The 72,089-nt window shown below is 37.9% G+C and overlaps 1 protein-coding gene and 1 long non-coding RNA gene across 3 annotated transcripts; both read right to left on the bottom strand.

Moving 5' to 3' along the window:
- Positions 1 to 18,325: 18,325 nt before the first annotated feature.
- nanos1 (nanos homolog 1) lies at positions 18,326 to 20,985 on the bottom strand. The gene has a single exon (XM_082177443.1). The coding sequence runs from the start codon at positions 20,752 to 20,754 to the stop codon at positions 20,065 to 20,067; it is 690 nt and encodes a 229-aa protein (XP_082033569.1). The 5' UTR covers positions 20,755 to 20,985; the 3' UTR covers positions 18,326 to 20,064.
- Positions 20,986 to 36,184: 15,199 nt separating this feature from the next.
- LOC309504872 lies at positions 36,185 to 52,308 on the bottom strand. 2 transcript variants are annotated; one of them, XR_014208215.1, is made up of 6 exons: positions 50,834 to 52,308; positions 47,130 to 48,531; positions 45,440 to 45,493; positions 44,037 to 44,135; positions 40,241 to 40,319; positions 36,185 to 39,482 (listed from the first exon to the last, which is right to left on the bottom strand). It is a non-coding gene; the product is annotated as an uncharacterized lncRNA (long non-coding RNA). The 2 variants fall into 2 exon arrangements; XR_014208216.1 differs by lacking the exons at positions 47,130 to 48,531; positions 50,834 to 52,308 and having other exon boundaries at positions 45,440 to 46,069.
- Positions 52,309 to 72,089: the final 19,781 nt, after the last annotated feature.

The raw sequence follows: 72,089 nt of genomic DNA, 5'->3' as shown, positions 1-72,089 counted from the left end.
TTTATTTATATATTATTTTATTGCCATTCCCTGTTTTATACAGACGTTTAGTTTGCTAAAAAATGATTGGATATTGAATGTGAAAAGGAAATGGTTCTTCCATAACACTGCACTTTAGATGTGTGTGAACTATGCAAATTGTAAAATGTTCTATTACAGAAAATATATAAAATAAATATTTGTGTGTGCTGTAAAGTGTTTAGAAAAAATGAAATCGGAATCGGCTAAAATCGGTATCGGCAGGTCAAACTTAATGAAAAATCGGAAATCGGAATCGGCCAAGAAAATTGTAATCGGTGCATCTCTACAAACAATAGACACAATTCTATGATAAAAAAATAAAACTAACAAAAATAAATATAACTATAGAACAAATGATACATAGCAAGTCAGAATCAAGACAGATCAAGCAATAGATCAATTCTACAATACAACTAACAATTCATACTGTACAACAGAGTAAATGAATGATCAAACGATCAACAGATAGAATGATATAATTAACAAACAATAGAAACAATAATAGAAAGAATGGACAATAGAACAAATTAAAGATAAATAAAATGAATTAACTATAGCTACAGTATGGAACAATACAAACAAAACATGACAATACTGTCCTGTACAACACAAAACAATACTGTAAAATGAACGACATACAGAAAGAACAACTGATAGAACCAATGAAAGCTATTAAATAAACAACAGAATGAACAATTGCTCTATAAAACAAGACAGAACGAACGGCAGTTAGAATGAATGAAAAAATAACAAAACAATAACAAACAGAACAGACAGAATAAAAGAAAAAAAATGACAGAACAAGTTAGAAAAAAATGGAGGAAAGAACAAGTTAAAGAGAGCAAACAATATAATAGAGATTAATTGCTTGTATTTTTAGGTCTTTTTGGATAGAGGTGTCTGCTAAATGATTAAAAGGAGATGTGCTAGTTAGCAAGAGCAATAGTGAGATATAGGTAGGTACAGAATGATAGATAGAGAGAACGATACAGATCTCAGAGGAAGACAGGAAGCTCTGAGATCTGAGGCAATGGAACCAGTGACAGAAGATAAATCATTTCACTCATAGAGCAGCTTCAGGAACGAGGACAGGTCTGGAAGAAGATTCCACTGCGGAGCGGGTCCGAAACAAAACAAAGGGAGTCAGCGGAATAACACAGAAAATATCAAGTTAATCTGACCTCTTATCCTGCCTTTGTTATGATTTCAGAATGCTAAAGACACATTTCTATGAGACGCATTTCCACATAAAGAGAACATATTCAGAGAGAAATGCTCATTATTCATAATTCAAAGTCATTTCACAGTTTGAGAAAAGTATTATATTTTGATTTAAAAAATCTTTTTGTTGTTGTTGTTGTTTAGAATCACCGGTATTGATTAATAATGCTGAGACCATTAATACAGGATCGATTTTGATTTCATGTTGTCTTCACCAATGTTTTCATTTTTTGTTTGTGATTGTTAGTTTATTTTTACAAAAATTAACCAAAAAAGGGTCAAATAGAAAATAAAAATGCTACTTTGTTCTCATTGCAGCACGTGATAAATACAACTTTTTTTTTTCCAATACATTAGTTTACATACATCAATAATAACAATGCTTGAACCATTTAGCTGTATTCATTCCAGCTAAATGGTTAAAACGGCTTTTCTTTTTTGAATGCTCTCAAGTCCAAATGCTCCTTCTCACGTCTGTTCTTTCTTTTTCCCTTTTCCACTTCATTTATAAAGACCATCTGACTGTTTTTCTTCATCTTCATTCCTTTATTCTCCCTCTCATTCTCTTTTGGAGAGCAGGACAAGAGGAAATTGGTGTAATGAATTTAGGGTGCCTGTGTTGGGCGAGCTGCGGTCCCTCTGGCACGGTTCGGTCATTTATCTTCCGCACTCTGTCAGAGGGAAATACAGCACAATGGGTGAAGGGGGAGTGCAAATTGACTACCAATTACGCGCCTGTGAATAAGGAGAGATTAGAGGAGGGAACGCAATATGGTTCACTGCTAGCGTTTATTTTAACCCTGCGAGCAGCGGACCGCCAAGGTCTGAAAGGAGGAGGAGGGGTTAGTAGAGAGAAAGAGAAAAAGAGAGTGATGGTCAACCAAGGGTGAAATCTGTAAAAGATTCCGTGTGTTTGCAGGGAAAAAGATCTTTTTTTCCTCTTTCCTTTCTGAACACAGAGCAGAATGGATAGAGTTAAGTGCGTCTGCCTTTTATGTATATGTATAAGTGTGAATGCACTTTCCAATCTTCAAACCAATGGTTGTTTCAAAATCTATTCAGTGCCTGTCTTTTTACAAATCTAAATTGTGTCAGTCTAGAAGTCTTTTGAAATTTAAAATGTTTGGCATTTTGTCTAACAATAAAATCTTGAAAATAACTATTGAAAATAAATGCACTTACTTAGTAATTTTGTCTTGTTTTCAGTCCAAATATCTAAAAATTCTTAAATCATGATGCATTTACTAGACAAGTAAAATAATATATTATGTTGTTTTCTGGAAAAATTAAATAAAATGAAGTGAGTGAGTTTTTGCTTGCCAATGTGGTAATAAAAAGAATCTTAATTCAAACGGAAACAATATTATTTTTATAACTGCATTGGCAGGTAATTTTGCTTGTTTTAAACAAAAAACTCACTTAATTTAGATTTTTATTTAAGTTTTTACCAGAAAACAAGTCATAATATCTTATGCCATTTTACTAATCTAGTAAATACATCTTGATTCAGGAATTTTTTGATATTTGAACTGGAAGCAAGACAAAAAATACTAAGTAAGAAAAGCATTTTTTGCAGTGTGAACAATTGATATTTCAGTCACAACTTAATAATAGGTTTTATATAAAAATTATAAGCAAAAAGTCAAATAAAAAGTAAAATTGCTAATTCAAAAATACTCTACACCACATAACAACAAAACTAAATAATTTTAGTCTAACATAATCTGACATTTTGTTCAGAGTGTTTCTTTTTTTTCTTCTTCTCATATTCTGAAATTTTCAGAATGGGTTTTGCGAACATGCAAACGTACTGCCCGTATCAGCCCCTCGACCTAATCAGGTTTGACTCCCCGACAATAAGAACTTCAACATGAGCCTGGAGCACCATCACTAATGCCAGGCCAAATGTTTGCAGCTAAAGTAACTCATTTCACGTGTGTTTGTTGTTAGGCAGGGTCGAAGGAGCATTCTGTGGATTTTTTGAGGGTGGGAAATATGGAGGAGGGAGAACGGGCTGGAATGAATGCAGACGTGGAGTGTGTTGAACGCCTGTGCAGAGAGGAAGAAGAATGTGAGTAAAATAACTTATACTGATTGACAATAGAGAATGTGAGGGAAAGTGAAAAAGAGAGACATCAGAGCCTCATCATTCTATTCTGTTATTGTGAATTTTGTCAAGCAACTGGTCTCCTAAATGTCTGACGCCTTTTGAGATAGCAAAATAAACTATGTTTGCATTTCCTAAAGGAAATACCTGTGCATGCAAGGCAACAAAAACAGAATGTGAAAGTTTTAGGCAAGCTTATATTTTAGATACCGGAGGATCATCACATGACACGACACTGTTTTACAGTGTGAATGGTTAAACCATTTCAGCAAGACCAATCAGAATTCAAGCTTAAAATTGCTGTTGGTTAGATTTTAAATGGAAAACATTCTATACAAGTCAATGGGATTTTAAACTTTAATCTTACATTTATTTTGAAATATATAATGTTTGCAAACAACTAAACATAGCTCTTCTACGTGCATTCATGATTTACATAAAGTTCTGTATATTATGTTGAAGCTGAAGTAGTAGCAGAAATTTGTAGAGAAGAAAAACTTGTTGCCTCACAAGTGCTGTAATAAAAACTCAGTGGTTCTCTAAACAGCTAGTGGGACATGACCCAAAAATGGCTCAAAGGTCTAAATACAAAATAATAAAAAGCAAATAGCCATATAATGCACAGCTAGGAAACAAAGAGGAGGGAAAACGCTTCACATATCTTTTGAAGTCAAAAGCTGTGCATCCAGTCAAACTCGATTGAAAATGTATCAGTCCTTTAGTAAAAAAATAAGAAATTAAACAGCTGCCAATATGGACAGGTTGCATGATATGTTGTGAAACAAACAAAAAACAGGCTAGTTATCGAAATTGTTAACATTATTTTTAGGGCTGCATTATTTATATTATAAATATTCCTGGTTCTATTATAGTAGTAATAATAATAAATGGCTATTTGTTTTTTTACTAATGTAGATTTTTGCTACTATGTTGGAACACCCATTGGTGTCTATTTTAAAACCACGGAAAACACACACTGTTTGGCCTCTTTTAAAATTAAAACTGCTTCACATACAGTAGTTGGGTCATGATCACAAAGTAATTTAGATGACTATATTCTCAATAAGATTTCATGTATATCTCAGACTAGAAATACAGAGAAGCTGCAATGCCCTTATGCGTTAGCAAACACATCAAACCTGACGCTGCTATATCATCCTCTCTACAGCGCAGGTTCACATCGGTTTATTCCATCTCTCTGGTTATCTGTTTCTCTCTCTCGCATGTCTCTCATGCGTCAGACAGATAGATGTTCGGAGTGCACTGTCCTTCATTACCTGTGGTCAGTTCCTGTTGCATGAGCTGAATGCTGGGAACGGATGTGTGAAAAACCACACTGCCACCTACAGACCCAGAGAAGAACATCCCCACGCCACTCTCAGACCTTCACTGATAGTGTGAGCTATGCCCACAAGTTTAGATGAAACATTATTATTTACAGCTTTAGAAACGTATAATCTTCATTATATTGTAATGCCATTCTAAGAAGAAGGGGCAAATGTAGCTCTGGGGTTTTTCATACAGCACTCATCTACACATTCCACGTATTCAAACGAGATTTCTGGCCTCACGTTTACACAGGCGAGTTTTGACAGCTCTGACAACAATGTTTAGGCAGCTCAAAAGACTGAGAGTTTATCCAGTGCAACAGCTGACACGTGCTATGCAAGGTCTAACTCTTGTTTTCTTTAACATTACCAGCTAAGTGCTTACAATAACTTTCCTTAACCCCTCACACACACACACACACACACACACAGCAGTGCAATCAGGCGACGTGCGTTGCTTAACCCGCTTGCAGCTCTACAAATATCTTATGGTCTTCCCTGAGCACGGGGACATCAATCTCTTCCTAATTCCATCAAGTGTGAAAGGGCCCTTATGCGAGTGCACCGGGGACACGCCAGCTCTTTTGTAGCTCGTTGAGGGGAGTGGGGAGATGGGCTGCACCCTCACAATGCCCCTGTCCCAAACCCACCGTGCTCCTGACAGCAGAGCAGATGGCGTCGCCACTAACCCAACAAAAGAGATCTAATTAGAGGAACAATGGAGGCGAGCCGCACGGGACGACGGAACAGCGGATCAAGGCTTTCTGGCTTTGACGGAAGGAAGGAGCAATGGATAGGTGGGGAGAAAAAGAGAAAGGAGAGCAGTCAGCCTGGCTTTCTCTCTCTCCTGCCTCCCCCCCAACACTAATATAAGGGACTATGACTTTATTACCCCTCATTAACACAAATTAGGGCACTCAAAGCCCCCTGAATGAAGGTGACAAACTGAATTAAGCATGTGAAAACAAACCCACCCCACCTCGCGCCAGGCTGTGACCATATTGCGTTTGCATTCATGGGGGTCCCTCTACAAAACGACTGGGATTCCTCTGTGAAATGTGAAGGGAGAATTCCAGGAGAAAACGCTTTTATTGGGTCAAGTACTGACTTTGGGCTTCAGAAGTTATCATGAGTAAAAATACATGTCACTTTTATATGAATTCTTTTGGGTTTTGTTGGTGAAAAAAAGTATAATATAAAATGTACAGTTAAAACACTCTAAAACAAGAAATTGAAGAGTGCAGCTCTTTTATACATACAGTATTATTTATTATAAAAATATTTATATTAAAAATAGCATTTTATATTTTTCATGTATACATATTTTATATATCATATACAAAAGTATATACACTACCGTTCAAAAGTTTGGGGTCAGTAAGATTTTTTATGTTTTTAAAAGAAGTATCTTCTGCTGACCAAGGCTGCATTTATTTGATTGAAAATACAAACAAAAACAGTAACATTGTGAAATATTATTCCAATTTAAAACAGCTGTTTTCTATGTGAATATACAGTAAAGTGTAATTTGTAAAGTGTAACTGTTATCAACATTGATTATAATAATGAATGTTTCTTGAGCATCAAATCATCATATTAGAATGATTTCTGAAGGATCATGTGACACTGAAGACTGGAGTAATAATGCTGAAAATTCAGCTTTGATCACAGGAATAAATTACAGTTTAAAATATATTAAAATAGAACATTTTAAATTGTCATAATATTTCACAATATATATATATATATATATATTTTTTATCAAATAAATGCAGCCTTTGTGAGCAGAAGATACTTCTTTTAAAAACATTAACAATCTTACTGACCCCAAACTTTTGAACGGTAGTGTATACACACACACACACACACACACACACACACACACACACACACACACACACACACACACACACACACACACACACACACACACACACACACACACACACACACACACACACACACACACACAATATAAATTAAATGCTCACATTTATTTGGGCTTAGAATTATCATAATGTACTTCATAAACAGCACACTGATGAATATCTGAAGTAATACTATGACTCTGTTTTCTTCTAGATCTGCTGTACAACAGAAACAAACTTTGTTGCAATATTTTCCTGTTATTACTGTAAAAGATAAATAAAGGTGACTAATAACAATTTTTAATAAAAAAAAATTCCTTGAGCAACTGAAAGCATCCACAAGATCCCTAAAATATCCAATATTTTGTCATTTCTCCAAAACACAGAACAGATATTTCAGTAAGCACTTGAAACTGGTCTAATTTCCACTAATCAAACACTGTAAAAACCTAACAAGCTAACACATAATTTGAGAGGAATGATTGCCTTTATACTTACCATTCACAATAAAATAAAAGATACAATAAACCAAACAATATTCACACTAACATCTACTCAAATTTTGTGTTAAAACCCAATAAAATTAAGGCACATGAATTCAAATAAATTGTTTACAGCTATTAGCTAGCAATAGCAAACATGCATGTGATTATATCACAATTAATTAAACATAACAATTACTGTAGAAGAGCAACAAAATGTTCAGGAATATAGGGCTAAATTGGGCTGATTTGAATTAAACTGAACAAGCTACTTTCAGTGATATGTGAGTGAACTTAACATGTTTCATGTATTAAATTACAACTAGCCTATATTTTAGATTTGTTTTGCCATTTTTATTTATTTTTTAGCCAGTTATTAGATTAAGAAATGCAAGTTGCTATCAGACAGTGCCAATTAGCAATATTTGCACCCTTTATATAGCTAAAACACTAAACACATAAAAGTGTGACATCTCCTTATGCCACATACAATACTTCAACTATTTGTAAGCAACAAGTCAGTGTGTTTCATAAATAAATAAAACATTATATATATATATATATATATATATATATATATATATATATATATATATATATATATATATATATAGTTAGGCCAACATTCAACAACAGTGGTTCTCCAGACAGTGAATGCAGAGCTACAGGTCACTGTGTCTCCAGATACACAATAAACATTTAACATTCAAAAGTAATGTTCCCGTAAGCCGTACTAATGTTAGCAAAATGATAAAATTGAACACAGGCCTGTTTTATCTTACATTTAGGCTACACAACCAAAAAAAAAAAAAATAAATAAATAAATAAAAAAAATAATAATAATTAGACACATTTCAGTAATAAATAAGACTGATTATTTGTTTACCTTTTGTTAGTGTGGTGGAAGCGACTCTATGAAAGTTACAGTAGACAGATTGTTGTTGTCATAACGTTTTCAGCCTTTGGTTGGTTTTAATGACGTCACAGCTGATCGCCTCAGGATTCATGTCTTTCACCTAGTTTAGTTAACCCAGTTTTTACGATTGACTCGATGACTTTAGGATATACTCAATTTCTAGTCTCGTTTGCAGTTAAATTAACTCAACATATATGTTAAATAACTGTCAGGTGTCTGAGGTCAGAAAGTTATCGCGAGATGATCGAAACGTTAATTCGGCGCTGTGATGCTGCATATAGCCTAGCGAAACTGCTGTCCCATCCGCATAACAGTGTCCGTTTAAATGTTTTACCTGCATATTGGGGAGTAATTGTTATTGGTTTACCGATGATTTCATGAATTTTATTTTATTTTATTTTTTTCACCTAGGTTAGACCACACCTCTAGAAAGAATATTATTCAGATAGATGGCTTGCTTACCTGTTTCTCGACAGGTGCATGACGCTGAGGACGCTTTCCAGTATGTCACCTTGCATGTCACCTTGTTACACTTCTATTGTTCCTGGTCAAAAATGACTGGCCTACATAAAGTAGCTTATAAATCTCTCATTATAGGCTACTATATTATTATCACCCAATATTGGATTCGATCTTTTTGTCAACTTGTTTTCTTTCAATTAGGACTGGTTTTTATCTGATTAATCATAGGCCTCATTTATCTGAGAGCAGGCATCTATTTTTTAAAGCATTATTTATGAATAATTTTCACATTATTAAATAAAATATAAAGAAAAATTGCTCTGTTTATCACACTAGTGTGCTTTAATGTTTAATCAGGGTGTTTGTTTTGAAATGCTTTTATTTTGTACAAAATGGCACATAGTCACACTTGTGGTGTTCCCGGTCAAAAATGAAATTTTCATCCTGCATTGCCTCCGCCTCACTAGTATCTTGACCAATGATCTGATGAGGAACATCATGCACAGAGCTTCTTCTCCATTGTGCTGCTACACAATTAATGACAAGCAAGACACTGTGAAGCATGTATATGTGTCTGTGCTATAACATCTATATTTGTACATTTTAGTCCCAAAACAAAATGTCATATATGTTGTCTGAAACATGAAAGAAAGATTATTTTGAAACAGGGTCACTGCGGACTAAATCCAGTTCGCGCATACGTGTCTGTGTGTGTGTGTGTGTGTGTGTGTGTGTGTCAGATGGATGAATGGATATTAGATGCCGTTCAAGGTGGGATCAAGTTTCTCTCTGTGAAAAAGAATGTGTAATACTCAAAATAGTTTGTGTGTTTTAACGTGTGTGTGCGTGTGTGTGTGTGTGCGTGTGTGTGTGTGTGTGTGTGTGTGTGTGTGTGTGTGTGTGTGTGTGTGTGTGTGTGTGTGTGTGCGTGTGTGCATGTATCCACACATGCACAGGTCCAAGGGCTCGATGTTTGCAAGCACACATGCACATATGTGTACATGAACATAATGAACATGCTCCTGAAAATAAATGTGTCTCTTATTTTAGGTCTCTCTCATTCACTTTCAATGGCCCATTGGAACACCACAAGTGTAAATCTGTGCCATTTTGTACAAAATAAAAGTTTTTCAAAACAAACTTCCTGGTGAAACATTAAAGTAGACTGTGTGATCAACAGTTTTTTCATATTTTATTTAATATTGTGAAAATTATTCATAAATAATGCTTTTATTTACTCAAAAAATGTGATGCCTGCTCTCAGATAAATGAGGCCTACGATTAATCAGATGCAAATAGACATATAAAACCATTCCTAATTGAAAGAGAACAAGTTGACAAAAAGATCTTGGGTGATGATAGCATAACAAGTGAGTTATAAGCAATTTTTTATAGGCCGGTCATTTTTGACCGGGAACACCACACAAGGGTTAAGTCTCCCCAAATTAATTAAAGCAGGACTGTTAATCCGACTGAGAAAAAGTGTTTCAGTCTGAAATATGGGAGTCTGTTGAGACGCTTTACCATGACTTGCGCAACAGCGACATCTACTGTTACGTGTGATGCCGCACAGGCATCTTTACTATAGCAGTGAACCAAGACCTAGGAAATACTGACTCGAATGCTTTTTTGCAGAACACACACACACACACACACACACACACACACACACACACACACACACACACACACACACACACACACACACACACACACACACACACACACACACACACACACACACACACACACACACACACACACACACACACACAGCAAACAAATAAATAAAAAATAAATACATTTGGGCCGTGTACAATTTGAGTGAAGTTTAATTGAGTTTACATTTGACCATGTCAGAATGTCTTGTGTTCGTATGCGTTAATTTTGTGCGATAATGATAGCACTAGAACTGGCATGAACTTTGTGTGCAAGATCCGTGTTGTCTAGCTTAATTTGTAAATGTTGCAAAAGAGCATATTGTGTTTCAGTGGAAGCAAGAACGCCTGACTGTGCAAAACAGATAATAAGATCAATGTCATGCATTCGTTTAGCGATCTAGGGCTGAATTTCACGCCATGAGTTTTCTTTGTTTTGTATTTCCAGAAATACAAATACAGATTTTTCTCCACTATATGTCCCTCATAAGTAACACTAGAGGGCAGAAGAGCTCTATCTTTAAATCCAGTAAATTCATGCAGTTCTTATTACAGTTTTTTTGTTGTAATTGCTTACACGCTAAAAGCGCATGGTACCTGAGGCACACTCAGTGAAACCATTCGCTCATGTACGTAATCTTTAGAGTAGACCAAATCTGCAAAATTGCAAGCATGCTGCTTTACACTCAGTTTACAATTGTTAAACAAACTTTTTGCCAAATGCTAAACACAGTTCCTTTGACACATCACTCAAAGCTTTTGTGTTTAATTTGGGAAACGCATAAAAAAAATTATTTTTAAAATAAAAACACGCGTGTTAAAACACTTACACATAATTCGTTCAGAAATCAAAACTCATTGTTTTGAGAAATGAACTATTTATTTATTTGCACCCCCCTTGCATTTCTGTTTATAGTGTAAATATACCTAATTTGATCACTCAATATTTGATCCTCAATATTTAGATAAAACATTTTTTAAATAATAATAATTCACCCTTGCATTTTTTTATTTTGTAAATATACTGAATTGGCTTACAAGTCAAGTCACCTCTATTTCTAAAGCGCTTTATACGATACAGATTGTTTCAAAGCGGCTTCACAATATAGTAACAAATTAAAATCCTCAACAAGCCAATCGTGTCATTGTTCAGCAGACGGCACACATTGACTTCTAGGGGGAAAAAAATACTATGGAAATGAATGGCAAATGTCTTACCAAGATTCTTCAAAATATCTTCTTTTGTGTTCAACAGCAGAAACTCATACATGTTTGGATCAACATGAGGGTGATTAAATGATGACAATTGTTTATTATTATTATTATTATTTTGGAGTGAACTATCCCTTTAAGCTTTCTTTGTGTGTAGACGTATTGTCAGCTTACTGTTGTGGTATAGACATGATTTGTGCATTTTATTGTAATCGGCTTTGGTAAAAAAAAAAAAAAAATGTCAGCTATGCAAAATTATTAAGACAAATGATTTTACCCAGACTCACAATGTGCAGTACCAAAGTAGAACAACATACAACTAATTACCAAACCTTTAGAAAAGTGTGTGTGTGTTGGTTTAACTGATGGCACAGTAAGAAATCCGTTGTGTGTGTATCAGGGCATGTGTTGTGCTCATGCAGCACAGGGTGCAATTATATGGGAAATGTGTGTTTCCGCACTGTGAAGTGTGAGTACTTTGAGGCAGTTCTGTACAGTTATGCTGGATGTGTGTGTGGTTTGTGTGCTGTACTTGAAGACTTCGTTTAACTTACACATGAACTATATTTATTACCGTGTGTGTGTGTGTGTGTGTGTGCTCAGTGTACCTAGTGGCACCATATTGCAGGAAGCTGCAGTAATTTCCTCCATCCTGCATCTCCAGCGCTCAGCCATCAACCCAGAGCCCAAACCACAACCACATGGGATCATAGCTCTCGTTCGCTCAGTGGGAACATTCCAGAACCCAATGACCAAAATAAAGTATAGTCAAGCAAAAGAACCTCAAATTCTATTTAAAGGAATATCCTGGAGTCAATACAAGTTAATAAGTACAAGTTACAAGCTTCAATACAATTTGATTACCGCAAAAAATAATTTCGCCTTGGCCCTCGTCAGGTTCTCGCTGTGGGATTCAATGGGGCCCAAAAGCAGAAATGTTTTTATCAAAGCAATAACATTAATTCCTCTGTGTACGGTAAAGTGTTTGTTAATTGTAGAGATGTTTTTTTGGTTTTCATTGTCATGACAATGATTGGATGTAATTTTACACAGAATAAGTTAGTACGTGATTCTACTCTGATTCTTTTTTTCACTCTAAAATCTTTTTTAAACACACTTTTTTTTATGTCTTGTGGCTGTTCTATTGAAGCAGTTTGTTTTTAAAGTTTTTTTTTCTAGTTTACGGCTTTACCTCATCCATTCACTTCTATTTTAAGTGCCCCTCAAAATGAAGTTGATTAAGCAACTTGTACTGAACCCACACATATTGCTTTAAGTAGCAGAGTGGGAGAGAACAAAAACATTGAGTTGAGCAAATTATATAAGACTTGAAAGAGACATCAGACCTTAATTCAGTTATATATTGTAAACAGTGACACTTTCTAAGGTCATCTAAGCACTGCTATTGTGTATACAGTACTTAGGGTTAGTGATTGAAAAAACTCATAACTGTGAGTAGAACTTGTCTGTTTGTGGCATGAACTCAAATACTGTGGCTTTTTGAGAAGAAATGTGTTATTACTCTTTGGTCAGACTTTTTGCCTGCTGGATGATAAATCTACTGAAGGGACCCAAACCATATAGTGTATAGAAACCAGACAATAGAGACACAGTCCTTCCCACTCTGCCAAGTGTCATTAGTGAGCCTGATATTTGAGCTTTCTGTTTGATAATGAACCTGGAAAGCATCTGAACAACATTGGAACAACGTGTTCAAGTCAGGTCTCTTTGTACCAAAACATCAAAGCAGAAATATGTATTTACCACTGATTCCTCTGATCTCATGGCAATGGCAGGCCACAGTTGATTGGAATCAAAAGCAAAGCTACATGAAGGGAAGAGTTTACTATGGTACACACACACAGGCACAAGCTTCTGGTATCCAAATCCATCTCATCTATTCCCTTGATTCCCTTTCATTGACTGCCTAAAACTGAAATTATAAATCAACAATAATAAAAAAAATATTATTATAATTATACATTTATAAAAAAAGAAAAATTAAGGATACAATTTTCCTGGATTTGAATGTGCTAATACAGGTCGCCCCCAGTAGGACGAGTAGAGTATGACAGTTCAGTCTCACTGCCAGACAAAACTAGTTACTGTAGATCAGTTAGGCCAAGTCACTTTTTCATCTTTATTATTCAGAATGCATTCAAATATGGTTTTAAAAAGTTACTTGCATATTTGTTTATACTATAAACTACCTATCATTTCAGCCCGTTCTCATCCAAAGGCGTCATATACTGACGCTTTTGACATTTCGTCTACATCGAACGCACATGGCACCCTTTAGCGTCAATATGAGACGCAGATAGATATGGGCCAGAAGGCGCCTCCTAGCGGTCTAACCCTAACCCTAACCCTAACCCTAACCCTAACCCTAACCCAGACCTAAACCTACCCATAATCGAACAAAGCTCTGTGCGTCTCATATTGACGCTAAAGGGTGCCATGTGCGTTCGATGTAGACGAAATGACAAAAGCGTCAGTTTATGACACTCTAGGATGAGAATGCGTTGATCATTTACATTCATGCATTTGGCAGATGCTTTTATCCAAAGTGAATTACATCGCATTGAAGGTAAACAATTGATCGAACCCATGACATTGGCATCAAAGTAATTCTAGCATTAAAGGTTACTAGAAGTTTGCTGTTAAAAAATAATGTTAATATACATTTTGCAGACGTAAAAAAAAAAATATATATATATAACAAATTGCATTCAAGATGTATGCTCTGTCAATTCATTTGTTGCTGTTTGAGCTACATGAGCAATAGAAATCTGTAAAGAAACACAGCTTTGTTTTGTCTGTTTTAGTAACTTTCCAAGCTTGTGTGAATAATTTATGAACTGAACTATTCAAACAGCGCAAAGATCTTAATAAACCATGTTTGTTCTGACATGAAAGCCTATTCTCTCAAATCTTTAAAGGGCTTGTAGTTTTTTTAATGACTGTTATGATTTTCAGTGCTGGTGCAGAACATTCAGACATCTTTATATGACATGATTTATTGCTATATACTTCTACTTTCTTTAAAGTCAGTTCCATTTAGCTTGATATGTTTTATCTAATATAACTGCATTCATATTTGTAAGTGAGACTTATGTGTCCAAAAATGTTTTGGGTCCTGGATGTAAGATTATGTTCGAACACGTCATATGTGCACATGCATGTCTATATAAGCCATCGAATTTCTTACAAGTGTGACTTCTTTTTTAAAACTTTATCTTGCAATTAACTTTTTTTTCTGAAGGTTGAAAATAGGCATCCATACATGTATTTTTGCATGTGTGTGTATTACTATAACTCAGACCCTCTGTATTAAGTCCAATGGTGTTTGTTTTCTTCTTTCCTTCTATGCCTTCACCCCATCAGCCAGCAGACAACCCTCTGAATTAAAGGGTAAGTGACCACAAGACTGACTGTAGATGAGGTCACATGATTGCCCCGGTCCCTGCGAGAGGATGGGCCATGCAACACGAGAAACAGTTAATGTAAAACACAAATGCTAATGGACCGTTTACACGACCGTTTTCAACTAAAAACGGAAAACTTTGTATGTGTTTTGGCCATTCATGCAAACACAAACATAGAACGATTCTGAAAGTTGCAGAAGAAATGTTTCTCGCAATAGATGCTTTGGCTCCACGGATCACGGGTCAGCTCGTTTGTTGTGTATTTGCGATCGCAGAGTGAAACTTGGACTCATGGGAAATCATTTGGAGGCCACTGAGAGGAAAACTCATTTTAGTTACAGTACTTAAGAGTTCGAGTTAAAGCATTCTGACTTAAAGACCGCAGAGCCCTTTCCTCCTGAAGAAGAATTCCTGTTATTGTGTTGTACCGTATAGCAAAACACGTCAGCTCAGTGGCTGCTGGAATAGGTTATGACAGCTATGTGCTTTCATCTCTGACGAATGCAGAGGAAGTCTAGTTAACCCCTGTGCCCTATAGAAACTGGCTCGAACCGAGCTTTAAAACCAAGCTCACCCACCCAACAAATTCTTGGAGCGAGATCTCGAACCTGATCCAAAACATTTGGCCAAATATACGCAGCCACTGTAGGCCTCAGAAGCATGCACGATCATGTGATCCCGACATATGTTTCCATTCTGTTAAAAAGCCCTGGAAGTTTCCGTTTGACGGGAGACAGAAGTGCAGTACAGGGGCAGAGAGCATCTGGCTGGCACACAGCCAAGTCTAAGAGATCCCGAAACGCTCAAGCAGGGCCGGATACCATGCAGACAGACCCGGTTAGCACGGAGGTCACACCCCTGATTTCCATGTACAACCGTTTGCACTTTCACCAGGTTAGGAGGTCCCATCAAAGCGAGATTTGTGTGAAATACACCTCACTTTTTCAAAGTTGTTCCTTGTGAATTGAGTCACCTCTCTTCCTTTTTACTCTACTATGGGTTGAGGGTTCACACTGCTGTGATAGATATCGTCCCATCTGTTGGGCTACTTTGCATTCAGAAATACAGAATCTGAGTTACAATGGCTTCAAAAGCAACATGATTCTAGAGCATTCTCAGAACAAATTTAACTTCAGCCATTTTGCTATTACAGTTAACCAACTGGTGTTAATGTTTTTTTTTTGTTTTTTTTATGAAACAAATCAGTTCCTTTGACTTGCTTTAAACAATTTTTTTTTTGGTATGAAATCTATTTTCTAAATGCATGTGATTCATCTTATTGTGAATGACTCATCTATGCATGTTTAATTTTTAATGGATTTTTCTTACCTCGTGATATTTTTTATCAAAATAACTTCCAGTGAAATGACATACTTCTCTCTTGTGAGGTATGCAGGACTTCTCCAATCCATTTAGTTAGCTTGAACCCTTTACTTTTAGATGCCTGAAAGCTCACATTCAGATCCGTCTTCATCCAATCAACAACCAATGAATGGATAGAGCCAAATCCTCAAATTCCATTTCATTGTGACTAAATATTTTGCTTGTACTATTTGTACTATACAAATATAGTTTGCTGATACTATATTTTGCTTGCTTATAAAAAGACACATTGATAGTTTGGTCTTTAATGCGTTGATATTTATACTTTTTAAAGTCCCCTTGTGGTGAAAATCAAGCTTTTCATGTTGTTTATATATAGTGTTTTTAATATGTTTTAAGACGAACCATGTGCAAATTCATAAGTCAACACCATTGCTGATTATATTCTCCTTAAAACTGCAGTGAACCAAAGACTGTCTCAAAGTGTTTCTGACGTCACAAACTACCTTATAACCAATCATGTCAACATGTGATCGTCAACGAGTGGATATCAGAGTTGGCGTGGGTGAGTGGGGCCGGGGCTAATTTGCATATTCATAGAACCGTGCATACTAAGAAAAAACTTTCAGTATTTCATTTTGGTGATACAATTATTGACTACAGGGGGACTATAAAGCATATGTTACAGTAAAGGTGTCCAAATAATTGTTGGTGTTGTTGCATGTTTTGAGAAGCCAAACGAGTAAAGATGGATCAGGCCTTGTTTTGATGATTGAATTAAAGAAATATAGAAAGAATGAAACGTGCCGTTAGATTAGAGAACTTTAATACAGTTATCACAGACTCTCTAATAATTTCAATGCTGTTTCAAATGCCATAAGATGTTCAGTATGTGGTCTCAAGTCTCCAAAAACACACACAAAGGAGATTAGAAACATTACATGAGTGCAGAACCTTCCATTAATCCATAACTGTCTAAGAGAAATCAGAGGGGAGCGAGTTCAACGCTCTGTTGTAATAAAAGCCATCTTTCCTTCTCCATTGTTCTGGCTAAAATCATATGAGACTCTCGGTATAAATGGTGGAACTAACTTAATTATGAAAATCCTCCTGCTGCATTGGAAATGGGCTGCAGTAACAGGGGAATAAAGGCTGTTATCCAGACGTGTGTGTGTGTGTGTGTGTGTGTGTGTGTGTGTGTGTGTGTGAGATACCCACCGGGCTTCTCTGCAACTGTCTGCCGTAATAAAAAATCCCTATTGCACTTTGTATTTATCCATTTTTAATGAAGTGTCTCAGCTGTGTGTGTCTCTGAATGAGATGAGAAAGGGAAAAAGGGAGAGGGGATGGAGGGAAAGATCTGGACGCCCTCTGTTCTCTCCCGGACGCCCCTCTCTGAGAGGACCAGAGGTTGTGTGATGACATCACCATCAGCAAACCATGCACTGAAATTGCTTTTATGTCCCATGTGGATGTATTTCCTTTTGAAACAGGAAGTAAGAATAAGGAATATCGAAAATGTTTGTAAAAAATCATGAGTTGTTTTTTGTTAGTCTTGATATTGTTAGTCAGTCGCAGGTGATGGTGGGAGGGACATTGTTATTCAAGAGAGCATCTGATAGGACACAAATCTGTGTAGTGCAACATGAGAAATCAACATTTTTGGTCTGTTTTGGTAGAAGATAAAAGCTGTAAATTGTATATTTTTATTTGATTTAACGCTGGAATACACTATGCAACATCATTTTTTTTTTTTTTTTTTTTTTTTTTTTTTTTTTACTATGATTCCATTCAGTCGGAGGATATCAAACATGTTTAATATTTTGAGCTGAACTTAGAACACATAGTTTTCATTTGTAATGCACTAGGTCACATGTTTATGTGTTTGTAAGAACTTGAAATTCTGTAAGTCTGTGATCCTCAGTTGTTTAGTGTATGGATTTTTTTCTGCAAACATTGCCAAGTCGACAACTGTAAGATACCTAGTGTTTTAAAATCTGTCACGTAGTTTATTCCAGCCTTTAGCAGTACACTAGCATATACAGTAGATGCCTTAATGGGTAGAGATGCTTGTTTCATGGGTTGTTTAAAACAATTAGAGAAACTTCTAGTTTGTTCTCCTTTTCTTTGTTTCTGTTTTGTAACATTTATGAAGAGAGGAAAGGCCTGTGTAGGTGAAGAGAGGTCTTGAGTGGTGATGGGAATGAGGTGGGATTCACAAATACCCTTATTGTGACAATGACACAGGCTCACATGGGCCTGCTAAACACAATCCGTAGGGACGACAACATGAAAGCACCAGTTAAACCGTTTCACAAGCTGTTTATTTATCTAGTGAGTTCATCTCTTTTATTTCTGCACAGCAGCATACAGGGAAATTGTGACAAAATATAAATAAGAAAATCCAACAGTGTTTCTTTTTTTTTAACTCTTTTAATTTAATTACAAAAGTGGCAAATTTGTTGATGTCTTCAACATTTGATTCTCAGTCTCTCTCTCTCACAAACCAAGAATGTCACATTGAACAACAACTTAAAATGCATGACGTCATCATCATGATTATTAATATTATGTACAGCTGTCACCTATTAGCAAACAATGCTTAGAGCTTATTGGGATTTCACTTTCGTCCGTAGAATGCACTGGAAAAAAAATACAATTATGTTATACAAAGATCAAAAATATTATTATAAACCCTTGTTATAAATGGTACACTATATTAATAAACTGCTGTTGACATTTTACATGTAAGTACAAAATCTCGGTGAGGTAGTTCCCTCTGAAGTCACTTTTTAAAAGTAAAATACTGAATAGACATCACTTAATTATTTTCCATTTTTCTGTAATTATTTACAGTACAGCAAATCTATGTTCCTTACTTCATTAAAATTGAATTCCTTTGGTAAACATAACTGTCAGAAATGTGCAGTCCTGCAAGTGTCAAATTGTACATTCATGTTTGCATCCTTTTTTTAGTCTTGTTTTTTTGGGGGGTTTATTCTTGTACATAATGCAAAAAGGGGCAAATACATTGTTTTTACAAAAAGCTTTTTATTAAGAACATTCATACGTGCTTTATTCCACCATGGACCATGGAGAACTGATTTGTTGATTTGTTTTTCATAAACCTCTCCCTTTCCCCTTTGCTCTCCGAGGATGTTTTGGAGAAAGGTGGACTTTGTATCGAGCTGAAGAGAGGCACCCATAGGATTTTTATTTTTTTCCCTCCAGTGTGTGTTCCCCTTCCTCGGGGTGTAAACATTGAAAGGGCACCTCATACAGAAGAATAGCCTGCGGTCACACTTTACATTACAACGTTCATGTTTACTAATGAGCAACACTGCTTTTTTAAGCTGCAGGAAATTCACTTATTGTTATCAATATGCTTACATGTAACACTTGCAATGTAAAATGCCCGACTCTGTCAGTGGGGTTGGAAATAATTTGGCCGATTATGAAGTTATGCTGACAACATGAACGCGCAACAGAGCCTCTATTGTGTTGCTCTGCGCGTCCGTGCTCGCAAATGTCAGGAAACTGTGGAGTGGAGTTTCAGGAGAGAGCGGAATGGGACTCAAGTTCATAAATGAAGACATGTGGAACATTCTTTAAAATCGCTTAATGGCAAACTAAACTTTGGTTTAAAGACACAAACGAGGTGCAAGTTTAGCTTACAGTAAAGAAAATACTTGAGTTGAACAGAAGAGCAACTCCTCTGGTGCCAACATTCACGTTTCCCCATTTTAAACAAAAATAACATCTTATTTCACACAAAATGTGACTATGAATCGTGAATAAACATCTAAAACCTATGCGTGAAAAGGAAAAAAATAGCTTTTTATGAATAAAGTATGCAATAAAACTATGGAAATAAAGTATCTATAAAAATATAAGAGATTTTTTTTTTTTTTTCGTTTAACAAAAACATTGATATCATCTTATTTGTTTGCCTAGTAGTTAAGACTCGGAAAGCCAGTCAATCAGAACAGTCATCTGAAAGAAAATGTTCAGTGCAATACATGTAAGTCTATAGGGGTCTTTTTAGAAGATTTTCACTCGCTTACCACCCACAGCTCTGCCTCCCTTCAGCACTCTCTGGGCAGGCTGGTCTTTGGAGAGAGGGCAGTATTTTATTGTATGCGCGTTGTCCCCGTTGGCACTGCATAGGGGGCATGTGTACGCCCGCAGGATCGGGCACACCACCCTCCCGTCCGGGGTTTTCAGGACGTGCGAGCCGTACACCTCCTCCGGCGCGCCGTTATTCCGACAGAAGACGCAGATCTTTGGCTCCTGCTTGTTGCGCGCGGCCGGTTTCCTCATCTTCCTTTCCACGCCGAACAGATCAAATCCCGCGAAGCCTCCTCCGATGCCCATCTCCCGCTCCTGGGAGGAGGACAGCAGCCCCCCTGTGCCCTGGTTCTGGAAGGGGCTCAGGATGGAGAAGCGCTCTTTCAGGTCCAGGATGGAGGTGGGCGGGGGGCAGCAGCAGGAGTCCAGGTGTCCACCGCTGTCGCCTTCGCCGCCGGCCGCGATTACGCACGGGCACGGAGGGCTGTCGTCCAAGCCCAGAGTGGCTTTCAGGGACTCCGTGATGGAGTTGGGACTCTGGGGGACGCTGTGCTTGTTGTTCTTGGTGACCAGCGTGGAGAGGCCGAGATAGTCATTCCAAAAATTGAAGGTGTAATCGTAGGAGGTGCGCGCGCTCAAGTAGTTGTGGTTCAAAAAATCCATGTTTCTTCGCTCAGCCAAAATGCTTCTCTCAGAGTAAAACAAATGCGATATGCGTATATTCCGTCTCGTTTCTTTCTGTCTGCTCTCCGGGATCGTAAGTGTGCTCAAGTCCAGTGCGTTTCTTGGGTATGTGCGTCTGAGGAACAGGCATCTGGTTATAAGGCTCCAGGAGAGGCAGGAGGAGGGCGGGGCTCTTTTTCAAACCAAGTTTCTGAGCAGCAGATCCACAGCGTGTTTTCTTCCTGCATGACCAGTGACTGTTCACTGCAGTGGAATGACACCAGGCACTGCTTTGTGATGGCAAAATAGCCCAAGAAGTGCGTGTTAGAGAGAGATTACACCATTCATATCACGTTTGTTCTTTCTTTCTTAATTTAAGGGGCCAGCGGCACACAATCATGTCCAAGATGATACAAATGAATTTTTAAAAGCTCAAAACACATATTTGTCAAATTATAAGAAAGTATATAATGTTGGTTTCATGTTTTTTTTTTTTTTTTACAACGTTTTGATTGAATGACTTGTGTCTTAAAATATGTTAAAAAAAAAAATAAAAAAAAATAAATAAAGTACTAAATACATTCATTGCAATAAAATCCTTTTTGACCCAGTGGTGGGGGTCTAAAGGGGTCCTCTCTCTCTATTTTATGGTCACATGACTACAAAATGGCTTCCTGTATACTTGTTATGCCATACTGACTTAGATTTGGCAAACACAATATTTTTAAATATTAATAATATTCTAAAATAAACTCATCTCTAAGTTTTGAAATACACTATAATGAAGTTTTTTATACAAAATCTTTTTTTTTTTTTTTGAAAGTCTTTTTACAGTCTTCAGGCAGTTACACCACCCAAAATGAGTTGTAATAAAAAATAAATTAAAAAAAGCTAGTTAAAGAATTAGAATAGAATCTGTCTTTTTATGTTTTTGAACTTGAACTTGAAAAAAAAAAAGTATTAATGCTGCATAGTTGCATAATGTAAGGTCACAGATTCAGCTCTCATTCAAATATTGAATGCTCCTCTGGCAAAATATGAAGGGAAAATGACCACTGCAGTCTATTCACAGATGATACATTATTCCATGGGATTTCCTCTCCCGCCTCAGTGACATCTCACAGTCACAGTAGCTTCTTTCTTTGGTGTGAGATACTGGGCTTTGTGTGCAGTGCCGAGGCTTTACAGTGCAGCGAAAGGAGCTGCAGTTTGTATGTGTTCAGGATTACGGGACAGGATCAGATTACACGTGTGTCATTAGAAACAGAGGGTCTTGGGCGCACATGGGCTCTTTGTTCTTTGAGAACATGCCATGTGCGCACCTGCGGGCCAGAGAGAGGTGGAGTCGATTTTACTGTCGATTAGCATGTTTTTTCTTAGATATTTCAGACACGTATTCAGTTTGAATGATATTCAAATTTGAAATAGACTTTAAGTAATACTAGAGGTGACACTTCGAAATAAGGTTCCATTTGTGCATTAACTAACAATGAGAAATACATTTGTTGTTGTAATTATTAGGTTATTTAATATAAATGCAACTGTTCATTGTTAGTTCATAAATAGCAATGTTTAAGTAAATGTTGAAATTACACTAAGATAAATAAAGAAGTTTTTGATGGTTAGTTCATGTTTTGTTAACAAAAACAAAACCTTATCGTAAAGTGTTACCATAGTTGTTTATTTCCCTTTAAATTCATTTAATATGTTTCATTTAAGAAGTAGTGGTTGCACTTTATTTTACAGTAAGTGTACTTAAAGTGTACTTACCTAAGAATGTACTGGGTAATATAACATGGGCTAAGGTTAGGTTTAGGTAAAGGTTCAGGGTTAGTACTATACCTAGTTATTACCGAGTTATTACTATAATAAGTACATATATATGAGGAAGGGACGGGGTTTAGTATAAGTAGAACATATGATGCAGTCAGTTGATTTGGAGACAATAACTGCACCAGTGGTTAAGATAAAAAAAATAAAAAAATAATTTGCAGTATACATCCAATGCAACTATAAACGAGACTCAGGATTGTGTATCTTGTGCGAACTGAAAGGCTCCAGCTCAGATGTCAGTATATTTGCTCGGAGCCTGCAGATCTTTTATGCTCCTCCTGCTGTGGCCTTGACTCTGTGTGAAAAGCTGCAATGGTTGAGGGTCATTATTCGACAGGCTCTTGGCTCAGAGCTGTCCTGGATCCGGCTCAGCCCACACGGTCCAGAAAGACATGTAATGAGCGTCTCGCCAAATTAACTCATCTTTGGATAAACAAAAGGCTAATTTGCATTTTTGTGTTTTGTTCAAGACCCCATGATTTGGGGACACAGGTGCACAGCAGCTGATTTTGCACCCCACACATAAATAATAGCCTAGTGTGTCTGCCACAGAACATCACTGTAATAAATTAAGTGTGGTTATATTAAATGATTGATTCAGAGCTTGCCTACCAGAGACAGGAAATTATGTTCACAACTCACGAGCTCGTGCAATTAGGTATAAACTTATTTTAAGACAGGCCACCTGAAACACGCAGTACCTCAGTCCGACCACCGGGGGTCTGTGTGAGCTCAGAGGAGCATCTAATTGGCATTACGTCATCGAGTAGGCCTATGCTGGAGTGCAGCAGCTTGTATAACAAGATCTAAGAACAATACAGTAAACACTTACACTTGCTGTAGCCCTGCCAGAAATAGAGAGCAGGGCACAGCTGTGAATTACAATAATCACTGAGGACAATATCCAGGTCATTCCTTCAATGCAGTTTTCATGTCCTCATCTTTGTTATCGGGTTACGTATTCATTTTATATTTACATTACATTTATGCATTTAGCAGACACTTTTATCCAAGAAGAATAAGCAATTTGTCAAAGAACCAACAACATTTGTAATCTACAATGTCTTTACAATGGTTTATTGAGAGAGAGAGAGAGAGAGAGAGAGAGAGAGAGAGAGAGAGAGAGAGAGTGTGTGTGTGTGTGTGTGTGTGTGTGTGTGTGTGTGTGTGTGATGGAAATCATATTAGTTAATTTTTCTTTTATCTTATCATAAGTAAACAAAGATGGTGGTTTAAATATTATTATTTTTTTACTATATTGCATTGCATTTTAGCCACGTCCCCATGTGTGGCACTAGCTTCTATCATGAAAAAACCTGGCATGTCAAGTTGGCCTCTTTTTCCTAGCCATGACCGCGCCCATATTCTCCTCTTTCGCTTCCTCCTCTTTTTTCAGCACACATAAAAACCACAACTGCCAAAGTACGATTCATCCTGCTCTATTTGTTTACTACAAACGCTTGCTGGTGACATTTCAATCTTCTATGCCAACTTGTGTCGTAGCCTACGATTCAATAGGTTTCATCCTCGTACAGTCTACGTATATGTCGTACCCAAGTTTATTGAAGTATTAATGATCTTATAGAATTGCCGAAATCGCAAACTCTGTAGCAGGCTTTAAAGGGACTTTGTGTAGAATTCAGAAATCCTTGTTATTAGCGACACCGGTGGCCATTAAATGAACTGCAGTTTACTGCTCATGCTCCTGTACACCTAACAAGAGACTGAACATGATAAAAGGCAAACCCACGGCAAAGTTATTTTTTTGTTATTTGCTTAGAAGTAAAAATAAGTTGGAATTACCTTTGCAGCAATAATGAACATCCAGACTCCACACGGCTGAGAGCGACATTTAGATGAGTAATTTGTAAAAATATGTGCTGCGCGTTTTCCTCTCAATAACAACATAAACAAAACAAAAATGACAGCGTGGGAAAACAGCAGTTAAGAAAGAATCTGATCATGGCTACGTGGATAAGTTTGTACCAGCTCTGCAATTATCCTGAAATTTGCACCTGTCTGTAATTATCAAGTGCTCCTAAAGACCTTAATTAGCTGGTTCAGATGTGTTTGATCAGGGTTGGAGCTGAACTTTGCAGGAATGGTACAGTAGATCTCAAGGAACAGGATTGGCCACCCCAATCTACAGGCTTTCATAGACAACCTACAGTAGGAAGTCGGGGAATGTCTCGTTTTTGAAGTTTTGTTAAAAGATGTTCAAACATTACTAATAAAAAAGCGATCAATACATAATTCTTACATCTTGTATAGCCTCTTTAAAATATGCAAGCATTATATAAAGGTTAAAAAAAGAGTTCAAATAGTACGGCATAACAGGAATGACCCATTTATGATTCAAAAGCATAATTATCATTCTTAACCATGATTGTTATATGGCAACACTCATTTTTCAGTGGTGACTCATTACCTGCACCTAACTGCATTTCAGGTTGCTGTAGCATTTATGTTTGATGACTCAAAGTTTTTAGAGAAGAAACATTATAAGAACACTCTAAGTAATGAAGTAAGAATCTATGTAATGACAAAGAGCATTAGTATTCCCTGCAGGGAGGAGCATAAGAGTAAGATTTCTATCGATAGCAGTGTTTCCTGCCACAGCGTGGGCAGAGGCCACACTCAACCATGCTGGAGTACAAAAGGCCTTCCTCTATTCTGATTAATTATATTCCTTCAGGAATGTGGACACTGGGCTCCTCCAGCACGGCTACCATCGCCAGCCACTGTACGTCTAATTAAAAGTGGAGGAGAGCTCTGTGAACCTCTGCCAGAGCGGAGGATTAAGTCTATTTAAAGAGGGAATTCAATAGAATGCCGAATACCTTGCTGCTTATCCGAGCGGAAAGTGGTGAAGAAGATGTGCTTTGTGTAAATTTGCACTCGGCTTAGTGGCTTTTCTTTCTTATTGAGCACTGCATTGTCTGGACTTTTGACCCCTTTGGTACCGGTTGAGGTTTTGGGCTGTGTCGCATGTGGAGGGCAACAGGTGCAGACGTTTGTTTCAAAAAGACCCTTTAGGTGTTTGCACACCACTGACTTCAGAGTTGTGTGTTGTATGTGAAGAGATCTCGAGACAGTTAAAACAAGCACTCTGAGTGTTTATAATGAACAGTTATATAATTTGTTCTTTTTTTTTTTTTTACATTGCTATTTTTGGTTATTTGTCTACAGAAAGTTGAAAGTACACATTTTGGCCAATGAGTATGAGGTAAAAATTAAAATCTAAAGTCAACATTATTTAGAATTTTTTGAAGAACTTATGAGTGCTGCTTGTCCAAACAATGGTCCTCATATGTCATTGCTAGGGCATTGCTGGGTGGTGTCTTTGGGTGTTATGTAGAGCTGCACGATTCTGGATAAATTGAGAATCACGATTTATTTAAAAAATCTCCCACGATGATAGACAGCTAAGCAAAATAACATGTAATTACGTCGTTCGGAGCCCGAATCTGCAAAGTAGTGATCCTGAGGTGGAGCCGCGGCATCAAGTTCCCGCACACTCCCGCTCCCACAGACTCAATCACAAGCACACCTGTCAATCATGATGCTACACCCACGTTTTATAGCATCAAAAACCAAACTTACTGGTAAAACGAACACTTGAAAATACGTCAGCGTGATAAGAAATACCTAAAATTACAGAAACCATCTTTGGAAAACAAATATTTGAAGTGTAATTGGATGTTTTTGTTTGGCTTGCGTCCCATTCGATTACATGGAGAGGGCGGGGTTTAAGACCTATACTGCAGCCAGCCACCAGGGGGCGATCAAAATACTTTGGCTTTACTTTTCAGGACTTGGCCTTAATAAGCACCGCTAAGTTTTCCCTCACAATTACTATTTCTTTTGAAATTTTCTAAATTTGGAGCCTATACTAAAAGTGTATCAGACGGTGATTTTACAAATTAGCTGTAGATATTAAAATGATAAATGTCCTCTGTGGCGTGACTCTTAGCGGCTTATCAATGCATCAGAAATAAAACAGCGTCATTACCGCGCTACATTCATAATGCTGCAACATTACATCATAAGACAGGATGAGAAATTAGTACAGGCTCAGTTTCTCCCTTGGTATGACTGTCTGATTTATCGGCATCATCAATTATGCAGCGGTATATCCAACCGGGAGTCTCCACGGGACACTGCTCTCTATAGCACCAAATGATGCAGTACATAGCAGGACAGAGCGGGAAGACTCTTATCGAGATAGTTTCTGCTCTGTCAGAGTTTCCTCCTTTATGCTGTTACCCTTGAGTTGATGGAATCGTTTAAATAGTTGCAGAGTTGGGTAATATGTTCCTAGCATCTCTCTCCTTCCCCTCCAGCTACAGTATGTCCAATATTACAAATGATTGAAGATCTTGGTGGGGGCTTCTTTTTCTCTGACTGAAATATTAATGGTCACATTATTACTTAATTTTGTTGTGACTCAAAGAAATTAATATCCATCCATTAAACGGCGCTAATTCAACCCCTGTCTGGAGAAAGCCTGCCCGCGCCGTACAGGGAATCACATTAGCCTGCGAATGATCTATGGCACCGGTGTGGCGTCTATGGCTGCAAACTGATTTAGTGGTTTGAGCTGACAAACTGATGAGTGCACAAGCAGTTGCTGACCAAGGGAAACATTTACTTTTAATGAGATATATTGTTGCGCCCATCACTCGGAGTGTAATGCTCGCATTAGCTTGATGCATAACCTGACTTCCATATGCGGCTCTGGTTCTAATTGCAGCCCAGTCAACAGAAGCTGACAAATGGGATTTAAAGCACTTTATAAATACTAGTTTTGTGCACTTGCAATTGGCGCTATCTTTCTCTGAGTTTTAATCATCACATTTAGCTTGTATATTGAACAGGGTTTGCTGAGGTAATGCTAAAGTGCGCCATGTAGGCCCTGTTTACACATGGCGTTACCATCCGACGTGTGTTATCCGATAACAAATGGTCAGGAGAGACAGATCGCTGGTGGTGACATTCATTTCAAGTGGATTTCAAGAAGTCTTCCCGAGTTCCCTGAGAAGGGTATTGAGACGCTGCGTCATGTTGCCATACATCCGGCATGCCTACGTCTTCCTTCAGACAACGTGAAGCTGATTACATGTTCTCTAGGCGCCCTTTTATAATCAGCCAGTGCGCCTGTGATGTCATATGACTGCAGTAGCCAATCAGAAATTAGAGTTTAACACACGTGCCTTATTAGGTGTGTTCTCATAGCGTCGAATGACGACGCAGCGAAGAGTTCCACTTCAAAAGGGAACCAATTTTAATAGTTTTAGTTTTAGTTAACAATAATGTAATTGGTTACTGCATATTGACAAAGCACACAGTGCATGTTACAATGGTCGACACTTGCTTTCCAAACACATTTCCATATTTAAATCTCGCTGCAAACATGACGTTTCAAGCAGAATGCTCTTTGTTATTTTAGTCTCGCCTATATTCGTTTCACATGATCTGTGTCACTGCGTGTTGATGTCAGGCAAGCTGGAGAAGTTTTGTGCATATGGGTTTTTCCAACGTTTTAGAGCAGATGATTATTTCTGAAAACCCATGCTTTAGCACAGTGGTCAATTGACAGATAAGTAGGCGGTGCTTCACTGCTGTCCAGGACACATCAAGGAGGATTTAGCATTCACATTACAAATGCAGTGTGGTCACATGTGTTTCTGGCTACCTCCAAATGTGGTTTGATTGGATCACAAAAGATTCCACACCTCATTTACACATGTATTTACACTGTAGTAAAATTAAAATATGTTCTACAATGTTTACAGCTGTATTTACACTACAATAATAAAGAAACGAGGAATAGAACTACAGCCACTTCTAGTGTTTGAGGTTGACATTGCACCACTACATCACCCGACCAGACATCTCATTAATGGACCTAATCATCGGTGAACTTTCACCTGCAGTGGCCATTTTATGTCAGGTTGTTCTCAAATTATGAAGATAATAAAAAAATTTTTTTTAATAAAATTAAAAATAAAAATCTTAAAACGAAGAATAGAAACTATGTGCAAGTAAACCTAAATTAAAATAGACAATTCTGAAAATATGTTTAATTTAAAGGATGTTTAGATACATTTACTGGTTTACTGATTTTTATATGGGTGGTGGTGGCGCAATGGATAAGACACATGCCTTTGGTGTGAGAGACCCGGGTTCGAATCCACTGTGAGACACCAATGTGTCCCTGAGCAAGACACTTAACTCCTAGTTGCTCCAGAGGCGTGCGACCTCTGACATATATAGCAATTGTAAGTCGCTTTGGATAAAAGCGTCAGCTAAATGAATAAATGTAAATGTAAATGTTATATATGAAGACTTCAGATGCAAAAGCCTCTAAGTGCCATCTGAAATTTTCTTCTAAATAAGCATTTTTATCAAGCTCGTATATTTAGGTTCAGTAATTTCACTTTAATGACAACTAATAGGTAATTTTCATTGCCATTTAAGTGCAATAACTGAACATAAGCATACAAGCTTGATAAAAATGATCATTTTAGAAGAAAATTTCAGATGGCACTTAGAGGCTTTTGCATCTGAAGTCTTCATAACCCTATATATATATATATATATATATATATATATATATATATATATATATATATATATATATATATATATATATGGCAGTGATGGAGTACTCGAGTCCTGGACTCGGACTCGAGTCCGACTCGAGTCCCTATTCTCTGGACTCGAGTCCGACTCGAGACTCTATTCTCAGGACTCGTGACTTGACTTGGACTCGCGGACTGATGACTCGTTCTTGGACTCGGACTCGAGGATATAAAATCGGACTTGAGCATTCATCAAATGAATGACGTTGGATGAAGTTTCTGACTAAATAGGATTTAAAATTTGATATAAGATGTTACACTTTTCCTGTTTTGGGCTCAAAGACCGGACGGGATCTCTTTTTTTCCTGCATATATGAATGAGCAGAGAGAAAGCCCCAGCCGCGCGCGCGCGCTCTCACCGTCTTCAAACAACACGAGCGGTGCTCCCTCCTCACGCATATTAATCAAAATCAATTGACACGATAGTAAAAGGTCGGAAGACCGAAGTTTCACGTAGATCATTCAGAGATTTTTTTCTCCTGAATTACCGCGAGGTGTGAATTGTGCTGAAAAAAAACAAAAAACGTTTGCCTTATCTTCTCTGAAAAGCGTTCCGCACATTCAGCTGACATTAGCCACAATTTCAATAAACGAAAAGACCTATCTAGTGATGAAATGTTTTCTGTGTTGACACAAATCTTGTCCTGTCCTAAACTGCCGAGATAATCACACAAGGCGTGCCGTATAGGCTACACGTCCATTAATGACACGTCCGATTCGCGAACTAATGACTCCTTTGAACGATTCACTTTAATGAATGGTTAAAACAACTGACCATCTGTCCAACAACGAACTCACGAGACGTCTGAATCGGTGTATAACAAATCGGTAACACTTTACAATATGTTCCATTTATTAAACTCTAGTTAACTACATTAGTTAACATTTAGGCTACTATTAATAAACTGCACTTCTACAGCATTGTTAATGTTAATTTCAACATTTAGCCTACTAATAGCCTACATTATTGAAATCAAATTTTTTATTTATATTTATTTATATTGTATTTATTATTTATAATTGTCAACACAGTGGTGTCATTTTTGTTTAATGTAGACCCTCTTTTATAATTATATCAGCTCTTTAAAGGTGCCAGAGTAGAGAAATGTTGGCAGTCTTGAAATATAACACAGACTCAACCTTGATGACTCGACTCGGACTCGAACACTGGGGACTCGAGACTCGACTCGGACTCGAACTCAGGTAATGGTGACTCGACTCGGACTCGACTCGGTCTCTTCTTTGGTGACTCGGACTTGGACTCGGACTCGAACACGGGGACTCGAGACTTGACTCGGACTCGACAATTGGTGACTCGACTACAACACTGATATATGGTATAGTGAGAGTTTACAGATGATTAGGTCCATTAATGAGATGTCTAGTCAGGTGATGTAGTGGTGCATTGTCAACCTCAAACACTAGAAGTGGCTGTAGCATTTCTATTCCTTGTTTCTTCCCCTCTCTATTCCTTTCTTCCTCTCCTCTCTCTTTCTCCCAGCGCTTTCATGTCATGCTTTCTTGTTCTTGTATTGATATGTGTGACGGTACAGATTAAGTCTAATCCCTGCTGGTTACATTATCGATTACCAACATGAGGATGATTATGGGCTCAATTTGAAGGGGAAAAAAGTCATTTTTCACCACTTGCTATGTCTTTGGGCTGGTCTCCTCCACTATCTGTCCAGTTCTCCACCGTGTTGATGACACAAATAGCCTTCACTTCCAACAGTGTGGCATATGTGCTAATCTAATCAGGAAGCTAAATTCGTTCTGCATGATCTCGTCCTTTGGGTTCTCACGCTTAAGACAAATCGTTCAGGCTCTGCCAGCTTAATTTCTTTCAGACATGCAGGAATGAGTGTCTGTGGAAATTAGCACATACAAGATGCTAAAGTCTCCGGGCCAACACTATCTTGTGACATTTACAATGGTTCATTTGCAACAACCACCTTGCTTTAGCAACAGACCACCAGTTAAAACCACCTTGGCTCAAGTGTTTCCAGCAGTGTGATGTTCATGGGATGGTTAATTTATTAAACTGCATGTCATAGTGTGTTATTTTGTATGCATCTCACAGACAATCTCCAGTCTGGTTCCTGGAAACCAAAGAACTGTTTCTGCAGGCACTTCTCAGCATCTCTTTTGTGTGCTTCAGTGCATTCCTGCTGAGTCTTGCTATCATCTAAAGTAAACTGTAAACAATAACCCAAACCACACCAGAAGCAAGAATTTAGAGTATACAAAAGGTGGGTACACAAAAAAAACAAAAAAAACAAAACAATGGGCTGCGTGTTTGCAAATCTATTATTACATTTTCATAAGGCAGCCGTTAAAAGAAAATGAAAATTCAATCATTATTTACTTTACCTCATATGGCTTTCCAAACCCATATACTGTCATTTTTTTTCTGTGTAATTTAAAAAAAATATATTATTTGTTATTCACTTAAAAGCTTCCTCAAATTAAATATGGTAGCAGGTTTTATTTTAAAGATGTTTGGTTGTGAGACACTAAAAACCATGTGAAAAATGCTTTAAAGTACCCCTATTGTGCTATTTTAAAGATTCCTAATTTTGTTCTGGAGTCTCCTACAATAGGTTTACATGCATTCAAGGTCAAAAAACACTTTCGCTTTCACATAATATAGATTGCAGAATTACCTCTTTTCTCAAAGTGTCTGAAACTGTTCAATAAAGGATTCGGTCTCTCTTAACCCCTCCTTTCCGAGAACTTCTTCTACTCTGATTGGTCAGATGGCCCAGTCTGTTGTGATTGGTCGACTGCTTACAGTTCATGTTGGAAACTAAATGCTTCCCTAGCACTTGATACACAGTGATACGAACAGTAATGTTGGCGTCGGTTTTACCGTATTCGAGCACGAGTCCTCATCCTTTAATGCAAAGTTGATTTGCTTTCGCAGCGCAGAAAACAGCGTCTTCTCGACATGTCAACAACACAAACCAAACTCTTCCAGGTCTCAGCTAAAACTACAGTGTTTGAGGGCCATGATTAGACAGCCAATGAAGACCATAGACTGGCATTATGCAAATTTGTTCAGGCAGTTCAGAATTGGTTCTTTCTTTTGGGAGACAATAACTCCAATTATCGTTCCCTTTTATTTTTTAAACTTCGCAGACCTTTTACAGTCACAAACAGCTACATTAAATGTAACATCCGAAAAAGCACTATAGGGGCACTTTAAAATTCTGTATTTTCTGTTGCCACACATTGATTTTGTATTGAACATTTGGAATATAGCACACCAGTGTGTGCACTGGAGGATGTGGTCGTATATTTTTATGTCTCTTTTGGAGACTTGGTCACAATGAACTGTCGCTGTAAAACGAAATGCATGGAGATTCTTCAAATTCCCCTTTAGTTTTATGGAACAAAATGCAGATTTGGTATGATAAATAGAAAATATGTAAATGGCAAATAATTATATGACAGAATTTACAATCTACAAGCATACATTTAATAATGTGTGTACATTATTATTAGTATTTTTACATTACCCATAAGCCATTTACATGACAATATGTTTCCATAGAGTTGGTTCTCAATAGAATGCAAATAAGTAAAGGATATGTAATGGCAGAACCCTGATGTTTCTTATGCTCATATCCAAAATAATTTGCCACATAAAATTGCATATTAGCTCACAGATAGCTCTTTATAATAGCATGCATTTGTTTGGTTCATATCCAAGGTCCTGACTGAGTGACCATAACTGCCTGGGTGAGTTTTGAATGGAGCCAATAAAGCAAGTGGGTCGATAACACACACACACACACACACACACTCACACCCTTTCATTATTGCATGCTGAACTGAAGCTACATTGGCTGCATTATTTCACAAAACTGTGAAAATGAGCTGCCGTTCCCGCATGAAAGAGTTGAATTATTCTGCCGTGTTTGTTTCTAATTCAAACCTGATGATGATGTGTGTGATTGTTTTTTTTTTTTTTTCAGAGATGCACAGGGCATTTAGTTCTCCACTCGAGCATAAAATCCTAACGACTCCAGCACAGATCTCATGCCTGCTGTTACAGAGACGTGTTTATGCTGCAGATGTACTATAAAAAAAACACCCAAAAAATCCCATCTTGAACATGGGGCTCTGTTGATATTCACCCTTTGAATCGGTTTATTTGTCTCTTAAAGGAGCAGCAGAGAGCCTGTAATACCTGCAACGCTGCATCTCGGCGAGCTGGGCCATATGCTCAATAAGTTAATTAAAATGTTACGAGCTTTTGCAGCACCACAATGAAATCAGATTTCATGTAATGAAGGCTATTAATATTCCAATATGGCAGGGAGTTTGGAATCACAGACCCGGGATCAGTGGAGGGAAGAGAACTGCAGAATAACAGCAGCACGTTCATTCATCCTCATTTTTACTCCGTTTTGCCTGTGTGTGTGTGTGTGTGTGTGTGTGTGTGTGTGTGTGTGTGTGTGTGTGTGTGTGTGAGTGTGTGTTGTCTGGCACATATATGCAATTACACAAGCGAGCGTGATGAATTCATTTAACACCTCAAAGCCAGCACAAAGAACTCCTCACATGTCACAAAGCACAAGTCACTTAAGTTGTTCTCGGAGCAGTGAGGAAAAATGAAGCATAATCCTTCCCGCTGTGCTCAGACCTGTTTGCACATTTCACCTGAAAATAACTCCTAATTGGCCCAGTTGTGTCTCTGTGAAGTAAGCTGATTTTAATGCAGTGCTTGATAAGGCAAAGATCACTATTATAGCTCATACTTGTATACAGTTCGGTCTTTGAGCAATCCTTAACCTTTTGAACTTCATTGTGTAACTTATCCTGGTTGTGTTACAGATATGAATGATGCATCATATCATGCAGCATGTTGAGTAGAAGTGGAAGAATTTTTATTATTTGCCAATGCCACTCTGTAAATCCCAAAACATTTGAAAAAACAAACAAACAAAAACATTTCCTTAATAGGAATACATTCACAGTACTTTGCAAATAGTTTTTTTTTTTTTTTTGGATGAAATAGTTTGTGTACACAAAAAAAGAAAATATTTCTTAATAATAAATCCATATCCTCCAAATCCCAAATCCCAAATGCTATAGCTGAAACGTAACTAAATTGCATAAAACACATTTCTTGACATTTCTTGCTGTTAAATAGTGATGTCCAGGTCACGAAGGAATCAGTTCACCAAATTGGACTGAATCGTCTGGAAATGTTTGTGGCTTGAGTCAGAACAGATATACAAGTTCCTCAATCAAAACTCACTTTCGGATGTGCCTGACAGTCACTCCGTCCCACTTTGGCGCATGCAAGCACCACACATATTTTATTCAGGAAAATGTAATTATATGTGCAGATGCATTCATATATGCATTGGTGTCAGTTCATGAAATTGCACATAGTGTACACCAAGAGGTTCAATAGAAAATGTCATATGCATGTAAATCCTGGAAGTGGTTTAATTCCAGTGATGGCATTCCTCCAGGTAATCTAACATCCTTCAAAACCTTGCATTTTCCCCATCGAATGCTCTGTTGTCGAGCCTGTTTAAAATGGCCCCTGCTGTTTTTTTTCCCTCTTGCCTTCTTCTCGCTCTCCTGTCCTTTAATGCATTGTTTGAATTTGCTTCACTTAAAGCCTCGCAGGGCTGCCACAATGCACCTGACACCCTCACAATGGTGCTTTTGTTACCTTGCATTAGACAGGGAAGGCAGCTAACCTTTCCCCCTCAATCCTTTCATCTTCCTCCCAGAACCACCTGAGCTCAGAGCCTGGCGATCCAATGAGTCTTTCTTCAGAGAATCAGTCCAGGCAGCACACAGCTGGATTATGGACTGCAATGTCTCAGGGAATGTCTGCTTGTTAAAATTTGATCATTCTAAAATGTCATGAAGCGAATTATAAAATGTTAACATGCAGCCATTCTCTGGGACAATGATGTAAGCTCTGTTCAAAAACCAGCTGACTTATAGAAAGCATCCAAACTGAAATGGAAACTCAAAAGTAATCGATCTGGGATGCTCTGTGCGTCATGCAACTATCACTATTCCCATAAAATGCACAGGAGAGTTTACGCACCACTGAGTATTATTGCATTTTGCAGAGCTGATTTTTGAATAAGCATAAAATATATAGCACTAAATTGATCAGAAGTGACATGAAGATTTATATTTCAAATAAATGCCGTTAGGATAATAATAAATGTTTCTTAAGCATCATAATCATGGTGCCTTTTGGTTTGCCTTCATGTCAGAATCATGAATATGATGCATTTAAATGTTGCTTACAAAGAGTATCACTATGTCACCAAAACTATTCACCCTGAATGCAGCACACATTTTGACAGGCACATTCTCATTTGGTCTGACTGTGTCTTGTCACTGTGGGTTTCTTTACCTATCATTCTTTTCTTTACCTTTCATTTCCTATAGCATGCATGATGCCTTAACATGATGCCAGTGATGACTCACTTGCAACAGAACAGTAACGTTCAAAGGTGAATGGAAGAAATCTGTATATTTTATCACCTAAACCTACCCATCACAGACAACTTTCTGCATTTTTACATTTTCAAAAAACATCATGATTAAAAATGTCCCCATAAGGACAAGGATTTCAGATATAGCCATCTTTGTGAGGACATGTCCCCATAATGTAGGGTTCACGAGGCAACACACACGCTTGTACCTGGTTAACCATATTTCAGGGACAAAATTGTTCTCAGAATTGAACTAAAACATGACAAAAACTCCCAAAACCTCCTTTTGGCGAAGTTCTCATTTGTAAAATTGGCATAGTAACAATAAAGTAAGTAGGTTTTTGTTTTTTTATTATAAAAATGCAGAAAGTTTTGTGTTAGGGTAAGTGTTATAACTAGCTGCATATAAAAACAATAGAAGTCTATGTAATGTTCTTATGTAGATAGCTGAGTAAACGCATACACTCACACACACACACACACACACACACACACACACACACACACACACACACACACACACACACACACACACACACACACACACACACACACACACACACACACACACACACACACACACACATACTTGTTTTTGTGGTATAGAAGGACACTGATGCCCAAACAAGTTTGGTGGTGGTATATGGGGACACCCCTTTCCCAATGCCCTACAGTGATGATACAAATATCAAAAATTTTGTTTTAATCTGCAGATCACAAATCTGACTTCAAATGTTCTATACACACAACAGAACAGAAAATATGACCATATGATATTTTGGTGGTACACAAGGACATTCCCGCCCATCCTAAAATGTTCCCGCCTATGACATAATTGTGATTTTTGGGGCCCAACTTGATTATGAGGACACTCTTTTTACAATACACTAAATATGTCATTTCAGTGGATTACAGGGACCAATGTGTTTTACTGGTACATGACCACACACACACACAAACCTGACAACACAGTGTATTACCAAGACTAAGGTGATTTAAGAGGACTGGATCTTAAACACAATACACAACTGCATAATCCAACATTATAAGGACGAGTGTGTTTAATGGTACATGCCCACACACACACACAAACCTGACAACACGGTGTATTACCAAGACTAAGGTGATTAAAGAGTACCGGATCTCCAATACAATACACAAAACAACTTGCAACATTACAGGGACAGAAGTGTTTTAGAGGTGCTTTAATTATGAATTCAATAATATCATCATAAACATTGAGTTTTTTTCAGTTTTACCATGTAATACAATCATGTCATGCCATTTTAAGGGGAAAGTGACATCCACAAACTTAAAAACATGGTCAATAAAACTTGCACAACTGTGTGATCTTTCAGAAAGCATACAGTATCATTACTGTTTTGACATATTAAAATGACAAACAGATGAACCATTCAAAACTTCGAAAAGATTGACAAAACAGCCCTTGGAAACAGGCACAATTTAAAGATATCATTAAACAGGCTTTGAAATGTATAAAATGAACTCACTCAACATGCAATATATGCTGCAACATGTAGAGAAACCGACTTACAAGGGACGGTTTACCTAAAAAGACAATTCTGTTATTTCCAGAAAATGTAAACAGAATTGTCAAGTTTCAAAGCAGAATTACAGAGATAACAGGAAAAGTATTCAACAAAGTTAGTTTGGGCTGTACATCAGCTCTAGAAGAGTATAGTGTCATTAGAATACAACCATCATTGTAAGTACAAAAGCTCTCATGTGTTTAGGGCTGGGTATCGTTCAAAAAATTTCGATACCAATACCGATACCTTGATTTCGATACCGGTTCCTAAACGATACTTTTTTCGATACCAATTTTATGAAATCCATTTTAACAAGATTACATAACACTTTACCTCAGAAAAACTTGGTGTTATTTTTTCAGTTTGACTCATGCTCCTTAGCCAGTGCACAAAGGAACAAAAAAAGCACAAAGGAACAAAATATTCCTTATACATATACATAAGGAACAAAATATTTTTTTTTTTATATAGAGCTCATGCTCACCAAAGCTGAATTTGTCTGATCAAAGATACAATAAAACTTGTAATATTGTGGAATAGTATTACAATTTAAAATCTTATTTGAATATATTTCAAAATGTAATTTATTCCTGTGTTGTCAAAGCTGAATTTTCAAAATCATTACTTCAGTGTCACATGATCCTCCAGAAATATGAAAACAGTTTTTGGAAACTACGATACATTTTTTCATGATTCTTTGATGAATAAAACATTCAAAAGAACAGCATTTATTTAAAAAAAGGAAATCTTTTGTAACATTACACATGTTTTAAGGTCATTATTGATCACTTTAATGCATCCTTAGTGAAAAAAAAATTCTGACCAACCAACACATTATTGAACGGCAGTGTACACTCAGTAGGTCATTATTGCAATATAAACACAGTCAGAGTGATCAACAAGGTATATCTTCATTTACCAGTCGAAGACGGAGCAACTTTCTGCTCTTATGTTTACTCGTGCACTGTCAAGGGCTTCATCATATCTGTCGCGGTACCGTCTTTGCAGCAATTATTTTACCACAAATACTGCATCGCGCGCTGTTGGCATCGAGCCTGGAGAAATGTATCCACACTTTTGATCGACATCTTTAGGGTATTGTGAGTGTGTGTGCTCGCGTCTCATTGAGTATGTGCGCGAGTTTGTGTGTGTGTGTGCTCGCGTCTCATATGAGAATGTGTGCGTGGACAGTTTGTGTGCGCGCGCGTCTCATATGAGTATGTGCGCGGAGAGTTCCCCGCGTCTCGTGTGTGTAGAGTTCACGTGTATGTGCGCGAGCGACTTTAGGCGTGTTGTTGTGCATTTCATATGTATTTGTTTGAGCACTGACGTTGACGAGTTAACCCCTTAGGTATCGAAATATGGTACCGAAAAACAAGTCATTTTTCGATACTCGATAGTATCGAGGCAATTCGGTCGGTACCTAAAAAGTATCGAACTCGGTACCCAGCCCTACATGTGTTTAGAGAATACTAAAGCATGTATTCTTCTGTACAGAGAATGAGAGAGAGGCAGAAATTGAAAACCCACGGAAAGGATCCTCAGCGGTCTTACACTGCTGGCATTCAGTCAGTGTGGCCAGTTTTCCTTTGGTTATACACTCACCGAAAGGATTATTAGGAACACCTGTTCAATTTCTCATTAATGCAATTATCTAATCAACCAATCACATGGCAGTTGCTTCAATGCATTTAGGGGTGTGGTCCTGGTCAAGACAATCTCCTGAACTCCAAACTGAATGTCAGAATGGGAAAGAAAGGTGATTTAAGCAATTTTGAGCGTGGCATGGTTGTTGGTGCCAGACGGGCCGGTCTGAGTATTTCACAATTTGCTCAGTTACTGGGATTTTCACGCACAACCATTTCTAGGGTTTACAAAGAATGGTGTGAAAAGGGAAAAACATCCAGTATGCGGCAGTCCTGTGGGCGAAAATGCCTTGTTGATGCTAGAGGTCAGAGGAGAATGGGCCGACTGATTCAAGCTGATAGAAGAGCAACTTTGACTGAAATAACCACTCGTTACAACCGAGGTATGCAGCAAAGCATTTGTGAAGCCACAACACGCACAACCTTGAGGCGGATGGGCTACAACAGCAGAAGACCCCACCGGGTACCACTCATCTCCACTACAAATAGGAAAAGAGGCTACAATTTGCACAAGCTCACCAAAATTGGACAGTTGAAGGCTGGAAAAATGTTGCCTGGTCTGATGAGTCTCGATTTCTGTTGAGACATTCAGATGGTAGAGTCAGAATTTGGCGTAAACAGAATGAGAACATGGATTCATCATGCCTTGTTACCACTGTGCAGGCTGGTGGTGGTGGTGTAATGGTGTGGGGGATGTTTTCTTGGCACACTTTAGGCCCCTTAGTGCCAATTGGGCATCGTTTAAATGCCACGGCCTACCTGAGCATTGTTTCTGACCATGTCCATCCCTTTATGACCACCATGTACCCATCCTCTGATGGCTACTTCCAGCAGGATAATGCACCATGTCACAAAGCTCGAATCATTTCAAATTGGTTTCTTGAACATGACAATGAGTTCACTGTACTAAAATGGCCCCCACAGTCACCAGATCTCAACCCAATAGAGCATCTTTGGGATGTGGTGGAACGGGAGCTTCGTGCCCTGGATGTGCATCCCACAAATCTCCATCAACTGCAAGATGCTATCCTATCAATATGGGACAACATTTCTAAAGAACGCTTTCAGCACCTTGTTGAATCAATGCCACGTAGAATTAAGGCAGTTCTGAAGGCGAAAGGGGGTCAAACACAGTATTACTATGGTGTTCCTAATAATCCTTTAGGTGAGTGTATGTGCCTTAAAATGTTCAATTGCAGCTGTAACTTCAGCATTTGACCAGCACACTTTTTGTCCTTTCCACAAGGTTTTCTATTCCTACCTCACATTCATTCTCTGTACAGAAGAATACATGCTTTAGTAAACTCTAACTATATGAGAGCTCATGTACTTACAATGGTGGTCATATTCTGATTTAAACCTCAGGTACCTTGAGGAACTTCAGTGGTTTCTCGATGGGCATCTTCTGAACACCTGTAGGAAATCAGTTATAGACAGATCAGAAACTCAGATGTAACTCAAACCTGCATCTAGAACTTAAAACTGGTTATACATCTGATATCTAAAAATTACATTTCAAATGACACTCATTATTCTGGAGATGGAATGTTGTGTTAAACATCTCCTTTTTAAAGTTTTTGACCAACATGAACATGATAAACTTATTGGTTTGGTACTGATTCCATTAATTTTGTTCTAGAAAAATTGTTATTTATAATAATATCTGATTATTGATAACTGATTTTTACAATTAATGGCAAAAGGAATGTTTAGAAATGTAATCTAATATTATCTACTGACACACTATAGCAGGGTTCACCAATCTCGGTCCTGGAGGGCCGCTGTCCTGCAGAGTTTAGCTCCAACCAGCTCCAACACACCTGGTTGAAAGTTTCTAGTATGCCTAGTGAGACCTTGATTATCTGGTTCAGGTGTGTTTAATTGGGGTTGGAGCTAAACACTGCAGGACAGCGGCCCTCCAGGACTGAGATTGGTGAACCCTGCACTATAGTATGATATATATATACATACACTATGAACAAAATTCTAAACGCTTTTGTTTTTGCCCCCATTTTTCATGAGCTGAACTAAAAGTTAAGACTTTTTCTATGTACACAAAAGGCCTATTTCTCTCAAATATTGTTCACAAATTTGTCTAAATCTGTGTTAGTGAGCACTTCTCCTTTGCCGAGATAATCCATCCACCTCACAGGTGTGGCATATCAAGATACTGATTAGACAGCATGATTATTGCACAGGTGTGCCTTAGGCTGGCCACAATAAAAGGCCACTCTAAAATGTGCAGTTTTGTGTGGTGTCGGGGGGTTGGGGTTTGGGGTTTGGGGGTTGGGGGTTGGGGGGTGTCGGGGGTCTGGAAACAAGTCATTATCTGGTGTGACCATCATTTGCCTCACGCAGTACAACACATCTCCTTCGCATAGAGTTGATCAGGTTGTTGATTGTGGCCTGTGGAATGTTGGTCCACTCCTCTTCAATGGCTGTGTGAAGTTGCTGGATATTGGCAGGACCTGGAACACGTTGTCGTATACGCCGATTCAGAGCATCCCAAACATGCTCAATGGGTGACATGTCCGGTGAGTAATGGTGGCCATGCAAGAACTTTGCAGAATGGGGCCGTGCATTATCATGCTGCAACATGAGGTGATGGTCGTGGATGAATGGCACAACAATGGGCCTTAGGATCTCATCAAGGTATCTCTGTGCATTCAAAGTGCCATCAATAAAATGCACCTGCGTTCGTTGTCCATAACATACGCCTGCACATACCATAACCCCACCATGGGCCACTCGATCCACAATGTTGACATCAGCAAACCTGTCTGCCATCTGCCCTGTACAGTGAAAACCGGGATTCATCCGTGAAGAGAACACCTCTCCAAAGTGCCAGACGCCATCGAATGTGAGCATTTGCCCACGCAGGTCGTTTACAACGACCAACTGCAGGTCGAGACCCCGATGAGGACGATGAGCATGCAGATGAGCTTCCCTGAGACGGTTTTTGACAGTTTGTGCAGAAATTCTTTGGTTATGCAAACCGATTGTTGCAGCAGCTGTCCGGGTGGCTGGCCTCAGACGGTGTTGGAGGTGAAGATGCTGGATGTGGAAGTCCTGGGCTGGTGTGGTTACACGTGGTCTGCAGTTGTGAGGCCGGTTGGATGTACTGCCAAATTCTCTGAAAAGCCTTTGGAGACGGCTTATGGTAGAGAAATGAACATTCAATTCACGGGCAACAGCAGGTGGACATTCCTGCTGTCAGCATGCCAATTGCACGCTCCCTCAAAACTTGCGACATCTGTGGCATTGTGCTGTGTGATAAAACTGCACATTTTAGAGTGGCCTTTTATTGTGGCCAGCCTAAGGCACACCTGTGCAATAATCATGCTGTCTAATCAGTATCTTGATATGCCACACCTGTGAGGTGGATGGATTAACTCGGCAAAGGAGAAGTGCTCACTAACACAGCTTTAGACAGATTTTTGAACAATATTTGAGAGAAATAGGCATTTTGGGTACATAGAAGAAGTCTTAGAACTTTGAGTTAGATCTATAATTTTGTTCAGTGTATATAACTGGCTTAAAACCATTTTTCTTTGGTGAAAATACTAACGTAAAATTGTACCACAATATATATTGGTTTAAAATAATAATAAACATGTTCATAAACACAAACTTGTTATGCTGGGTACACACCAAAAGATAATCAAGCTGATTTTGGGCCGATTTCCCCCTTCTGACAATCCTAGCTGTGTCCCGATTATCTTGATGGTTATAGATTATCTTATCAGATTTTCCCTTGGTGTGAGGTGTGTTAAGAGTGTCCGAACCTGATCGGAAGAACGTCGGAGCCGCCCTGATCTCGAATCGCAAATATTCAACATGTTGAATATTTACGATCAGAAATCCTGAAATGTGGGGGGAAGCCCAAGGACAAACGCGCGCATGCTCTGGAGATTATCACGTGAAAGGAAACAATATCCAATCAGAAAGCGAGATGAAGGAAGAAGGAAGCATAACAAACGCAGTCATGGCGGCACAAAGTGAAATTGATGTGGACAGCAGAGATGGAGGATCAGCTTGTTGATTTGTGGAACAAATGTTTACACAACGTGTTGTGTAAAACTTTTCCAAACACTATCATTGCAATTTCTTCCTGCATATCGTCCGCCATGCTTATTCTGAGGTCTCTAGAGTGTTAACAGTCGAGACTCTGATTGCATGGTCTTTAGGGTTGGGTATCTAGAACCGGTTCCAAAATGCCAAAAACAGGGGATTCGATAAGACGTGCGCACTTCAATTCCGCTTATCGATTCCTTACTTTGGTGATGCTCACATGCGCGAGGTGAATGGCAGTGAGCATTTGTTTACAGTTGTATTGATCTGCCAGGACCTGCCTGCCGCACATGCGCTGTACATTATATTTACGATGGCGGAGCGCAGCAGACGTTCAAAAGTTTGGTTAAGCTTTTCAAAAAAAGATGAAAATACAGCGAATTGTATCACATGCAAGAAAGACATTTCATGCAAGGGAGGAAGCACCTCCAATATGATGAAACATTTGCTGCAACACAGGGTCAATTTGAAGGAATGCAGCGCATTTGATTCGGTGCGATCTCTCAACAGCAGTACCACAGGTTTCCACACACCAGATAAAGCTACTAGCAGCAGCAATAGCAGTCTCTCACACTCAGGTACAAAACTAGAGCCGCATAATTCTGGATAAAATGAGAACCAGTTTTGTTTAAAATAGAGATCATGAATAAATACATCAGACAATTAATACGAGTCGAGTCTATAATTCCTTAAAGTGTTATATATATACAGTATATTGTAAATTAAGATGCATTGTCACAGTTTTACTGGTAATAGCCTAAATGTAACAAGAATAAAAGGTAGAAAAAAGTATTTGCTCTCTTTTTTCTCTCCAATAAATATTGGAATCGAAACCAAGAATCGTTAAGAACCGGATTCGATAAGCAGAATCGGAATCGTTAATTTAAACGATACCCAACCCTCACGGTCTTTTCACATCATGGCACACCACACACTATAGGAGCAAAACGGTTAAATCTAGGATTTTTTGTCCTCATGTTTGTGGTCTATCACATTTTGAAAATCTTATAAGATGTAAAAAATCTTTTGGTGTGTAACCCAGCATTAGTTGACACATACCAACATTACTGGAGACGCCTGCAGCTCCAGCAGGAACATCACCTTCAGAACCGCTTTCATCAGGATCACTGGCATCAGAGTCCGTCATACTGATCTCATCTTAAAGAAAAAGAGACATTTAAAACAAGAACATCTTCAGTTTAACCTGTATTCAGAAGTCATTTATGAAACATGACAAATGGCACCGTTTAATAATAATAATCATATTAATAACAACTATAATACTTCACTAAGATCACTATTATTAGAATTATCGCCTAGACAGTGATATACTAATACTGTCAATGAAAAATTTATATTTTATAATGAGTATATTATTTTACAATAAGAGGTTATAATACTTTCTTAATTTCTTCACTTAAGCTGTTATACTGGCAGAAACCTGCAGTTTAAGTGAAAACAGGTTTATAAACGCATCTTATTGCAAAATTGGATTACCACAAAAAATGTGGATATAATGCGAATGTGAAAATAGAGAGTAACTGGTGCTGGTTGCGTTCCCAAATGCATGTTAAACTTATGGCACATGCAGAGATGGAGTTCACTGCATTCATTCCCTGTGGAACGAGGCATGGAAAAAGCCAGATCATGAGCTGATCGAGCGAGCAAAGTGTGCTCTTCAGTTTGGAACACGCAGCACAACAGACTACAGACTTACTTTCTTATCGTCTTTTGCGATTTGATAAGGGCATTAAGCCATGTTGTGCTTTTGATTTTAATATGTTTGAGAGATGCTTTGCCAAAGCAATTGCGCAAAAAACAAAGACAATTTATGTTATTATGAGGCGTAAAAATATTTTCGGTTCTTTTGGTTCAAACTGTGGAGGGACAGATTAGACTGTGGTGGGTCACTAGAGTAAATTAATGGTAACACTATGAATTTTACTCCTCCCAAAAATGCCAAATAATAAACAGGTGAGAGCGTATTTTAGGCTATATGACACGATATAGTGAGATATGACAGCGCTTCTGCAACACGCATCACTGCAGATGAGTAGCTGAGGATCTCTTCAGCATGCTGATGCACAAAATACAAACTAAAAATAAATTAAAGTAAGTCGCAGATGCTCAACACACAGTCATCTTCATTAAAAGTAGTGAGAATAAATGATTTTACCAGTGCTGATGCTACTCTCTCTCCTATTGATCTTAAAATTAGCTGATACAAAAAATGCTGCTCATAGCGGTAGCTTTCGATGACGTGAACACCGTTAAATCTGATATAGCGCGGGAAATGAAGATCGGATTTATGTCTGTTTTGTGCAGACACATTTATGTGGCCAAGTGTAAATGGAATTGTTTTGACAATGAAATGACCAGGTGTAAAACAGCCCCAAAGATGATGTGAAAAAGTTCTTACTAGACTAGCATTTCATAAAATGATGCAATGCTCTTTTTATTACCATCTCAACACAGTCTTGATCCTCCAATGATGATTGTTCCTTCTCAGGGCTCACCTGAAAGCAAGGCAAAGAAAGAAAAAATAAACATCTATTAGATACAAAGGATTCAGAGATTCTCCAAATGAAGCAGCACAGATACTTGACTCCATTAACACTGACTGATCACTGTCATAAAACATAAAATTAAAACAATTTCACATTATCAATGATATACTTGAGCAAAAGAAGGCTGATGACGCCAAACTAATTCAGGTATGATGGGACATTTCAAACAGTGACTTAAGATTTAAAACACTGTGACATAAGTTGTAATCAAGTATAAAGTTAAAACCCTATAAATATATGGTCATAACCAATCAGGGATGCATGAAAATAATGCTCATTATTAATGTTATCATTGTCAATCCGATAAGAAAATTAGGCCGCTATATTAACACTAATAAATAATGGATTACTTCCTTCAGCTTCAGATGTGCGCTGTTCACCATGATGGTTTTGAAATGTTTGAATCACAAATCTGTGAAATCAGCGCATTGTTACAGGGAGAGTTCGCTTGTGGAATTGTAAGTTGTAATATTTTTTATTTTTGTTATATATCTGATTTATCTCATATAGGATGCATTTGGCTGAGTTAATGAATGCTGCAGTAAACACTTCACTGTAGGCCTACCGGTGGTCAGCAAAACATTAATTATGATTGGGACTGTCATATATACATAACACTATAATGAGCAAACTATTGCATTAAAAACGTCGTGAATTCTTTGGGTTTAGTTGCTGTGTTTCAGCGTGTTGTCCTGGGAGGAGCGCATCCACAACAGGAGTTTCACTATGTAATAGTTGATTACTATTAATAATAGCTCAAGTTAATCTGTGCATGATTTTGTGCAAGTATAAGTTGTAATATTGTGTTTCTTTTGTATAAATATCTAATTTATCATATATAGGTTGTGTTCCGTTGAGCTAAAACCATCTAACAAAGCCTCAGTTTAGGGGTGTTCCTTCAGCTCTTTAGGCCATTTCATTTTAAGTTTAATGTTGTCTAATAACTTGTTTGCATTTTAATTTCATTTGATTTATTATTATTATTATTATTATTAAGGCAATAGATGTTTTGGTAAAACTTCACAATACATATGTTATTGCATTAACTAACATGAACTAACAGAGAAAAACTTTTGTTAATGTGAGTTAATAAAATATGTGAGTTCATGTTAGTTCACAGTGCATTAAATTAACAGATTCAACACTGGATCCTAAAATGTCTTGGAAAATGTTGAGATTAACGTTAAGTAAGATAAACATTAAGTAAATCCTGTAGAAGTATTGTTCATTCATTGTTAGTTCATGTTAACTAATACTAACAAGATGAAACCTTTTTATAAAGTATTGCCATTTTTTTATAAAGAAAGTTGGAAATATGAATGTAAAATTCATTTTAAAAGTTAAGGAATCTTACATTAGGCCACTGTACTGTATATGTTTGATTTATGTTGAAGTGTTTGGGACATTGGCTTTAAATGATGTGCGTTTCGTTTTTGTAATCAGGCTTTCAAAGTATATCAAATTTTGGATTTAGATTCATCGGCTAATATATCAGATATCGGCTTTCGAATATAAAGAATGATCAGTTATCGGCCCAAATGTTCATATCGCTGTATCCCTAATTTGATTTCCAAAAAAACAATACCTTCTGTACATCTCTGACTTCTGAATGGGACGGGGACGGACTCTTCATTTCGAGAGTGGAGGGTTCAACCTCACTGAGAGTCTACAAAACATCACATTAGACATGAAACAGTGGTGTAAATATGTGAACACTAGATCTCACAGATGTCTCTGCTTCGTTTGCTCGTTCTCTTCCAGCACAACTCTCACTTACCTTGTCTAGTCCCACAGTAAGAGCAGCACAATCACTGCCTGATGACCACTGGCTCTTATGGCTCATCTGAGAATATGAAATTAAGCGTTACATACAGAAACACTTCACCTAAGAGTTTAAAAAAAGCATTATAAATGGAATATATAAAGGATAATGTACAGTCAGTCAGTAATTAATAAAAAATAAACTGACAGGATAATAAGGGTCCTGATACACAGCTACCTATCAATAAATATTTGCACATGAAATACTGATTTGAGATAATATACAAGATTACAAAATAGTTAAAGTTTTCAAATCAATATTTCAATATTTAAATGCTACCACAAGGTAATGTTCACGGCTTTTATGCATCACATTACATGTGTTTTCATTCCAGTGTGTCAGGTTGTGTGTAGCTTTACACCAGTTTTATGAGGACACCGTTTTATGAGGACATCATAAGAGCATGTTCCTGATGTTTGACTTGACTGAAGAATCTCAGTGTGTTGTGTAAGTTTAACAGAATCCTGGTCTATGAGGACACTAGATTTATGAGGACATCATAAGAACATGATCCTGATGTTTGACTTTGACTGAAGAATCTCAGTGTGTTGTGTAAGTTTAACAGAATCCTGGTCTATGAGGACACTAGATTTATGAGGACATCATAAGAACATGATCCTGATGTTTGACTTTGACTGAAGAATCTCAGTGTGTTGTGTAAGTTTAACAGAATACTGGTCTATGAGGACACTAGATTTATGAGGACATCATAAGAACATGATCCTGATGTTTGACTTTGACTGAAGAATCTCAGTGTGTTGTGTAAGTTTAACAGAATACTGGTCTATGAGGACACTAGATTTATGAGGACATCATAAGAACATGATCCTGATGTTTGACTTTGACTGAGTGTGTTGTGTAAGTTTAACAGAATACTGGTCTATGAGGACACTAGTTTTACTGGGACACTGGTAACTAGATACATTTGGACGGCACTGAGTTCAAGTGTGTGTATGTATGAGAGTGATACGAGACATTGCGCCTGTGCTAGATGTACAGTAAGTGATCGTGACTCACTTCTTACACACACAATCATAATTCAGGGACTGATAACAGTGGCAAATAATCTGTTTCTGAGGAAACAGAGTTATTACATTAACTTATTGGATACCTTTAGAGTTGCTGTATCTTGTTCAGGTTTCATCTGATTCTTCAGAGTTATCATCTGAAAAAAAAAGTAGTAAAAATATATAAAAAAGACAAATAAATACTAATTTTAGTATCACTTATTGAAAGCCAAACAGAGGTTGCTATTTTTTACCAACTTCAATGATTATATTTAATCTGACAAGCACAAATAGTTTTCGCTATTGGTATTAGCCACAATGAGCTGTGAATTATGGGTTATCAGTATCGATCCTAATATTCCATATGTGTGTCCCGGTAAAACTAGTGTCCTCATAGACCAGGATTCTGTCAAACTTACACAACACACTGAGATTCTCCTGTCAAGTTAAACATCAGGACATTGCTCTTATGATGTCCTCATAAAACGGTGTCCTCATAAAACAGGTGTAAGACACACACACACACTTGACACACTGTAATGAACATGCATGTAATGTGATGCATTAAAGCCATGAACATTAACTTGTAGGGCTGCACAATGTATTGCTTTATCATTCATACCTATCTGTGGTAGTGACATTGCAGTATAGGCCTCTGTGAAGTCAGGCTATATAAAGACTCTGCCGTGTTATTTTACAGTTGATTCCTCAAGTTCTGTACCTAAATGCTGTTAGACTTACCTGGAATATATGAGGCATTGTTTATTTCACATCTTTGTTAATTTTTTTTATCTCTGCTTGCAATTTATTATTTTCTATGCAGATGCAAACCCCTACAAAATCACACCAATCATTCTAGAATGATTAATTATTTCCAAATAGAGCTATTCAATTCATTTAGTGAAATTGCTTTTCATATTGAAAAACTTTTGTTAATGTGAGTTAATAAAATATGCGAATTCATGTTCGTTCACAGTGTATTAAATTAACAGATACAACACTGGATCCTAAAATGTCTTGGAAAATGTTGAGATTAACGTTAAGTAAGATAAACATTAAGTAAATCCTGTAGAAGTATTGTTCATTCATTGTTAGTTCATGTTAACTAATACTAACAAGATGAAACCTTTTTATAAAGAAAGTTGGAAATATGAATGTAAAATTCATTTTAAAAGTTAAGGAATCTTACATTAGGCCACTGTACTGTATATGTTTGATTTATGTTGAAGTGTTTGGGACATTGGCTTTAAATGATGTGCGTTTCGTTTTTGTAATCAGGCTTTCAAAGTATATCACATTTTGGATTTAGATTCATCGGCTAATATATCAGATATCGGCTTTCGAATATAAAGAATGATCAGTTATCGGCCCAAATGTTCATATCGCTGTATCCCTAATTTGATTTCCAAAAAAACAATACCTTCTGTACATCTCTGACTTCTGAATGGGACGGGGACGGACTCTTCATTTCGAGAGTGGAGGGTTCAACCTCACTGAGAGTCTACAAAACATAACATTAGACATGAAACAGTGGTGTAAATATGTGAACACTAGATCTCACAGATGTCTCTGCTTCGTTTGCTCGTTCTCTTCCAGCACAACTCTCACTTACCTTGTCTAGTCCCACAGTAAGAGCAGCACAATCACTGCCTGATGACCACTGGCTCTTATGGCTCATCTGAGAATATGAAATTAAGCGTTACATACAGAAACACTTCACCTAAGAGTTTAAAAAAAGCATTATAAATGGAATATATAAAGGATAATGTACAGTCAGTCAGTAATTAATAAAAAATAAACTGACAGGATAATAAGGGTCCTGATACACAGCTACCTATCAATAAATATTTGCACATGAAATACTGATTTGAGATAATATACAAGATTTCAAAATAGTTAAAGTTTTCAAATCAATATTTAAATGCTACCACAAGGTAATGTTCACGGCTTTTATGCATCACATTACATGTGTTTTCATTCCAGTGTGTCAGGTTGTGTGTAGCTTTACACCAGTTTTATGAGGACACCGTTTTATGAGGACATCATAAGAGCATGTTCCTGATGTTTGACTTGACTGAAGAATCTCAGTGTGTTGTGTAAGTTTAACAGAATCCTGGTCTATGAGGACACTAGATTTATGAGGACATCATAAGAACATGATCCTGATGTTTGACTTTGACTGAGTGTGTTGTGTAAGTTTAACAGAATACTGGTCTATGAGGACACTAGTTTTACTGGGACACTGGTAACTAGATACATTTGGACGGCACTGAGTTCAAGTGTGTGTATGTATGAGAGTGATACGAGACATTGCGCCTGTGCTAGATGTACAGTAAGTGATCGTGACTCACTTCTTACACACACAATCATAATTCAGGGACTGATAACAGTGGCAAATAATCTGTTTCTGAGGAACACTGGTCGCATGGCACTGCTTAAGCATGGAAACCCTGAACTCACCTTTATAATGATTGCTGAATCTGCCCTGGAGCTCATCTTTGTCTGTAAACGGCATGTCCTCTTCCAGATCTTGATCTTCTCCTTCACTGACTCACTTCAGTCATCATCTCATGTGTCTGCACGCATAGAAAAAGACTCTCATTAATCACGACCATTGCATTTCATTTGACATATTATTCAAAAAGCTTGTTTTAAATAAATTGATCAATTATGGTAAACAGCATTCAAGTTATTTTAATACTTTATTATTATATGATATTTAAGGAATATGTTAATTGATAATAACTATTCATTCATAGATTTCATTCACAATTGATACATTATAGGCAATAATAGTGACAGTATTAATAAGACTGAATCAGACTGACAGTTCTAATAATATTCAGAGTATATTTTATTATAGTCAGGAGTAATATGAGCACATATTTGTGTCTTAATGTGTTTAAAGCAAGCATAACTGTAGTAATATTAACAGTAGCATATCAGGATACTGTACTGGGTGAAATAGCCTCCCCTTCACATACTGTAGTCATGACAACGCGTTATTATGATGGCTAGACTATTTTATGAGATCAGAAAAGGTAGCAGTTACAAATATAGTGCAATCGAAAACGAGTTTAAAATGACAAGCATCGCTGATTCCCTCATGTCAGTCTGTAAACAGAATCACTATAGGTCCGCTAGCACCGTTAGCATCACGCGCTAGCTGCTTTCTAACTGTAAAACGAGCAGCGAAGAGCATACAGAACATGCACAAACAAGCCAACCGGACCCACATGCTATTAGAGAAGCAATTAAACAACGTTATAACTTACCTTTTGGATAACAGTTGCCTTCATCAGGTCCACAGATGTCTTCTCAGGTGCAGAGTTTGTCCAGTCCAAACAGGAAATGACGTGACGACGAATGACTACACCTCTGATTACGTTGTACTTATCATAATATAAACGGGATTTTATTTATTTATTTATCATATATTTAATGCAAAATTAATAAATTACAGGCAAAAATACTTAAATAATTAGTATTTTGCATTAAGTTGCTACACATTTTAAAGCTGATTGAAGCTCCGCCCACTGGCGCCATCTTGTTTTCGCGATCTCCCGCCTACCGGGACCGATCTGACCAATCACTAAAGCTGATTGAAGCTCCGCCCACTGGCGCCATCTTGTTTTCGCGATTTCCCGCCTACCGGTACCGATCTGACCAATCACAGGCCCCAAAGAATACACTTGTGTAAAAGATGCAAATTTTTGATGACGCGGGTGTAATACCAGGACCTGGCTACAGGGGCGCACTCTCGAAATCAGGGATACACTGTGTATGGTAAAATTTCAGGGTTTTGTGGTATGTAAGGACATGGCGCCAAACTTTGAGAGGGAGCTTCTGGAACGTAGTAAATGACATCTACGCTGTCGGATTTATGAGGACATGGCCTCTGTCCTCATAAACCCAAATGTCCCCATAGTGCGGTGCGTATTCAGGTCAAAAGTCCTCGTAAACCACAAAAACAAACACACACACACACACACACACACACACACACACACACACACACACACACACACACACACACACGGTTGTTGTTGTGTGTAACTGGACGTTTTCCTAATGACTTGTGTAATCTAGCGGAGAGAAACCTGACCGCTCACCTTTCACCATCTCACCATCATTAGTGTTCTGACCACCCCGTTTCTATCCCCAGAGGAAATCTATTTACCTGTGTGTGTGTGTGTGTGTGTGTGTGTGTGTGTGTGTGTGTGTGTGTGTTTCAGGAGTGATGAAGTCCTATATGCCAGTTTCTTTTGGAATCTGCATCTTTAGGAAAGTGTTTTATTGAGTTTGAGTTGGTGTGCAGTAGAGTTGAGTGGAGCTTGCGAGTGTGTGTGTGTGTGTGTGTGTGTGTAGGTAGACCACAGCTGCGCTCTCATACTCGTCTCCCTCTCTAATGAGGACCTTTTCCAGATGAAAGCCCTGCTACCGCTGCTGTTCCTGTCATAACCCATTCTACCTCTCTCGCTACCAATCGAGGCCGACTGAATCCTCTCCAGGGCTCTGCCAGTTTAATCACACAACTCCCCAATTCCTTCAATCTTCCTCTTCAATTCCCTACAGCAAGACCCGCTTCCCAAAACATGACTATATGCACATGAACGGCCTATTCTTACAAATTTGCACATACTCATACCATTCATAACCGAATTGACATTGTCTTTTAAATTCCAGTTCATTTGAGATATAGCAAATATGACGCAAAAATACAATTCAAATTTGAATGTAAGGAACTAATAAACTCAAACCAATACATATAATCTTTGTATGAAGTAAAACAGCAAAGTTTGTCAAGATACATTTCTGGGAACTTTCTGGGAAGTAGAATCCATATCACAGCTTTGATGGATGGATTTTCTACGTTTTTTTATTCTCCAACCTGTGATATTGTTGATGTCACATTTTTATTCAGACCAAACATGGGACTAATTTCATCAGTCTCATTCCCATTTTGTCTTTCTTTCTTTTTTTATTTCATTTTTTTTTTTTTTTTTTTTTTTTTTACCAATGTGGGCCAGAAAAAAAAATCATTGTTTTTTTACAGGGTGAATTTTTTCCCTCGGTGTGATGGTTGCAGTTCAGGATTCAGTTCTGTCTTGAATATTTATATTTTACACTTATGCATTTGGCAGATGCTTTTATCCAAAGCAACTTACATTGCATTCAAGCCATGCATTACTAGTTCATGCATCCCCTAGGAATCAATCCCCCATGACTTTGGCTATATATATATATATATATATATTTTTTTTTTTTATCAAGTTTTGCTAAATAAATATTTCACGGTAAAATTACTTAATTTCAGCAGGAATCAGACTTTACTCTTAATGGGTCTCACTCACTACGCATGCGTACGCACAAATTTGTGCGTGAAATGTGCGTACGAATGATTTTAAGAACAAAACACGATTCACCAAAAATGTCATAATAAAATGTATTCTATATTCAAGAAATATATAGGAACAACTGAAACCACACTTGGCATTGTTTGAGAAAGCTGCAAGTTGGACGAGAGTGACGAAAGGCTGTAAGGAAAGTGTGTGCGGAAAGAGATGTGCGTACGAATGCGTTGTGAATTAGGCTTAGGTTTTTCGTGAGAAGTTCCCCTGTGTGTGTGAATATAAATATCTTCCAATATGTGAAATCTTCTTGGTGAAATGATTTAGTCCAAGATTTATGTTGTATGGTAATTGATTAAAGTCTTATTACAGAGTGTGGTGACATTTTTTTGCAGGATTCGTCTTTCTGTCTGTTCTCTTTCGCTCTCTCCTCTGTTTTTGTGTCCATCCCCCACCACCTAAATCCCACTGCTGTCCATCACCTGTTCCACTCCATTTAAATCGGCTGACGTTTCCATAAACATCCTCCCTTTCTCCTCGCTCCAACTGGGCTGAATAGCTTTATTTGCTGCTGTTTTTCGCCACAGTTGGCTGACGGCGTAACCACCTAAGTGGCGAGGTAACATTTGACTCCTTGCGCACCTTTGTACAAGTTGTTGTTCCCAGGGAGTGAAAGAAAACTCCCCTCCGTTTAGCATTTGACTAAAGCTAATTTACCCTTCGACCTTGTGCGCTAAAAGCTCGGAACTGCGGCGGACAAAGCGCCGGGTATCGGGTTTGGTCCGTTGCTGTTGTGAGGAGAACTCGATCCGTTCAGCCACCGGAGATTCTCAAGGACAGGTTGTTGTTGTCGTGGGAAACAGCAGCTGTTTCCAGGTGAAGGTTTTTCAAAGCGCGGTGCTCCCGCTGGGAGTCTGGAGCCACCTCAACCTCCTGTCCGCCCCGCAACCAAAGCTGTCAACCTGAAAGTCCACCACAGCGTGCATGTCACATCCAATCACCTTAGCATAAGCCACATTAAAGTGAGCAGTGTGGATATACTTGTTAAGACAATTTCAATCAATGCTGTTGTAATGGCCCGGTAATAGAGATTGTATTGGTCAAATGTCAAAGGTTAGGGAATCCACATATTTAGCAGTTCTTTTTTGTGGCATCACTTCATAAATAGACCACTCAACAGAGGGGTGGGAGACCATTTTAAACAGCAACAGTTCAGCCATTTTAAACAACTCTGCCAAATGTAGTGACAGTTACTGCAGCTTAATGAGTAAATGCAAGTACTATAGCTGTGGGAAATAGAGTCATCGCAACTACATATGTAAGCATTCTTTTTCAAACACGCTCAGAACAAACAGAACATGTTTTTCTATTCCACTGCGCTAGTTTTTCATTGTTTTTCTGTGCAAGCATGCGCTAGACGGACACGTTTCGCCCAAGCGTGCCGCACAAGCCCTGAAAAGTGAAGCCAAAACGTCTCGATCGTCCCCCGGTGACTGGTCCTAGTAGAGGTCATAAGCCCCGCCTCCCCGTGTTATTCAATGGGACGTGAGACCAACTAAACCATTAAATACACTTCAAATATCTTTTTTCCAAAGTTGGTTTCTTTCATTTTCTGTTGTTTTTATCACGCTGATGTAAGTTCAAGTGTCTGTTTCAAAAATAATTTGGTTTTTAGTTAGTTACGTGATGCGGTGGTGTAACTTCATGATTGACAGCTGTGATTGACAGGTTTTCACTGAAGCACCAACGGACATTTTTTTCGGGATCTTCGGAGGACTGAGGAGATTGTATTTACTTTATTTTAACAAGCCTCTTGTCGTCTCTGCAATCAATTTTTAAAAAAGTGTGCAGAATCCACTCTCCCTGAGTGCATTCTGCGAGAGTGAGGGCGGGGCCTTGATTTCGCGGCTTTACTTCCTGCTCACTACTGCGCAGGTCTGGTCCCGAGATCTGGTCAGCGCCATATCGGGACACTGGCGGCTTCAGTTCTCATCAATGCATGGAAGAGAGCGAAGGGGCGTCGTCCATCTTTTTTTACAGTCTATGGTTTCGCCGTTTGCGGTTGCTTCTCGCGTCTTTTGCAGCATCTCGCGCATGACACAATGTTCTAAAAACACGCCGTTCAAATAAAAATGTGTTGTTGTTTTTTTTTCACTGACCTGCATTTTTACCTCAAAAACACATTTTGTGTGAATGGCCCCTTTGAAATTAAGTTTCCAAAGTGTTTTTTTTTTTACTATGCAGCAATGGAAGAACCATTTTGGGTTCCAAAGTACCTTTCAGTGAACAGTTCTTAATTTAACCATGTTTTTTTTTTAAGTTTGGAGAATATTTTAATAATCTAAAGAACCTTTTCCCACTAAATAGAACCTTTTGTGGAATGGAAAGGTTCTGCGAATGTTAAAGGTTCTTCACCAATGAAGAACCAATCATTTACAATGAGAAGTCAATTGTTTTCCTCAATATCTTCTCTGTGCGTATGTGTGGCCCTTGCAAAATGAGTAGCATGTTCTCTTATTTACCCTGTTGAAACAAACCAGGTGGTTTGCTAATCTTAACTGTTGTCTCAGGCTTCGGCTGGTTTAAAATGTCCTGCTCTGGTTATGCCAGCAAAAGTATTCATTTAAATCCAGATCCCTCTTCTTATGGCATCTTAGATTCATTCTGTGATGAGAGACTGACTGGTATTCTGGGTTCTTTCTGGCAGATGCACTGCTAGTCAAGATTTATTAGTAGTTATTTATATCCCAATGTGCCAGTACAAACAAGGGCAACACAAAGAACATTAATAAAGATTTCAAAATAAACATCAAAATGTGTCTATTTCACTGCATACGAAGGAAATTACAAGGAAATGAAAGAACAACTCAACCTGGACGCAGACAAAACATCAATGCAATTTAGCAGTGCAGATCTTTATTTTCACGTGCGGAATATTATCTAGGCATACAAATAGATCTGTTCCCACCTCACACAAGGCTCTCCCATGTCAACATTGTGCAAAATATAATGAATTCTCCATGTCCATCATTCTAAGGATTATGGGGTACGTCATTATCATAGATGGTGATAAGCATGGCTTTGGGCAGGATAAACCCCGTAATGAGCTTTAAGCTTCATGCAATTAATTTTCTTTTCACGAGGGGAGGAAAATTCCACGCGTGGGGATCCGTGGCTAATAATTAAATGTAACCTCTGTGTTAACTCTCAGACTATCATAGGTAGTGCTGGATACTGTATGTCCATACGGAACGACAGAAACTAACGTAAAGGGACTCGGCCTGAGACGCAGAGGTAAAGCTATTTGTTCCGCATGCGGTATACAGTACATTGTGGGTCTGTGAGATGTTGTCCACTGGCATCTAAGGCCGCATTTACATTACATGTTTTAAGTGAACCAATTCAGATTTTTTTTACTCCCATGTGGCAGAGATCGGATATGATGACCCACGAACCTGTAGGCAGTAAAACAAGTACATGCATTCCGATATTCTCAGATCAGTTTCATTGATCAAGGTGTCATTCATTCAAGGAAATATATCTGATATGAATAAGTGCAATGTAATCCGACAGATCAGATATTCCCGTCAATGCAAGTCGTACGTCATTGAAAAAAACATGATGGCGAATGACGTCAACTCAGGTGGACACCAACTGTGATCACATGACTCTCACATGCCTCTCAATAGTGAAATGGAGGACGAAGGCTCAACCCAATGTTTTGCTGACCTTTAAAGATGATGGGGAAAGCTTGTTATTTCATCTGTGTCCATTGCAAATCGCTCTGTTTATACTTCCTTTCAGCCTATAAGCTTTTCCAAGTCAGTATGTCTTCCTCGGGTTGTTTTGTCAAGTGTAGTTTAAATGCAGATATCGTATATGGGTCATTTTTTAAAGATGATGTAAGCTGGTTTTCAAAAAATCTGACATAGTCAACAAATCAGAATTGGTCATCAAGACCTGCAGTGTAAATGTGGCCTTAGAGCTGCAGAGAATATTCTGCCATGTTAGATTAGAGCATTTTAGATTAGTTTGTATCTCGCTCATCTTTAGAACTAGACTAGAAGAACATGTTATTGCTCAGAAGTTGCTTAAGTAAAGAAGCTCTTTACATATTTCGGTAATGTTTTTCAAAGAAGTCTCTAATGCTCACCAAGGCTGCATTTATTTGATGAAAAATACAGTAAAAACACTTATATTCTAAATTATTATTACTAGTGGTGGAAAACAATATGAGATGAGAGGAAAATTAATAACTCAATGCTTTTTGTGTTCTCTCGCAAACATTTTGTGTTCCCCTGAAACTTTGCATTTACTCGCAAAACTTTTGTGTTCTTTGCGAGCGAATGCAAAGTTTTTTGGGGAAACACAAAAGCATTGCCAAATAATTGTTCTTTTTTCACCATGTCCCTTTAGGGACTCTGTATATTACGATTTAAATAGTTATTTTCTATTTGAATTTGTTTTAAAATGTAATTTATTTCTGTGATGCAAAGCTGAATTTTCAGCAGCCATTACTGCTCAAGGAACATATTATTATTGTCAATGTTGAAAATAGTTGTGCTGCATTATGTTATTGATGTTATTTTTCTTTGATTCAGATTTAATTTATTTAAAATAATTTTTTTTGTACATTATACATATTTTTAAAGCCACTTTTTTATAAGTGATCTTATAAAAGTTGTGAATTATCTCTCTTTTGTGTGTCTGTGATGTTGTGATAAGCTTGCAATCACTTGTTTAATGCAATCCCTATAGACCTGCATGTCCTTGTCATTGACAAGTCACTTGTCTGGCCTTGATTCCCCCCCAACCCCAATGGAAATATTTTGAGTCTGTGCTCATTAATGCTGGTTTAATTTCCTGAAGGTATACCAGATTCCAAAACATGCATTAGTTCCACCCAAATCTGCGAATGAGCTCTTTAGATTCTGCTAGATGAGTTTACTATGTTGGATAACCACAATGCATCAGTCAGGTGCTCGAAGAAATGACACGAAAGCTGGAAAGTACGACAGGTGTGATCCATCATAGGTAGTTCAGCGTGTACTGCCCTGGCTCTCATTTTAGACCTTCATTGCTGTGACTTGGGTCTGATTTGCACAGATATTCCTTCTCGCTGTCCTTGATTCAGTTCTGTTCTTTCCCCTCAGGGTCTTTTTTTTCCTCCCTCCCTACATCTCTTTCTCTCTCACACACACACACACACAAAAAAAAAAAAAAAAAAAAAAAAAAAAAAAAAATGGTGAGCTTCCTCGCTGCATTTTTAGCATCCCAACCTTTAGGGAACATTCTATGTAGGCAGCACCACAGAATGATTTAAATAAATTTAAGTAATAATTGTTCCCCCCCTAAACTTTCCGTATTTAATAAAATAGATAAATAATTGACAATGCAATGCATTATGTAATTCCCTAATCCATGAAGGATACATGCAATATATATCTTAGAATTTGGCTAAAACGAGGCTTTTTTGCTATATTCAGTTTATTTACAGTTTGGAAGGAAACGTAGCTTGAGATGCCTAAAAAATGCCATATCCTTTCGCAGTTCACTAGGTGTTTGGAACAGAGAAATACTGTCTCTTTTCATTTCCTCGTGCTTTATCTGACGAGCTCTTCCTGATTAGAGACAGGTGGTCAATTCATATCGACCCGTATGGCTGCCGTTTCTTTCCTTATTTTTAGTGAAAATTATAAAGCCTTGCATATTTATATTCAAAGATTAACTGCAGCCAAGCTGATAAATGACTTAGCTCATGCATATGCATGATCTCACTAAATGGTCTCCTCTGACACCGCTTACCACAGTTGCACCAATCACACCAACCCTATTTGGGTAAATTTGCATGAGGACATTGGAATATTAATCACTCTTGACAGCGATGGCAGCAATAAGGTGAAAGACTGAATGAGGCAAAGTGGTCTGTGACCTATATAGTTTACGAGACCAAAATATATATCCTCCTTTAAATACATGTATAGTCCAGCTGGCCACATTTGCAGTTTGATTATATCTGTCATTTACCAAACCCACATAATCTGTATTTATAGCCTTTACAGCAGAAGGAGAGAGCAAAATTAGCATTGAACAAGGAAAGCACAACGATGCTGCTGTCTCTCCTCTCTATCTGTTCCCGTGTTTACCGATGTCGACGCTCTATTTTTGTCGACAGCCGCCTGGAATACAACACACTACATCACTCACAGAGCGTACGCATGTCTGACAGATGACCAAGTTTACTGAGTGCCGTTAAGAGATGGATTCTGGGGCAGGAACCCAATTTATCTGTAGCTACCACGCTTCTCCCCAGGTGACAAAGAGATAGAGGATGAGAGAGAGAAAATCAGAGTGAGGGAGGGCTGGCTGTGCTAAAATTAGCAACATGCTACAGACTGGCAGGCTTGTATCAATCACATATGTCTACTTGACAGAAAGAAAACAGGGGAAAAGAAATAGAGAGAGAAGAGATACTTTTGCACTACTTTTATGTAGCATTTTAGCCCAAAACCTTATTCATGGCACACCCACAATCCAGTTTATCCAGATACTAAACAGCACTGTGAATATTTAAATTAAGTTATTGTTATTTTTCTTCCCCAGCACAATCACCCCTCATTTGTATGTAAATGAGGCTCATTTTAGATTTTGCCTTACTCACAAAACCCCCGTGCTGTTTGCCTGGTGAAATTAACATTTTGATATTACGGTGGAAAGCAGACAGTAAACTGAATTTTATTTAAAAATAATGTCTGTGTGTTTTAAGTGATCATGGCAGCTTCAATTCATCAAATGATGATCAAGCGATGGAGAAACAATCAAGCGATGGTTTTTAAAATAACCATCGATATTTTTTTATAAAATATTTCAGTCTTTATACATGATTTATCCATGCACATTTTTTTATTTTATTCATGTGCCTCGTAATCTTTAATCAAAATATCTTCCCCTCCCTCTTGCTGTGACATGTCTTCTCTACTCTGATGACGTGCTTGATTGAATTGAAACCCAAAACTAGAATGTTGTTGTCGTTGAATGAAGTGTCAAATATGACTGACATATAAATGTCCACATTAACCCGATCTCTTTATTTAGTGTTCATGTAAACACTATGTTCGGATTCATCTATAGTTTACTGTAGCTATACGTTTACATGGAAGGAAATTAATTAATTCCAATTGAAACAAAATGTGTACATGTAAACGTACAGTAAACTATTACCAGATCATAGTAGTCTGTTGTATCCGCCACAACTTATAGCTCAGAACTGGCCTTTGAGATGGGGAATTTTGGTAAGCAAATTACATTCAGCACAGATTTTTGCATGTATTTGCACTGATTTGCATAATTCCTGAATAAGGAGCTCAAATAATACAGATAGTACAAATAAATGCTGATATCAGCAGGTGCAATTCATTATTAGTGAATTACGTTTTTATTTAGTCATTTAGCAGATGTTTTTTATTTTTATTTTTTTATCCAAAACTACTTACAACTGAGGAACATTGCAAGCAATTTGTCATAAGTGGCAACAATATTTGCAGTTCACAATGCCAAGTTTCAAGTATATGCTAGAGTCGCACACAAGCTGTGACAAGTAAAGAAAGAGAACTGGTTGCAAAGACTTATGCAACACTCATGACAATCCAGCAATCTCTTTCCTGAATGTTTTGTCTGTTTTAAACAGGGTGACCAGACATCCCGATTAAATCAGCACAGTCCTGATTTAATGAGCCATGTCCTGCATACAGTCGGAACACACTTTGTCCCAGTTATTAGTCTTAGCTTATGTTTGATTGCTACAAATAAACATTTTAAACTGATGCAGCGATTGTTCAAGTTTTTTTTTAGGTGTAGGTACTTTATTGATCTCTATGGGAATTTCTTTTTTGCAATAGCAGCAATGTAGTTACTGGACAGTCTTCAGAAAAACACATTTAGAACTATACAAATACATAACTTTTATACATAAATATATATACAATATACATACTGTATAGTACACATAAAGTTCACATTCAAACATATCGTACAAATATAATACAGTAGATACAGGACATTAAAAAATAAGATTGGTGTGCACAATAATGGTGAGCAAAATAATGAGAAAAAAGAAGAATGTAACTTTTTTTTTTTTTGTTACATTACATATTTACATTATTGACTGACATCTGACAAAGTAATTTCAACCATGTAAAAACTTAATCACTTTTTGGAAATAAAGTTTGATTTATGGTTATATGTAATATCCTTTCTGTTAAACCAAACTATTGACTTAAATCACACCAGGCTGGATTAAAAATTTTGTCACACACCAAGTTGGAGTATGCGAAACACGAATGATCATCTGGTTAGCGAGTTTTATATGACCCAGTCTGGGGCAATTCTTCTTCATTTTGGCAGGGTGAAACAGGTCGAACTGGTTATTTGGACCTCTGCATAAAGGTCAGGGAACAAGAGACCTCATTGTGTGCTCACATTGATTTCACTGATACTGACTTCTACTCTCATTGCCATCACTGTTTAATTGAATTTACTGGTGAAGAAAGAAGCGGGATACAGTAATGTAAGATTGAGCGACATGATAACGGGCTAAATGATAAATCTGCAATACCAGTTGTGAAGATAGTGATCCAGCTTGGCATAATTCAGACGGACGGACGGATGGATGGATGGATAAAATGATATAAAATGATGGATGTATGGATGGATGGATGAACGGATGTATGGATGTATGGATGAATGGATGGATAAAATGATTGATGGATGGATGGATGGATGGATGGATGGATGGATGGATGGATGGATGGATGAACGGATGGATGGATGTATGGATGAATGGATGGATAAAATGATTGATGGATGGATGGATGGATAAATAATTATTAATTAATAATAATTAGTTACATTTATATAGCGCTTTTTCTGAGACCTCAAAGCGCTTTACATAGAAGGGGGGAATCTCCTCAACCACCACCAATGTGCAGCATCCACTTGGATGATGCGACGGCAGCCATATTGCGCCAGAACGCTCACCACACACCAGCTTACTGGTGGAGAGGAGACAGTGATGAAGCCAATCAGTATATGGGGATGATTAGGAGGACATGATGGACAGAGGCCAAGGGGCAAATTTGGCCAGGATGCCGGGGTTACACCCCTACTCTTTTTCGAAGGACATCCTGGGATTTTTAATGACCACAGAGAGTCAGGACATCGGTTTAACGTCTCATCCGAAGGACGGTGCTCTTTTGGCAGTATAGTGTCCCCGTCACTACACTGGGGTGTTAGGACCCACACAGACCACAGGGTGAGCGCCCCCTGCTGGCCTCACTAACACCTCTTCCAGCAGCAACCTGGTTTTTCCCAGGAGGTCTCCCATCCAGGTACTAACCATACAATGATTGATGGATGGATGGATGGATGAATGGATGGATAAAATGATTGATAGATGGATGGATGGATTGATGGATGAAATGATTGATGGATGGATGAACGGATGGATGGATGGATGGATGGATGGATGGATGGATGGATAAAATTATTGATGGATGGATGGATAAAATTATTGATGGATGGATAAAATTATTGAATGGATGGATGGATAAAATGATGGATGGATGGATGGATGGATGGATGGATGAATGGATGGATAAAATGATTGATGGATGGATGGATGGATGGATGGATGTATGGATGAATGGATGAATAAAATGATTGATGGATGGATGGATGGATGAATGGATGGATAAAATGATTGATGGATGGATGGATGGATGGATGGATGGATGGATGGATGGATGGATGGATGGATGGATGGATAAAATTATTGATGGATGGATGGATGGATAAAATTATTGATGGATGGATAAAATCATTGAATGGATGGATGGATGGATGGATGGATGGATGGATGGATAAAATGATTGATGGATGGATGGATAAAATTATTGATGGATGGATAAAATTATTGAATGGATGGATGGATGGATGGAAGGATGGATGGATGAATGGATGGATAAAATGATTGATAGATGGATGGATGGATGGATGGATGGATGGATGGATAAAATTATTGATGGATGGATAAAATTATTGATGGATGGATAAAATCATTGAATGGATGGATGGATAAAATGATTGATGGATGGATTGATGGATGGATAAAATTATTGATGGATGGATAAAATTATTTAATGGATGGATGGATGGAAGGATGGATGGATGAATGGATGGATAAAATGATTGATAGATGGATGGATGGATAAAATTATTGATGGATGGATAAAATTATTGAATGGATGGATGGATGGATGGATGGATGGATGGATGGATGGATAAAATGATTGATGGATGGATGGATGGATAGATAAAATGATTGATTGATGGATGGTTGGATGGATGGATGGATGGATAAGGGTCTCAGTCGTGATAAGAGCAGCTTTAGAGCAGTTAGAGTGTTTTAAACAGTCTTGTTTTCTCCTGCACCAGTGAACAAAGGTTGTCCACAGAAGATGGACATGCTGCAGGTGTGTGGCCTCATCTTGAGTCCATTAACTGAGGATTAGGCCACTTTATTCCATTTCAGCCCCATAATCATTCCAATGTCACTCTGTGGCTTCCTGCACGTAAAGCTTTCAAGCGTTCGCCTCTCCTGACAGGAAAGAGAGGAGGAACGTCGGCCTCTTTAGCCTGATTTTGTCAGTCTGTTGTTGAGCGTGATGGATGAACAGAACTAAGCCAGCCGGCCCTTCTCGCCCCGGGGTCTTCGTTTGATCTCTGACCAGGAGGGCTGGCGAGGGAGCTGGGGCATGTCAGGACCTCTGGGCCAAACTGACAGCAGAGCATCCTGGGACCCCTAAGCCCGACTTATCCCCCGGTCAGAGGCGTGTAGTGTATGGAGGGATTGAGCCTCTTAAAGTCAGTTTAAGTTGTTTTATTCTTTGTTTGAAGGAGGAAATGGAACTGATTTGGGGCTGGTTGAGCAACAGGCTTTCAAAGGCTGTCAGGGTCCCCCGGTGCCCTCGCTGGAAGGTAATTGGAATTAGATACAAATTAGAGAGCAATCTAAAATTATCCAAGTTAAAACAGAAAGGAAAATCTGTTTATTCCCTGGATGACTGAAAGTATTTTCAGGCTCGCCCTGAGACATAAAGCTCAACTCGTCTCCAGCGAGAGCCCGTCTTTGCACAAACCTGCCTGGCTGCCGCACATATGTTTGCAATGAATTCAGGCAGGGCTTATGGAATATTATTTCAGGTATGTGCAGTGATCCATAACAATTTGGCAGGTTTCCATGGTTACCAAGGGGTCCAAAACAGACACCCGTGTGATAAACAGACTGGGACACAGTAATCAGAAAGAGAATCAATCCCTGTCAGCTCAAACATACACAATTGCTGCTTTTAAATGAGAATTCAAGCTGCTGATTCAGACCACTTGTGATTTTAAAAACCCTGTTAATTTTCGTCCTTGCTGGCGTTAATGAAAGTGTGTAGTGTTTATTAATATAAATTGGCCATGCTACATTGATTGACATATATGTAGAGTAACTGAGAGAGAGTGAATTTGTTTATTAATACGGTCGGGTTGCTCATGCAGTGCACATTCAATGTCAAATCTGCACACATTTACCTAATCATGTCTCCAAGGTGACTATTTGCATATGTTAATTACAGAATATAAAGTAGGAGGGTAGGCCAATTCAGCGTCAAACAAAGCCTAATCTGAATAACGTGAACACACAAGATGGGAAATTATTGTAATTCCGAGGCCTGTGTTGATAGAAGTGATGCATTTGTAAACCGCTGTGGGATTCTGTCTCATTTAAATCATGCGTGTTTGGATATTTGGTACTAAATGGTTGAAATGAGTACTAGAAATATAAAAACGATGTGCTACACGCGTCTAAAAACAAAGTGTGATTGTCTGAAAAATACACTCCCGGGCAAAATATATATATATTTGTATATATTTTCGGTTGTTAAAATGTTGAAAACAGTTGTGCTGCTTAATATTTTTCAGGATTCTTTGATGAATAGAAAGTTCAAAAGAACAGTATTTATTTTGTACAGTAGTTTATACTGTATGTCTATAGGTTTTTACCCAAAGGAAAGAAAAAAAATGCAAATGAGACCTTTAACATCTTTAATATAGATCTTTCTACTGTAAGACATCTTAAACATCTCACACTCTGCATCTCAAACATCTCTTGCAATCAGCTCAGAGATTTAGATTTGATCTGAAAGATCTGAGCTCTTTTTATATGTAAAGAATTGCAGGTCAACAATTTATTTGTATTTCTCTTAACAAATATTAGGAGACACCATTGAGAACTCTATTACATTTCCTCTGGGTATTTTCTATCTGTTAAACGTTGTTAATCACTTTAGTGTTAAACCACATGCACAGCATTATATTTCCTTGGAGATGTTCTTTATTGTTCATGTTCTTTGTTCATTCTGTTAACGCTCTCTTTTTCTCTGTAAGCGAGATCGAAGGACCACAGTATGCCCTCATTCTGTGTGTTTACTGAGGTGTGCTGTAACAGTTTTAACTCGAGGTCTCATCCAATCAGCTCTCTTGGTTAGGTAAGCACCTTTCATCTTATCACGCTCCTTTCATTCAACCTCATTGTTTGCTTTGGCGCTGTTGCTATGGCGACCTGGCTGAGGGCCCCTGTTGATGGGACATACCATTATGGTTGGGGTTGGGGGTGGGGGTGGAGGAGAGGTCTACATACAGTCTGGGCCAATAATGGGCCCGTGTGTCCAGGGCTATAAATCTATGAGCAGGAAAATGCCTTTCTGCTGACAGTGGGGTTGTCACGGTACAATAAAGTGTGGTATCTGATGCTGTAGGTCTCTGTGCACAGGTGTGAACCACGCAGGTGTGAGCCTGAGTCTTGCTCTCTCTTTCTTTACCTGCCACTCTGCCTCTTTGTTTTTCATATTTTCTCATTGCTCATAGTCTCCCCCTATTTCTTTTTTTATTACTTTTTTCAGAAATGTGTTTTTCTAATGATAATGCGGTTGCTAGGGTGTTTCCGGTGTGTTGCTATGCAGTTGCTAGGATGTCCTGGGTGGTTTCCAAGTTGTTTCTAAGTAATTTTGCTAGGGTGATTCCAGGTTGTTTTTATACAGTATAGCTAGGGTGTTTCCAGTGTGTTGCTATGCAGTTTCTACTGTGTTTCCAGGGTGTTGCTGCAGTTTCAATGATGGTCTTGTGTTATGGGCGTTTTCCATATTGTTGGTTTAATGTTGGTATATTTGCGGATCTATTTTTTCTTTTTTCTTTTTTACTACAAAATCTAACAAAAAAGTGTTTTTCTAAACAAGCGGTTGCTATAGGGTGTTCCGGGTGGTGGTTGCTATGTGGTTGCTGAGATGTTCTAGGTTGTTTCCAGTGTGTTGCTATGCATTTGTTAGGCTGCAAGATGAGTTGCAAGGCGTGAAGTGTCTGATCAAATGATCTCTTCATTCATTGTTTTTATTTCTTCTCGTATAAGTTGGCATATTTTTTTCCATGTACTAATAAACAGTTGCCAGGGTGTTGCCATCCAGTTGCTAGGATGTCCTGAGTCGTTTCCATCTTGCTTCTATGTAATTTTGCTAGGGTGATTCCAGGTTTTTGCTATACAGCTAGGGTGTTTCCAGTGTGTTGCTATGCAGTTTCTATGGTGTTTCCAGGGTGTTGCTATGTAGTTTACACTATGCAGTGTTGCTATGCAGTTGCTAGGATGTTTCAATGTTCTGTTTCCATAATGTTGCTACACAGTTGCTATGATCTTTCCAGGGTGTTGCCCTGGAAATGGCGTAAAATACTCTCCATTGGCAGTCTGTTATTTGTACTTATGAAAACCTTTCATGAAGTGTCATTTTCTGCCCTTTTCCACCACTTGACTTCAAAGGTCTCACGAAAGCAGTCGTGTTGTTAGACACCCGGTGACACCTCTCCCCATCTTCTCAACGTCTCTAAATCACTCTGTGTTGATTGACCTGGGACTTGGGACACACCTCCACCCTTTTCCCCGGTTTTAATCATGCGGTTTCCACTTCTTCCACCCCAGCCTCACGCACACAGACACTGCTTAAAGTGCAGCTGGTAAAGGGACCTGCAATTTGTTTCAATAAAGCCTGTTGAGGAGGGGTTGGTTGGGCGATATTTTGCTTATGGTTCCACATGTGGAGATGCTGACAAGAATACTGATGGGTCCGGAGTTTTCTCTGCGGGACCCTCTCTCTCTCTCTTTCTCTCTGTCTCTCTCTCTTTTTCTCTTCAGCCCAGATGGTTAAATGGCCATTAGATTTGCAGAGTAGGCTCTTAACACACACTGATCTGCATAGACGGGCTCTCAGCTCATTCCCAGCGTGATGACTATGTGATTGGGCCCTGCGGGACCTCAGTCATTTCCATCCAGCTCCAACAAAAGACATGGGCTACTGCACTGACAGGCATATAATCATTAATTAGGCCGGCGAGTGTTTGGTTGGACGTCTTTGATTTTAGGTTTCAGTTTCTGAGAGGAAAATACATATTTGAGGGTTTCAAGTGTTTAAGTGTCAACAGACTAAACAATACAGCGCTGATGACCAAGAAAATCACTCTAGAAGGATCTTAAACTGAAATCAATCTGGTGAAAATAATGGTCATAATAGCGGGCACATCTAGTTTGCATGTTCCTGAGAGCTTATTTTACCAAAACCAAATAATGTGTTGGTTAGATCTCACTCTGGTGCTGCAAATTTGGGGCATCTGTTCGTTTCCGGCTCTCCATCTTGCCAAATTCCATGCTGGAAAAACCTCCAGTGCCATTCATTTTAAATGTATGATGTATTATTCACTGTATTTATTCTGTTCCTGCCTTCAATTCCCTGTCCTCCCATATTCAGAGGGGTTATCTAAATGCTAATATGGCAATGCATTAAACCGGAGAAGAATCGCGGGTACACGAGCGGAGCACTGACCCTTTTGACAGAGGAGAAAGACGAATAAAAATAACCCCAGGATTTGTATAAGGAAGTGTGGGGGCAGGAAGGGTTGCCTCTCTCATTTCTTAAGTGTTACCCTGATAGAAAATGCATGGAGGTTTACCAGAGACATAAGATCTCTCCGTCGAGAGTGAAAAGGGACTGAAAAAGATGTTTCAATCTGCTTCTCTAGTTTCTCAATTGAGTCAAAATGACAAACGTTTACTTTATAGCGGCTTTGAATGACACAGCAGATCCGCATCCATTAAAAATGTCAGAGTGCATCCCTCCACAGACAGGAAACACACACAGCTGCTGGAGATTTCGATAAAGGAAGGATGTGTAAACACTTGTTAAACTCAGCCACACTGTCTCAAACAATAAATTATTTAAGTATTTAGATCATTGAAGGAACAATAGCTGGAAACCATGTTAGTGAACATGTCAAATTAAACTAGTAGGCCTATATATAAATCTTGTCAGGACTTGTAAATCATGCCCTAGTTTCAAAACCTGGTGAACTGCTGACTTCCATGGCTGTATCCTAACTGAAATTGAATCTTGTAAGTGATTGACTTGGAATGAATTTATTGATTATTTTTTACTTGATTTCCAGTAAAAAAAAAAAAAAAAAAAAGACTGCATCAGAAACTTTAACACAAGTGTATTTTGTCCTACTGCACTGGAAGGTATTTCACTTTTTTTTAAACTTATACTTTAAAAGAATTGGAAAAAATCTGCAGATATTTTAACTAGAAAACACAAGATAAAAACACCATTTGATAGTGAATTTGATGTGTGCAAGTGTGTGTGCCATAAAAATAAAGGAGACTGGACTCATAAATAACCAAGAGTTTGGCTCTTAGCCTGTTGATAAGCTAAATAAAGTATCGTATACACACTGATTAAAATAGTAATTTTTGGTAACACTTTTTTTAAATGGTCAACTTCTATTAACTATAAATAACTTTTACAACTACATGTCAATAACTCTCATTAGATTATTAGTTTCTCATTTCTGGACTATTAGACTTTCTGCTTAATATCTGCTAACTCTTTATTTTGATTCTCTCCAACAGACATTATACTGACTATATATGTAACTTTTCATCAACTTACTCTACTTACCCGAACACTAACACCTAACCCTAACCATCTAATCAAAGTCTACCAGAGTCATACACTGCTGTTAAAAGGATTGGGATCTGTAAGAATTTAGATTTAAAAAAAAAAAAAGAAAAAAAAAAGACATATTCTGAATTATATTTACATTTTAAAATAACTGTTTTCTATTTTAATACATTTTAAAATGTAATTTATTCCTGTGATCAAAGCTGAATTTTCAGCATCATTACTCCAGTCTTCAGTGTCACATGATCCTTCAGAAATCATTCTAATATGCTCAAGAAAAAAATCTTGTTATCATCAATGTTGAAAACAGCTGTGCAATATTTGATACATTTTGTTCTAAGGATTTGATGAATAGAAATTTCAAAGGAACCTAATTTATTAGAAATAGAAATCTTTAATACTATAAATGTATTTACTGTCATTTTTTATTTATTTAATGCATCCTTGCTGAACTAAAGTATTAATCAAAAAACATCTTATTGAGCCCAAACTTTCAAATGGTAATGTATTATGCTCACTAATTTTGGAAAAGAGATGCCATGCAGGGAAGATGCATTCTTTGTGTGGGCACGTCTTCATACTCTGATTAGCTTTGATGTTTTGTTCTCGGTGATTCTTGTTACCTTGCATTCCAGAAAAGGGGCAAGATTATGTTTCTTTCCTGACAGGGAGCTGCATATTGCAGTATAATACCTTAACGTGCGCTGTCAGGTTTACAATGGCCAAAACGTAGTTTGGGGGCCAGTAGCTAAAATTAAAAGGCATCAGGTTCCCGTCACCGCCAGAGCAAGGCTCATTGGTCTCAAACAACCTGAAACAAACATCTGAGGAATCTGATAAGAACTCCAGCAAATGTCTCTCATGAAAGAAGGGAACAAAGAGGGATCTCTCTCTCGTTGTGGAGTTTCAGGACAGTTTAATGTGTTATCCTCAGGTTTTGACCTTCAAAATCCTCCCAATCTTGCCCTGCAGCTGTTCCAACAGAGTCTTTTTTTTTTTCTTTTTTTTTTTACCGCGGTCTGGTAGAGTGGAGTGTAAGATCTTTTTCCTCCCATAGAGAGGATGGATAATGTGATGATTCATGGCCTACCCAACTGCAGGCTCAATGCAGGGCAGAGCTGTATTACGATATTATCAAACATGGCCTGGAGGCTGCGGCCTTCTCTCAGATCATGTCACACAGTATGAGCCCAGCATTTCTCATATGCACTCTCACTGTACATGGACAAAATGAGTTTATACTCACACAGCAATTTCTGCTGCAAACACTCACTCTTTGTCATTGGGTAGGTCTGGTTGTGTTTGGAATGGAAAACTGCATACTGTGCATGTAGGGTTCAGAAGTTTGTAGTTAAATTATTATTTATATATATATATATATATATATATATATATATATATATAGTATAAATAAATAAATAAATAAATGTATGTGTGTGTGTATATATATATATATATATATATATATATATATATATATATATATAGTATAAATAAATAAATATATATCAGTGTATTATAATGATTTCTGAAGGATCATGTGACACTGAAGACTGGAGTAATGATGCTGAAAATTCAGCTTTGATCACATGAATAACTTACACTTTAAAATATATTTAAACAGGACATTTTTAAATACACTGTAAAAAAAAATTACATCCCCAAGTCAAAAATTTCTAGTGACCGATAACATCAAAATTTTTCAATTATGACGTATTATTTCTCATTGAGCCAATGTTAACAGACTATTGCAACAAGAATTGCACTTGGGCCACTTAAAAAAATTAGATGTGACCAGTCACTAGAAAATTTTGACTTGGAGAGGTTAGAAAATTATTACAGTGTAATAATATTTCACAACATTACAGTTTTACTGTATTTGTGATCAAATAAATGCAGCATTCCTGAGCAGAAGATAGTTCTTCAAAATCCTACTGAAATCAAAATTTTAATGTTTATAAACAACATAACAATTTGAGTTCAAAATGTAATTGAAAAGATTATTCAGCATTACTTAGTATGTGATATGCATGCTATTTGGCACTTGAGCTCGTATGAACACCAGACGTTTGTGCAGAACAAGATGATTCATGTTATTCGGCATGATTTGAGAATCCTCCAACAGAACCATCCAAATGTTTAAATGCATCAGAGAAAAAGGCATATATCAAATCACTATTGTACTATTGAAAATCCAGCAAGTGCTGTCCACTTACCATCTCAAAAATGGTTATATTTAAAGAAAATTGTGTAAAAATGTCTTAA

This window comes from Leuciscus leuciscus, assembly GCF_965113295.1.
Source record: "Leuciscus leuciscus genome assembly, chromosome: 8".
NCBI lineage: Eukaryota > Metazoa > Chordata > Actinopteri > Cypriniformes > Leuciscidae > Leuciscus > Leuciscus leuciscus.
This window is presented reverse-complemented; position numbering and strand designations above follow the sequence as displayed.

What these genes read in the sequence shown, in the direction of transcription:
- nanos1 (XM_082177443.1), bottom strand. Translation starts at nt 20,754, where the DNA reads ATGGATTTTTTGAACCACAACTACTTGAGCGCGCGCACCTCCTACGAT.